The sequence below is a fragment of the Xyrauchen texanus genome, chromosome 44, assembly GCF_025860055.1.
Source record: "Xyrauchen texanus isolate HMW12.3.18 chromosome 44, RBS_HiC_50CHRs, whole genome shotgun sequence".
Lineage (NCBI taxonomy): Eukaryota > Metazoa > Chordata > Actinopteri > Cypriniformes > Catostomidae > Xyrauchen > Xyrauchen texanus.
The window spans coordinates 28,968,898-29,040,986 of NC_068319.1; positions in this window are offsets into that span (position 1 = coordinate 28,968,898).

The following is a 72,089-nucleotide window of genomic DNA, read 5'->3' on the forward strand; positions in this document are numbered from 1 at the left end:
CTTTTTTTCTTCTGTTTTGTTTTTTCTGTCCAATGTTCGTAAGAATATAGCTTAGGCTGTCGAAGTTAACACGTTAATAGTGGGTTAACACAATCTCACTTGCCATTATAATAAACTGTCGGCGTCAATCGCATAGGTGTTAAACAACAGTAAACTGGGCATGTTAAGGAACACACGCAGATTTTCCGCACTGATGGCACACAAAGCTAGATTAAACATTAGCTTTGTGGTAAAAATTTGTCAATACAATGTCCCATAATAATAATTTTACATCCATTTAATTCTGCTACACTCAAAAGTTAAGATTTAAAGGATTGCATCATTACTTGATTTTAACTGGTTTTCAAATATGTCAATTGCGCTAATTGAACTAACCTCATTCAAGCACACTTTTAACAAACCTGATTACAATAAATAAAACATAATCTCCTTATTTGTTGGATTATTATTATTATAATAACTCTGACTACATGTGCTGAAAAAATTAATATTGCCAAAGAAGTAGGGTAACACCAGTGAAAAAAAAAAAAATGGTGCATGCTGTCTTTAAATAAATGCAGAAAAAAATATAAAACATCATTAAGCTGTCATTTATGCGTATTGATAAAGGCAAAGGGTAATCTAATAATGTGATGTATATATAAATCAATTTTAAGACATCTTGCCATACCAAAAGTGGATGTTTCTGTAGAATGAGCCTATAGTTTTGTGTATTATTTCTCCTAATCATATTTAGCACACCATGCCTAATAAATGTCTGAAGTAGCTTATATTCATTATTTTAAAAGGAACACACCGGCAGGCCTAATATGAAATCAAAAAACTTTTCCAAATACTTTGTAGGTCACCATTCATGCAGCATCATATTCTGTAAATTGCAGCCTATCATAGAGAAGATAATATCCTTATCTTGTAATTGACATGAACATGGAGACTAACAGTCATCATTCATATTTCAGATTCTTAATTTAAGAAGTGTATTCAAGAAATTAAACAGCTATTCTGTAAATTAAGTTTACTGTGGTGTTCAGAGCATATAATTAAACATAATTATAAATTTCAAGTGTTAAAAAATAATTATACATATCCTTTGCCAAACATACATATATTCTTACATATATATATGGCCTTTCTTTATTTTATTTACTTTTTTTCAGAAATTATGGCAGGTCTCCTTAAGTTGAGGCTTCGCTCCATGGAGGGTCCTGGAGGAGAGAGAAACCTGCCAAGGAATAAGAATGGTCCAGATGTGGTTTCAAGAACAAGTAAAGCTGCTGCTGGAATGCAGAGGTACCAGGCTAAGTTAAAGCAGAACCCTGAATTGTATGTACTGCATAGATTGGAAGAGCAACAGAGATTGAAGGAGTACAGGAAGAATCTATCAGATGGAAAGAAGGAAATTCAGAAAGCACAAGCCCGTGAAAGGATGAGAAGGTATAGAGAACGCCAGAAAGAGAATCTTCAAGGGGGTGAGGAAACACAAGGTGTCATGTCAAGAAAGCCTAAACTAGGAGTGAACTGGAAAAAATAGCCACAAGAAGGGAATACTTTACGAACAAGAAGCGTGAACAGAGAGCTAAGATGTCTGCACAAAAGAAAAGACGAGAGAGAGAAAAGGATCGCAACAGGAAAAGGGTGTTAGCAGAAGCTAAGAAAGACTCTAATCCGGTTCAAATACAGTGTCAGCTAAATGCAACACCTGTTTTGTCTTCCAGTTCTGGGTACAAAACTGATTTTTCTAGAAGGAAGGCAACCTGGAGGATAAAAAGGCTGATGCCAAAAAGTCCAAAGAAGTATGGCACAATAGTAGCTGGCTTAGTTGTATCTAAAAGCCCGCGAAAAAAAACTGCTCTCCATGACATGATGCTTGGTGGTAAGGACAAGGATGTGGATTCTGTTTTAGGATATGTGAAGCAAACTTGCAAACAGATGTCCACAGCCAATAGAAGAATGTTTAATGCCAATCTTGCAGCCATCCTTGGATCTGCCAGTAAGCAAGTCAGGGATGCCTCTAGCAGAAAGTTAGGAATATCACAGAAGATCATTAGGAAATATGACCGTCTGAGAAAAGCAGGGCATGATCCAGAACAATGAAAAAAACTTTGTGATGCAGTAAGTGATGCAATTTGGCTTTCTGTGCAAGAATTTTTGAGAAGACCTGATGTATCAACCACACTGCCTCACAAGAAAACAGTAAGCAAACGAACTGGCTTACAGAAGCAAATCCTGCAAAAAAGCATGAAATCCACATACTCTGCCTGGCAAAATGAGAATCCCAACATGAAGTTGTGCTTCAGTAAATTTTGCACACTCCGACCAAGACACATTTTGCCCTATGTAAAAGCCCATTTGAACCAATGCCTCTGTGAATATTGTGAGAATATTGACTTGAAGTTAAAGGTGATAAACCAGGTTGTCCAAGCAAAAAATCTGGACTGCAAAATCAGAGATCGATACCATACAAGTGACATCACCGTCTGTCCACCTTCAGATGATGCCAGAAAGCTTCACAAGTTACCGTGTATTGACCGAAAATGTCAAGAATGCGGTGTTGATGCTGTAGAAGCATATCTGCAACCACTAGATGTAGCAGCAGAAAATGAAGTCTCCTGGCAGGTCTGGGGAAATATTACAGTGCGTGGAAATCTTAGGAAGGCCCTACTACCCAGGTCTGGCCAGCTTAAAGAATTGATCCAGGAGATGAAAAGTGAGCTCAAGATCTTACCCAACCATCTTTTTCAAGCTAGATGGCAGCAGCAGAAGTTCTGGGAAATAGTGAAAAATCCCCCCAAAGATTCAGTTGTCTATATTATGGACTTCGCTGAGAATTATACATTCCTTTTACAGAACGAGGTACAGAGTGCCCACTGGGCTAAAGTTCATGTTACAATTCACCCAGTAGTGTGTTTATACTCTTGTTCTTGTGGTGATCCAGAGCCAGTACGAGATTCAGAGATAATTGTGTCAAATGATGCCAAGCATGATTCCCATGCTGTCGCAGTATTTGTTAATACTATCACTGGTCATCTGAAAGAAGTTCGCCAACTTGCATTGTCCAGGATGATTCAGTTCACAGATGGATGTAGTGGACAATACAAGTCTAAAACTCCTTTTGTTGACATTTCATTCGGTCAGCAGGATCTAGATTTGGTTGTAGAAAGACACTATTTTGGGTCTCGTCATGGTAAGTCTCCATGTGATGGGGAAGGAGGTGTGGTGAAATCTGCAGCAGCTCGTACCGTCAAGGCTAGTGATGAAATCATCAACTCTCCAGAATCTTTCTTTAGATTTTGTGAGAAAGAACTGACAAAGCCTGCTCTTCTAGATTCTGGTACATGCAGCCATTCCAGGCGATGTTTCTACTTTGTACCTCTTGAGCAAGTTGTTCGTGAACGTCAAGACCGGGTTGATGTTGTGACTGTTCCAGGGACAAGACAAATTCATGTTGTTCGAGGTCCTGAGCCGTACAGTGTCCAGACTCGCAGGTTGTCCTGCTTCTGCAAAGCATGTGAAGAGGGCAGAGGAGAGTGTGCTGATAGGTCATACACAGGTCCCTGGGTTGATAGGGTAATCAAGCTGAAGAAACAGACAGATGTAGATCCATCCCTGGACATCTCTGGTATATCAGGTGAGGTAAAAGCCCTGTCAGCTTCTCTTCAAAAAGTGTACCACACATCAAAACTAAAAGATAATACTTTTATATGTTTTCAATGTATTTTAAGCTTTGATATTAACACTCATTTCTTTCAATTTCAGCATTGTTTCCAAGCCCAGACTCCGATGCAGGTGATCTTGCAAAAATGGGTGATCTAGTGGATGATCTCATAGAAGACTTAGAAAGTGGTAATTTCCAGCTTGAGGTGAGTACAGATACTAAGTGTTCAAAAATATATTTTTTACATGGTTTTTCAGTTGCTAAAAATGTATTAAATTGTATACAGTATTCAATCACCTTACACATCATTGATATTGTACAGATTTTTTAACACAACAAATGTTTCACATCACTTTCAGGACCGAAGTGCTGCAACAAATGTACATGAGACTGACCCTGTTGTTGTAGTTGGCTGCTCCCAAACACAGTTGAACAGTGAGTCTCAGGTAATTGTCCATATTTTAGCGTCATCTGGAATTCCATACAAAGCTTAAAAGTTCACATGAAAAATGTGAGCTGAACATTCTCTCTCTTTTTAAGTTTATTTCCTAATATCATTTTGCAGAAGTCCAGTCCTACAGTCATGAGAGTGCAAAACAGGCCCACAAGTGGAGAGAAGACAGAGAGACAGCAGCTAGATAAAAAGCAGCTGTACAGATGTAAGCAGTGAAATCACTACCTCTTTTATCATGTTTATGGTTCATAAATAGGTGGTCATATAATTGCAAAAATATTTTTTTTCTGATATCCTGCTTTTTGCCTGCAGGTTCAGACCTCAAGAAGGACGACTATTATGCTGTGTATTATGACTGTGCCTATTACATAGGAAGAGTAACAGATCACTGTCTCTGTGAAGGTGTTGACGTCCCTCATGTGAAGTTCAAGTTTCTACACAAAGACCCGGCATGCAACTCATTCTCGTGGCCAAGGAGAGACGACATTGAGTGTGTTCATCCCATGTGGATCTTTTATGGACCTGTTACCATAACGGGACATAACCCATTCAAAATTGCTGACTTGTTTGAAGTTGTTTTAGCATTCCAGGACTGCAGGACACGGTCACAGTAGGTTATACCGACTGCCATGATTGTCACCAGGCGGATATCAGGTTCACCCTGACCGCAGCTTAACTTATATTTATCTGCCTCAACTGCCTTCCATTTACTTCTGCAGTAAATTAATTGTGCTTTAGTTAACAAATATTCAGGGTTACTTTGCATAAAGAGTTATTGGTGCTCTATTCAGCAGAATTACTCATTTTATCTGTCCACGTTACAAATGTTATTTAATTCACGATGTATGATCTTTAAATTTGATAGTAGCCTATGATGACAGGTTATTTTAATGTGTTATGAACATGTTCTATTCTTTGCCAGTTTTCATGAAATGTTATTATTTTGTGTTACAGAGGCAATCTTGCAGGATTGTTTAATTTTTTCCGTCCACGTTACACACGTTATAACGTTGCACACTTAGGAGTTCCTTTGTCTTCTATATTTGGCAAATAAATTTGAAAAATATACCTGTGGTATTTGTAAGTAATTTAGCTGGCTTTAAGTTTATGAACATACCAGACTCAAAAATGCACCTTTAAGTTTATAGAACAGATAATATTAGATGGCCACCCTGCCTGCATGGAAGTCCTATTGCCAGTTTTGTGAACCATACACAAAGCATTACTCATAACTATACCAAATTAGGAACAAAGCAAAACATGAACTTGGATTCAACCAGAATTTTATTAAACTGAATTCGATTAAGTACACTTTCTGCTTGAACTTACACTGTTTTTCCGTCCATGTTACATACGTTAAATTTTACATCAACTCAACTTTGATCAAAGTTTAATAGTTTACCATTGCCAGATTTATCCTGCCTTTCACACAGCTGTAGGCCAGGTTTTCTCAGGATGTTAACCTGAGGACAATGGCTTTCTCCATGAAGATTGATTTTGCAGGCTGTTGTCCTTGCAGTTAGGCCTAAACTGTGAAATCGCCCAGGTACAGACACTATCCTTCCATGCACCATGAAATACTTCTAATTTTGTATTTTTCCACATGCGCTCCATTTTCCGAGCTGCTCTCTTGAGAGCATGAGTGTGATCATTGTACCATGGTGCAGGGCTTATTTCTTTAATTTTCTTTAATCGAAGTGGGGTGACAATATCAAGGGTGCTAGAGAAGACTGCATTTAAATTGTTTGTTATTTCATCAAGTTCTTCTGGGCTTTGGGGTTTATTGAGTGTATGAGATAGATCTGGAAGAGTATTAGTGAAGCTATATTTAGTGGTCGAAAGAATAGTTCTACCTGAACGATAGCGTGGTGTAAATTGAGTAACATTAGTTGATTGCAGCATACAAGAGACGAGGTAATGATCCGAGATGTCATCGCTCTGCTGCAGAATTTCTACATTATCAACATCAACTCCATATGAAAGAATTAAATCTAGCGTATGATTATGGTGATGAGTTGGTCCTGTTACATTTTGTCTGACTCCAAGAGAGTTGAGAATATCGATAAATGCTAATCCCAATGTATCATTTTTATTATGTATGTGAATGTTGAAGTCACCAACAATTAAGGCTCTATCTACAGTAACTACAAGATCTGATAAAAAATTAGCAAATTCACTAAGGAAATCAGAATAAGGCCCAGGTGATCTATATACTGTAGCAAGGGTAAAAGACGGTGTCACATTAAGCATTATTAGTTCAACAGACTTACATTTATATCCTGTCCTCTGAGTAAAACCAAAAACTTCACTGTAAATTGTAGCAACACCTCCTCCTCGACCCTTCAGATGAGGCTCATGTTTATAACAATAACCTGGGGGAGTAGATTCATTTAAACTAATATATTCATCCGGTTTAAGCCAGGTTTCAGTCAAACAGAGCGCATCCAATCTATGATCTTTAATCATTTCATTGACAATTAGTGCTTTGGTAGAAAGAGATCTAATGTTTAGTAGCCCTATTTTATATGATGTGTATTTTTTATTTGTTTGTTTTGTTTGATCAATAAAATCTTAAAATCAATCCTATAATGGACCAGCAACCAATGTAAAGAAAACAAAATGGGAGCAGGGCAAGACAGTCATACTTTGAGTCAGGGGATAAAGCATGGAAGCTTTTGGCTAGTTATATAAAGCAGAGAGAGTTTTTTTCTACCATTTCCTCAATGAAAACTGCTGATGGTGAAATATTTACCTTGGCCATTGATATAAATAATGCTTTTAAAGAATTATATTTTAATCTGTGTAGTTCCATGTCTTTGTTTACTGATGAAGATATTAGAAACTTTGTGGAACCAATAGATCTCCCTAAACTGATGACTGAACAAAGAAATTATCTTGATTCTGAGATAACCTTGGAGGAGCTTGACAAGGTAATTAAGGCCTTACCTGTAGGCAAGTCTCCGGGGCCAGATGGTTTTGCTGCTGAATTTTTTAGATCTTATGCTACAGAACTGGCTCCACTTTTGTTAGAAGTTTATATGGAATAATTAAAGAATGAAAGCGGAAGCCAACCATGACACAAGCCCAGATAAGTCTGATTCTTAAAAAAGACAAAGATCCATGCGAGTGTAAATTTACGGTGCAATTTCCCTGATCCAGCCAGACGTTAAAATTCTGGCTAATCGATTAAATAAAGTTATAACATTTCTTACATTTAGATATATAGATATAGATATCTATATACATATAGATCAGATGGGGTCAGAGGTCGGTAGAGTAGCCAAAAACTGTACTCAAGTAAAAGTACAATTACTTTAAAAAAGAATTACTCAAGTAATAACATAAATGATTCCATGAGTAAGAGTAATAAAGTATACAATTAAACGTGTACTCAAGTAGTGAGTAACTCGTTACTTTCAAAAATGACATAATATACATTATATACACTATACTCCATTATATAATACACATTTAACATGTATCACAGAATTATTATTACTATTATTAATGGGAATTCTGTCATTTTTCACCAACATGTTGTTCCAAACCTATATGAATTTCTTTCTTCCATGAAACATAAAGTAGATATTAGACAGAATGTTTGCCTGAGACACTGTTTTCATGTGTTTTTTTTTTTCTCTCCATATTTTGAAAGTGAATGGTGACTGAGACTGTCAGTCTCTAACTTTCTGTCTAACATCTTTTGTGTTCCACAGAATACAGAAAGTTACACAGGTTTGAAACAACACGAGGGTAGGGAAATTATGGCATAATATAAAATTATGGCTGAGCTATCACTTTAAAGGGATAGTTCACACAACAATGAAAATGATCTCATAATTTACTCACCCACATGCTATTCCAGATGTGTATGACTTTCTTTGTTCAGCAGAACAAAATTTATGATTTTTAGAAGAATATTTCAGCTCTGTAAGTCAGTACAATGCAAGTGAATGGGTGCCAAAATGTTTATGCTCCAAAAAGCCCATAAAGGCGTAAAAAAAACAAAAAAAAAAACATAATCCATAAGACTCCAGTATTTAAATCCATATCTTCAAAAGTTATATGATAGGTGTGGGTGAGAAACCAACAAGTATTAGTAATTTTTTTGTTAGGCATTCTTCACCCTGCCCAGCAGGGATCAATATGCAGAGAAGAATGTGAATCACCAAAACCCCAAGAATAGGAATGTGAAAGTGATCTATTTCTCTGTTTCTCATCCACACATTCTCAGATCACATCACATCTGAAGATTTTGATTTAACCACTAGAGTCTTATGGATTACTTTTATGCTGATTTATTTTTTTTTTAATTAAAATGTTGGCACCCTTTCATTTGTTTTCAGCAGATGAAAGAAAGGCATACACATGTGGGATAGCATGAGGCTGAGTAAATAAGAGAATTTTCATTTTTGGGTGAACTACCACTTTTAGGACTCTTGTGAGATCTGGATGAATTTTAAATTCATAAATTTAAAAAGATAAAATGTGTTTACTCTTTATATTAACATATATATTAAAAATGACAAACAGAATGAAGATTTAATGTATTGTTATATTATTAAATAAGAATAACAAGTAAGGCCCAAGTATTTTAAAAGTTCATATGTGACGTTGTTTCTGTGACAGCCCAGAGCTCCAGTGATCAGTTTATAAGGCAGCGTCGGAATTCACTCACTCATTTTGTTCACTCAATGCTATGATATAGTGCATTCGCTGACATTCACTATACTATAGGAAATAGTGAATGAGTGAACTATTTCAGACACAGCCACTCATATGATCGACTCGCGCACCTCGCTTTGCATGTGCAGAAAGCTGTCTGTTCGTGCTCCTGTTGTCAATCACGTGAACAGCAGAGCAAAAGGCAATTATTTACACTTAACGTGGATGTTTACATGGATTTATACAGTTAATCAGCCCGAAATAGCTGCAAAAACAACACAGAGTAAATGCGTAAGTACTGCTCATAACATGCGGGACAAAGCGTAATGATATATTGCTGCACTAATTTAAAACTGTACACTGACCCCCACATTCTGTACACTACAGAATTACCCTGAAAATGACAACCACATTACACAGAAAAGCCTGCATTAGCATTAGAGCACAACTTACCTCAGAGTGCTGCCATAAATTGGAACTTCAGTTTTAATCTTGAAATATCACATTGTCTTGGTGTTAAATGAAGGCATTGCGTGACAAATCTATTCTTTTTTTCACTGAGCAGAGTGAAGAACATGTTCCACTTTGAAGGATATGCTGCTGTAGGCTAGACTCTGAGTGACTGTGACAGCGTGCGCAGCTATGTGAATTTACGCTGTCGTAAAAGTCCCATTCAATAATCTCTCAATAAATTATGCAACTAAAATGAATCCCAGTAATGTAATGACAGGAATGCCGCCCATTGTAAAGAAGTAAAATTAAATATATTTCATTTGAAATGTACTTGAGTGAGTTTCAAAAGTACCCAATTTTAGACCTTCTCTAAAAATATTTTTTTTTCCCCAAAAAGTTACTCAAGTAAATTTAACTCATTACTATCCACCTTCTGATAACATTGGGCATTTCATCAATATCATGTGGTCAGTGGTGAATGATCAGACTCCATCTCACTTGATGCCGAAAAGGCATTTGATATGGTAGAGTGGGATTATCTTTTCAAGTTTTTGGAAATATATGGGTTCAGAAATACTTTTATTGAATGAATTAATTTACTTTATAGACACCCGGTAGCGACAGTTAAACAAATGGATTAATTTCAGATTATTTAACTCTGGGTAGGGGCAACTGGCAGGGTTGCTCTCTTTCTCCATTATTGTTCTGTCTTGCCCTGGAGTATAATTATATAATTTTACAGGGGTGATGGCAGGAGGTGTAGCGCATAAGCTTTTGCTTTAGGCAGATTATATTTTATTATTCGTCTCTGACCGCATTAGATATATGCCTTGCCTCCTCAGGATTACTAATTCCTTCTCTAAGATACAGAGTCAGTTGGTCTAAATCCACAGCTTTGTCTCTGACAGCGTACTGCCCAGTAACGGCTTTTCAACCAGGCCCAGTAATGCTTCATGATTGGGAAAGTTAATGTTATTAAAATGATTTGTATTCCAAAATTCAACTACCTGCTACAGTCTCTCCCTTTAGATGTCCCCCTCTCTTACTTAAAGCAATTTGATAGCATAGCGAAGACCTTTATTTGGAATGGTAAAGTTCCCAGATTACATTTCAAAAAGTTACATAGGCTGATTGACAAAGTGGGCTAGGCCTACACAAGATTTTGTTTTATTACCATGCATTCAGTCTCAGACATTTAGCTCACTGGTCACTTCCACCTGAGAGAGACCCTCCCTGGTTTTGTATTGAACAGGAAGTCATTGCCCCTATTTCGTCATTGCAAAGCCTTTCTATTAAACTAAACGGAGAAGTTAAGTCACACCCCATTATCTCGTATTTTCACGTGGTTTGGACAAAAGTGTCCAGTGTTTCATTCGGACATTTATTTAAATGTAGCCTCGAGCATATGGCTGAACCCAAAACTACGCATTAATTAGTCACCTTTTTGTTGGTCAGATTGGATTGTGAGGGGGGTTACTACACTCTGTGACATAAATGAGAGTGAAGTGTTGAGATCGTTTGAAAATTTGGTTCAACATTTTAAGATTCCTAGATCTCAGTTCTTTATGTATTTACAGCTGCGCCACCTATTCTGTACTATTTTTGGGAGTAGTATACACCCCCCTAAAGCGGCAGATACTCTGGAAGTTGTGATTATGGTTTTGGAAAAGGTCATGAGGCATCAGTGTATTACTCCCTGTTAATTCAGAGTGTGGGGGACGGAGTTTCATCTTCTCTCAAGAGATTATGTGAGAAAGACTTAAATTTGGTATTGGAGGAGGGTGTGTGGGCTAGGATTCTAAAAACCATCAAGTCTACATCTAGAGATGCAAAGGTCCGCATTTAAGATTTTGCATCGATTCTATTGGACCCCCTCTATATTGTATAGGCTAGCTTTTAAAGCATACCCACCTGCTGACAGTGCCAGTCAGAAGATGGGGACACAAAACATGTTTTTTGGGGATGTGTTAAAATCCAAGAATTTTGGTTGAGGGCTCAGTGCTTTATGTGTGAGGTATCAGACTCTGTATCCTGGGTGATGGGACGTTAGTAAATATTGGGGATGGATTTTTAAAAAGTTGATTCCTAGCTGGAGTCATGATTGGCAGGAAAGTCTTTCTCAGTGGATGGAAGTTGGCTGGGGCACCCTTGTTAAGGGAGTGGTGCAGGGAGATGTGTGAGGTGGCGCCATTTGAATGTTCGGGTGGAGGTGTTTACTGTGAACAATTGATTCCATATTCTATGTTGTGTTTGTATGTTTTATGATTGGAATCAATTAAAATGTTAATTACAAAAATGAACTGGCCCCAGTACAACCTACAAAGGAGATAATAGTAGACTACAGTGAGCTGGGAGAGTGTAGGACCCTGGAGCATCAGTGGAGTGGGTCAACATCACATTGGAAAGAAAGCTCAACACCCTCAAGTGGTGCCTCAGAGCAATAAATCAAAAGGTTTGCTTAAGGATGGAGTACAAGGTTCTTTCTCTGGGACTGTTGAATTGAAAGACATGGATCACAGAATGTGCCATTCAAAACAGGTCCTCTGTGAAGCCAGTTGCCTGGGAAATGTGTGTAGATGTTTGGTAAATCTCCAAACTATTTGATTCTTGCAGCATTATCACCCTGGCCTAGCCCAGCCTTACCCCTCCCACATCACCTGCTTTGGGACCCTGCGTGTATACTGGACCTTACATTTTCTTACAGTCTCATTGAACATTTGCCAACTGAAGAAAAGGATGTTAACATTTGTGTTATTTGTTTGTTCCCACTGCTATATCTGCTAGGCTGGACTGGCCTGGGTATAAACAATATGCAAATCATGAGTGCAAGAGAAACAACATGGATGAGACTCTCCAGGCCTAGTAAAACTATATCAACCTCATATGACACTCCTTGCTACAGAGATTAACTGAGTGGGTGAGAATAATGTTGTATCATAGTACTGATGGATTGATTCAACTGTTTATACAGGTGATTAATGAGGGATCCTTGGAATTAAATCAGAATGAGATGTGACAGACTGCATAACTTCTTGAGTCAAGTTTGAATTGAAAAGCTCATTAATCAAGACAAATCCTCTCTAAGAGATTCCTAATCATAAAACTTAAATTTTGTGAGATGTAGCAGCAGTGCCAGTCCTCTCTGTATGTTAACTACATACGTTTGGTAGGGCCCCCAATCTGCCATGAGGACCCCATGCTGTCAAAAATGTTTAAAGTATCCCAGGTAATGATAAATAATGTAGAAGTATACATGATTTTGAAGCGAAGATACCTGTCCGTCCGTAGCAGAAAAAAGGAGAAAAATGTACCAGAAAGGTGAAACCATATAGAGCTGAGCATGAGCAATGTGCTATGTTTAAGGCAATTTTAATAATTTTTAATAATGATTTTCAATGACATTTTTACAAATAAAACTGCTCAATGAGACATAATAGCATAATTTTCTGTAAACTGCTTTGAAATTATGCGTATTATGAAAAGCACTATACAAATAAAATGTCTTGAATACTATTTATCAGATTAAAATTTTTTATGTAATCTTCACATTATCATTGCAAGGCTCATACTCCAGGTGTCCAGCTTCGATAATACAATGCCAAATAGAAAGTAATTACCCCTGTTCCCTGATAAAAGCGGAACAAGATGCTGCACTGCATGCCCTTACGGTTGTGTAGTTGTGCTCACAAGAGTGCTAGAGGTGCTAGAGGAACCTCTAGCCAAGGCTTTAGAGGAGGCGACCCCTCTGGTAGAGTGAGCCCTGATCCATACTGGCGAAGCTTGTCCGTGCTAAAAATAGATGCATCACAGGCGCCTCGTAGGCCAGGAAAATAGCATCACTCACCCAATGTGACATTTTCTGCTTGGTGGCGCTGCCCCCTTGTTGCTGCCCCATGGCAAACTGATATTTGGAAAGGAGAAAAGGTTTTCTGCGCACTGCCTCACAAATTCTAATTCCTAACAGAGGAAAAGGAGTTCTGACAGATTGAGAAGCACAACACACACAGAGTGGTCTGAAGACAAAAGACCTGACAATGCACCTGTGATGCATCTGTTTATAGCCCTGCTACAGGTGCATCCTGATGATGTCACCAGCAGAGACTATTAATTCTAGTCAATTTCATTGACGTGTTGCACACATATTCACAGCTGGTCACTCCTAAAGACGTTCCAAAAGCGCTAAATCAGCGCAGCATCAAAGTGTAGCTTTTTGATAGGGAACACATTAAAGCATGCAAAATCAAAATGTGGCAAATGTTTTTTGGAACATAATAAAGAAGCACATACATGTTCAATCTTGCAAGCTGTGCTGAATGTCATGTGAATGCTTCAGTAAACAATATGTATTTGAACTTGTAGTCCAAAGTTTGCACATGTAGAGAAATATTGATGGATTCTCGTATGTTTACTTCATATTTCTTGAGAGAGAAAAATTATCAAAACGCAATACACAAACAGCAAAGTTTTTCTTCGTTCTTCGCTAGAAAAAAAAGTTCAAAATACTTAAAGAATATAAGATTACCTAAGTAAATGCTATACTAATGTCTGGCAAAACAGCTGATCAACCTCAAAACTACAGGCCAGCTGTTTTTCGTAGCTGCAATTATAAACTCTTGGAGATTCATTTATAATAGAATAAGTGATAACATTGGGCAGAATATCCATGTGGAACTGTTATGGATGAGCAGCGAGGCAGACGAGGAGGTGCGGATCCAAACGCAGTTGACTTTATTGAAAGATCAAATAAACAAATAAACACAAAAGAAAAACCCACAATGGGGAAACAGGAAACTAAAATACAGAGAACTCGGGCAGGGAAAACACACCAGGCTAACAACACTCAACGACAGACAAGGAGAGAACAAGAAGCAGGGCTGAAATACACAGGGAGTGATGACTAAATGGGACACAGGTGAGAACAATGAACAAAATGGCAGTGATGATGACAGGTGGATACTGGGAAGTGTAGTTCTTTCAACAACAGACTAGTGAGACAGTGGAGCTAAACAAGGGACAAAAGTGAACCTATGGAGTGCAAAAGTGACAAAAATGGTAAACAAAAAGGGCAACAGTGAAACAAGACAAGGTAAACATAACAGAGCCCCCCCTCAAAGGATCGGATTCCAGATGATCCTAAAGAACAAAAACCAAGGACAGAAAACCCACAAAAAACAAAATGAGGGCACAAGGGGCAGACAGGCGGACCGGGGGGTGGGGGCGGTACAAGAACAAGAAGGCAGTCCAAGGGGCACAGAGGGCAGGCAGGAAGTCCAAGGGGGCAACGAGGGGTAGACAGGCAGTCCAAGGGGGCAACGAGGGGCAATGAGACGGTCCACGAGGGCACAAAGGGAAATGAGACAGTCCACGGGGCCAATTAGACAGTCCCTGGGGGCACAAAGGGACAGGTTGAGAGGGCCAGGGAGGTATCGACCGGGCAGGGACAGGTTTAGATGGCCCGGGGGCTGGCCATAAGGCAAGGGCCGGCTCAGGGGGCCTAGGAGGAGGCCACAGAGCAAGGATAGGTTCAGGAGGCCTGGGGGTTGACCACAGGATGTGGGTAGGCTTGGGGGACCTGGGTGGTGGCCGCCGGATAGGGACCGGCGGAACCACGTGAGGCGGAGCCAAGGAGGACTTCGGAGGCGGAGCCGTAGAAGACTTGGGAGGCGGCGCCGAAGGAGGCATAGGCAGGACCGTGGGGGGCCCAGGAGGCGGAGCCGGGAAGGAACTAGGAGGCGTCGGAGGCGAGGCTGAGGGAGGCTTTGGAGACGGAGCCGGGAGGGGCGCCGGAGGTGAGGCTGAGGGAGGCTCCGGAGGTGGAGCCGAGGGTGGCTCTTGCGGCGGGGCTGAGGGAGGTGGCGCCGTAGGAGGTTCTTCAGGCGGTGAGCTGGAAGGCTTCGGAGGTGGAGCCGAGGAAGGTTGAGCCGTAGGTGGCTCGAGAGGCAGAGCCGTGGGAGGCAGAGCCGTAGGAGGCTCGGGAGGCGGAGCCGTAGGAGGCTCGGGAGGCGGAGCCGCAGGAGGCTGGGCCATAGGAGGCGGAGCCCTAGAAGGCTCGAGAGGCTTGAGGGGTGGAGCCCTGGTAGGCTCGAGAGGCTTGAGGGACAGAGCCCTAGAAGACTCGAGAGACTTGGGAGGCGGAGCCCTGGAAGGCCCGAGAGGCTTGAGAGGCGGAGCCCTGGAAGGCTCGAGAGGCTCGAGAGACTTGAGAGGCGGAGCCCTGGAAGGCTCGAGGGGCTTGAGAGGCAGAGCCCCAGGAGGCTCGGGAGGAGGAGCTCTGGAAAGCTCGGGAGACTTGAGAGACAGAGCCCTGGAAGACTCAAGAGACTTGGGAGGTGGAGCCCTGGAAGGCTCGAGAGGCTTGAGAGGCGGAGCCCTGGAAGGCTCGAGAGACTTGAGAGGCGGAGCCCTGGAAGGCTCGAGAGGCTCGAGAGACGGAGCCCCAGGAGGCTTGGGAGGAGGAGCTCTGGAAAGCTCGGGAGACTTGAGAGGCGGAGCCCTAGGAGGCTCGGGAGGAGGAGCCCTTGAAGGCTCGAGAGGTTTGCGAGGGGGAGCCCTTGAAGGCTCGAGAGGCTCAAGAGACTTGAGAGGCAGAGCCCTGGGAGGCTCGGGAGGAGGAGCCCTGGAAGACTCGAGAGACTTGAGAGGCGGAGCCCTAGGAGGCTCGGGAGGAGGAGCCCTGGAAGGCTCGAGAGGTTTGAGAGGCGGAGCCCTGGAAGACTCGAGAGACTTGAGAGGCGGAGCCCTGGGAGGCTCGGGAGGAGGAGCCCTGGAAGACTCGAGAGACTTGAGAGACGGAGCCCTGGGAGGCTCGGGGGGCGGAGCTCTGGAAAACTCGGGAAGCTCGGAGGACAGAGCTCTAGGAAGCTCGGGAGGCGGAGCTCTGGAAAGCTCGGGAGGCGGAGCACTAGGAAGCTCGGGAGGTGGAGCACTAGGAAGCTCGGGAGGCGGAGCACTAGGAAGCTCGGGAGGTGGAGCACTAGGAAGCTCGGGAGGCGGAGCACTAGGAAGCTCGGGAGGCGGAGCACTAGGAAGCTCGGGAGGCGGAGCTCTGGAAAGCTCGGAAGGCTCGGAAGGCAGAGTACTAGGAAGCTCGGAAGGCGGAGCTCTGGAAAGCTCGGAAGGCTCGGAAGGCAGAGTACTAGGAAGCTCGGAAGGCGGAGCTCTGGAAAGCTCGGAAGGCTCGGAAGGCAGAGTACTAGGAAGCTCGGAAGGCGGAGCACTGGGAAGCTCGGAAGGCGGAGCACTGGGAAGCTCGGAAGGCGGAGCTGACTCTTGGACGGCACGACCACTGGCGCTGGCCTTTGGACGGTCATGGCTACTGGCGCTGGCTCAGGGACGGTCGAGGCTACAGGCGCTGGCTCAGGGACGGTCGAGGCTACAGGCGCTGGCTCAGGGACGGTCGAGGCTACAGGCGCTGGCTCAGGGACGGTCGAGGCTACAGGCGCTGGCTCAGGGACGGTCGAGGCTACAGGTGCTGGCTCACTGACCTCTGAAGCGACAGGCACTGGCTCACTGACCTCTGAAGCGACAGGCACTGGCTCACTGACCTCTGAGGCGACAGGCTCGCTCACAGTGACATGCGTAGGCGCTGGCTCGCTCACCGTGACAGGCGTGGGTGCTGGCTCGCTCACCGTGGAAGGCGTGGACGCTGGCTCGCTCACCGTGGAAGGCGTGGACGCTGGCTCGCTCACTGTGGAAGGCGTGGACGCTGGCTCGGGCAGGGAAAACACACCAGGCTAACAACACTCAACGACAGACAAGGAGAGAACAAGAAGCAGGGCTTAAATACACAGGGAGTGATGACTAAATGGGACACAGGTGAGAACAATGAACAAAATGGCAGTGAGGATGACAGGTGGATACTGGGAAGTGTAGTTCTTTTAACAACAGACTAGTGAGACAGTGGAGCTAAACAAGGGACAAAAGTGAACCTATGGAGTGCAAAAGTGACAAAAATGGTAAACAAAAAGGGCAACAGTGAAACAAGACAAGGTAAACATAACAGGAACATGCAAGCTTTAGGCCAAAAAGAAGCTGTGGTGACCGGGTCCTGGCACTTACAGTTCAACATTATAGAAGCAGCTTTCCAAGAGCAACTTAAAATGTCAGTGGCTTTCATTGATTGTACTGCTGCCTACGATACAGTCTGAAGGGAGGGTGCAATATACAAACTGCTAAAAATAATTAATTGTCGAAAAACTGTGAGACTTGTAAACAATATGCTTAGCAATAGACACTTCCAGGTATTCTTGGGAGATAATAGCAATCTAAAAAATATTAACAACTGACTACCGCAAGGATTATTGTTAGCCCCTCTTCTTTTAAACTTGTATATTTCTGGCCTACCAGAAACTAATTCCAGAAAGTTCTATTACACAGATGACATAGCTATAGCCACTAAACATAAACTCCTGAGTACAGCTGATGAAATTCTCTCTGACAATCTTAATATTCTGAATTGCTACTTCAAAATGTTAAGACTCCAACCAAGTCAAAACAAAACTGAGGTATCAACTTTCCATCTCAATAATAAGCTAGCCAATACTGAGATATGTGTTGGCAATACCATCTTATACCATAACAAATTCCCCAAATACTTTAGAGTCATTTTAGATCAGACTCTCTCTTTTTAAAAGCATCTGGATTATACTGCAGCAAAAATTAAAACACACAATAACATTATCCAAAAGCTTTGTGGTACAACGTGGGGAGCCGATGCAAGTACTCTTCATACTTCTGTACTTGGACTGGTTTTCAGTGGTGGAATAGAGTGCTAGAGTGTGGTGTAGCAGTTGCCATTCAAATCTGATTGATGTCTAGCTCAATAGCTCAATGTGGCTAATTAGCTGAGCAATCAAGTCAACATCCATTGTATAGCTTCCTGTATTTAGAAATCTACTCCTCCTTGGTTTTCGAAGATCTGAGGCTTTTCTGAGAGAATATGATAAAATCCTTGCCAACCCCCATCTTCCGCTTCATGAAGATAGTCCAACTTTAAGACTCCAGAGACTTAAGTCGAGGAAACCAGCAATCTTGAAGCTGAACATCTCAGAGTGAGCAATTACATTTCCAGAGAACAACAGACACATCTATGGAACTCGCAAGTAGATTCTCATTAAGCAAACTGGTTTGTTAACTACAACCAGGTTATAGCTGGTGTTCAACTTATAGTTATGGGTATCTCTCTATTTTTGAGTTTTGTCTAAAGTTAAGTCTTTTTAGTTAAAGACCCAAGTTTCCCATTTCCTCCTTTTCCACCCAATGAATTCCTTCACACATAGTTAGCCATGATGAATAGAAAAAGAAAAAAACTATTTAGCTAGGTGTTATCCTGATAGCTCCACAATTTGGGAACATTGAGTGGTTTGTCCATTTTTTTTTACTGCATACTCCACAGCATTTATCACCCCAGAGGAGCATCTAGTTTCAAAGAAATGGTGGGGATGGTGAAAGTGGACATTATTGAAGATGGCACCCACTGTGGCAGACTCACTTATGTGTTCCTCCCATGATCCCATTTTTGTTGTATTTATTCACTTTTGTTTTGATTACACATGTCCACTATTGCTGTGCAATTATAACTTATGATGTACAAACTTTACTGGACATTGGTAAAATCCACCGGGTATCATCTTTAAATCTAAATCTAGGAGAGCTGGATTGCCTCCTACACTCATCTCTACTCTGACACAGCATATCACCACCCTGGCCTAGCACAGAAGGTGGCCAGCCTGGACCTCGACCGAAGTTCAGATGGGGTAAGCGAGCAGGGCTTCTTACAAGGGTAAAGTTGAGGGCTAATTTACCTTCTATGCCAAGCATACTACTGGCTAATATCTGTGCTCTTGATAATAATATTTATGATCTGAGAGCCAGGATTACATCACAATGGGAAATCAGAGACAGTTGCATCTTTATTCTCATGAAAACCTGACTTTCTGAAAACATCCCAGACTCAGTAGTTCAGCTACAGACACACACAGTCTATCACAGGGACCACAACATAGGAGGTTGTTTGCATTTTTGTGAACAATGGATGGTGTGTAGAAGTGCAGCCTACTTACAGACACTTCTCACCCAATGTAAAAATGCTGCTGGTGAAATGTAGACCCTTCTCTCTACCAAGAGAATTATCTGCGGGATTCATCGCAGCGTTTACATTCAACCACATGCTAACGTGAAAGCAGAGCTGGGTCTTGTCCAGGCCATCACCAATTACATTTTATATTTACATTTACATTTTATGCATTTGGCAGACGCTTTTATCCAAAGCGACTTACAGTGAATCAGAGACAGTTGCATCTTGATTCTCATGAAAACCTGACTGTAGAATATATATAAATTCATAAATACTCAACAACTGCAATACCTGCGGAGAGAAGAGAGGGATAAAAGACAAGAGGGGAAGGACGACAACACCAGTAAACATAGCCCAACCTAGGCCTCTTCATGAAACTGGTCACATTCAGCTGAGTCCCAAGAATGAAAACATTTCCTATCACGCAACAAGCTACTTTAGTTTTATTTTCAGTCCTACTTGTCCGATAGCATTGCCAGCATCTCTTAGAGGACTCTTCAAATTTAGGGACATGGGCTATATGGAGTGATGATGAAGGAGGTACTACAGACTTTAGTGTATGCAAAGGGAAACTTGAGTGAATATCAATACCTCCCAACTGACGAGCCAGGTTTTCTCTGAAATCTATCTGGGTTAAGTTCACCAGTCTACACTCATTCCCTGGTGCTGCATGAATATGTTGCCATTCCTTAAACAATATGAAACTATTGAAGATGGCGATGTCGATGAAGTGGAGTTTTTTGTAGGATATAATTTGCCTGACCTATCAACACCGCCCATGTTTTTATTATAATCGCTGATGACAGTGGGCTGGAGGGCTACTTCTTTCGTCCAGTCGCCATCATTTTGTACACACCTAGTAATTTTGGTTGAGCCATTCTAATTGTGGAAATTGGAGAGGCATGTAAGTGCATGTGTGTCCTTCCACTGAATTACATGTATATTCCCCTCAATCCTACACCACCTCATATCCCCATGAGCTGTCTTGCGTTCCCATCTTTTGATGCCTTTAAATTCTGCAGGAAACACCCTGCATGTCCCACAGGCATTAGTTCCCATTTCTAACAACTTAACCATAAAGGGACGTGTAAAATTTGTTAAACCATACATTGTGGCCCTGGTCTTTGAATGGCTGCCATATCGATTCAAATACTTTGCTGGCCAAGCCAGTGACATGCCCATCATGACTACCTGTGTAAACATTAAAATCCAGAGTATACCAGAGTCTGATGTTGCAATTACCCATAATTTAAAACCCCACTGAGTAGGCTTGCACTTCATGTATTGTTAAATACTGACCGAGCTTTAGACTTGACCATACATTCATCTATTGCAAGATTTTGGTTAGGCTGAAAGAGCTGCTGGCATTTTTATTTGAGGTGGTCCATGAGATAACGCAACTTCCTAAGGTGATCCTGATTAACCTCTGTGGTAGGGTCTACAACATGTAGAGCTGCTAAAAGAGCCTTGTAGCAGTGCCGCAACATAAATCCCCTTGCCCACAAGCCCTGAAGTGACTTGGTTCCCCAATGACGATGGGAATCAGGGATAATTGAAAACCCCATGTAAATCAGCAACCAAAGACATTTTTTAAATTCATCAGGGGTCACCTCCATCCAAGCTCCTTGGTAGCTGGAATATGATGGACAGTTTAGGATGAGCTCCCACCCCTGATGGTTTGTAAACCTGCATACTTCAGCAACTACAGCCTGAGTAAAAAACTGCATGAAAACATCAATTTCTCACAACATCATATTGGAGGTTGACCACACAGCCTGACGCACGCTACCTAAGTCAATACCGAATGGATGGCTAGGCTTAAATGGGAGAGGTTTTGGTGCCTGTGAATCAATGTCAGAGTACGAAGAATAAGAAACAGAGTCAGGGAAGCATTTGCGCTTTCTAGCTGACATGGGACCTGTGTGAGAATGGCTAGCCATACCCAAAATAATAAAAGCAATAGTGTTAGTGTTACTGTGAGTATCAGACATATGAGAAACAGAAAAAAATAATACATACATATTCATATGTACCCACAGTTGATGGTCTTGGCTGGGGATCAGGTTCCATCTCCTCGTGGTCTGGGTCTTCCTGCAGTGGTTCCTGGTCTAGCAGTTCGTCCTCCTGTGTGATCATGCCTTCAAAAGCAGGGAGCCATAGTCTCTATCCATCTCTACAACAGAAAAAAATATATACAATTGGTTACAAACAGTTCTTCACAAATCCATACACTGAATAGTCACCAAAGGCTTGCAGACTAACCAGAATGTCTAACTGCAGACAGCTCTCTCACACTTTCCTTGTGAACAGGAAGCTACACACAATCTAAATCATGTCTGTGTGATGGATGGATAAGGTTAAATTATAGAAAGATATCTACCATTTCAATAAAATAAAATCTGCACCCATCACGCTTTTTATTCACATTCATATAAGTCTGTATAGGTTTAAGCAGACTTGTATAGCTTCAGCATGTGTAATACACACTAGACCTAAACTTGCTCTGTCATAAACTTCCAGAGAGCCTGCGTGGAACACATGACGTTATTCCTGTTTAAACAATGGAGAGGAGGTTTTGTTTCCCCCCCTTTGGAGGTACTTAAATGCACCCTGTACAAGGTAACATCTTTAGAGATAGATGGGAGACCATCCGATGACACCACTCATCAACCGAAATTGTATTTCCTCTCCTATGTCTAAAACAAAAAGAACTAATACATTTACTAATTCTTGGCAATTACATTTGTGTCGGGCTCTGTGACTTTTCAAAGGGGAAAAGCAGAAGTTCAACATCTTCAGTCTATACTGTACATACATATATATATACATATGGCTCAAGAGAGGAGATCCATGGGGGCAGGGTAGCTAGATTTGCCAACTGGACACAAGCTGGGGTCTGATCAGCCACAGCTGGGTCGCCTGGATGAGGGTGTATGATGTTGAGAGACCCGAAACACCCTATGATTCCAGGAACATCACTGAAGGTGTGTCCTGTAGCATCAGTAGATGTATTTGCACAGATATCTATATATATATATATATATATATATATATATATATATATATATATATATATATATATGTATATATGTACAGTATAGACTGAAGATGTTGAACTTCTGCTTTTCCCCTTTGAAAAGTCACAGAGCCCGACACAAATGTAATTGCCAAGAATTAGTAAATGTATTAGTTCTTTTTTTACAAAAACCTAACAGGAAACAGGAACTAAACAAGAACTTCAACATAAAAGAACAAAAACAAAAGACAACAGGGAATATGTGACAGCTACAGCATCTGCATCAGTGGAGAACACCCTGTTTTACTGAGGAAAAATCACAACATCATTACTGAGACACAAACCACTATTATTATAACAGCAATAATGAAACAGCAGCACAATAATAAATATGTACATATTGTTGCATATTCCTACCTTTAGAATTATTTATTTCTTGATTGTCTGGCAGAGAAGTCCTTAATGAGGCTTGTAAAATCCAATTTGTGCAGAACGTCATTTTCAATGGACATAAGACAGGTGATTCAGTCGGTTTTGGCCCATCGTGGATCTCACTCTATTTTTAATTAGTCCTAGTTTTCTTTAAAGTTCCTATAACCTTTGTATTTTCCTTTTTTGTGCTCCACTATCGTACTTGCTTTCGGACAATTTGCCGCTATGCCGTCTAGCAATAACAGTGCACGTAGATGAAAATGATTGACATGAATTGACCAGCAGCTGATTGGACAGATGTGACCCAAGTCACATCTATTCAATCACCTGCTTATTTTTTTAATGTTTCTTATGGACCAATGAGGGTCTATTTTTGTTCGTGCTTTAGTATATTTAAAATAATAAAAAAAATAGTCTGGCCAATCCGGGGCCCCTGCACACGTGGGGCCCCTAGGCTACAGCCTACGCAAGCCTGTGCGTTAATCCGTCCCTGTATATATATATATATATATATATATATATATATATATATATATACTGCACATTATTGTCACTATTAGCACTGAATGAATTGCACTAGATAGGCAGTGAAATGTTTATGTCGCAGTGAAATTTGGCAAAGTAGGCCTACTATTGTTTATTAATCATTTGTAATAAGCTTTGTTGTTTATTGATCTTCCATTTGAAAATTGCCTTGATAAAACCTAAATGTTTAAATCTGATCTATATTGTATCAGCTTCATGGCAAAACATTTATTAAATAGTCCATTTACCTGCAGAAATAGCAGTCAGCAGTTATCTGTCAGCCAAATGTTACAGAAATGTAATGGCAGCAGACTGTGAGTTACACCTCTGGGATCTTACTCTTTCTTGCCAGGAAATTAGTCTATTGTAAAACTTGATTTACTTGATCAGTGTATTTCACAGTGATGGAATACTTTGTCAGAGTCAGCTCTAAAATCCTGTCTGGCACAGTGTGAAAACAGCAGGAAGTCAAACACAGCACAAATTATACAGATTCTGATTGGAAGAGTGCAATTTCTTTATTCATGTACAATATGCATTCATTTGTATTTTGCGGCAACATCTATTTAACCTTAAACAGATAATTTGTTTTGCATCCTATTGTAACAATGTCACAGGGTACCATTTCCTGTTGTAGACTACTGCCACTGACACTATAGGCATGTTTCTCTCTACGAGCAGATGTCAAACAATCTATTTCCCAGTCTGATCTCATTCAATTTACATGACCATGGCAACATTTGTGCATATGTTTATGTAGATAGTGTTTTTGTTGCAAATGTGGCATAAAAAGCAAATTTTCTGAATTAACCATGTCATTTCATATCACTTTTTGACACTTTCGTCTCGCATGTTTTATGCTTGGCTGGGCTTAAAACACTATCCTCCAAATCCAAAGTACAGCACTCTATCAGGTGAGCGACCCTAGAAGTTTATCACACTTTTCCATTCCTTCTAATGTTAATGAATATGGATTATTTTAAATGAGGGAGTGCGTGCCTGCAGGTAATTAATAAGGTAATTAGAATAATATAAGGCCAAACCATCTCCATATAATGGGTTTATGAACATCTCACCAGTATGGGTAAAAACATATCCTTGCACTCTCTAAAGATGCACTCTCGTCTAGGTTTTTGCAGAACATATTGCATGTAGGTAATGCAAGGCTCTCAAGAAAGATCCCTTGTGTCACTACATTTGTCACAAAGTCGAGTGAGTGACAAAAGGGGAAAGCACATTTCTTGTAAAAATTAGGTTCTTTAAAAAATTAAAACTGTAATATACTATTATTATAATGATCATATATTGGCCAATATGTTTTTTTGTTTGTTTATTTTAAAAGATTCACAATTTTAAAAGTAGGCCATATTCTGCTGTGGAATGCACCACTCTAAAAAAAATTACAATGTACAATTAAAGGTGCAGTGTGTAAGATTCAGAAACCCTTATTAATGACACCTGTGGCTGTTAAGTGAACTGCAGCCAGCTGCCTGTTGGTCGTGATCGTGAGCCACACTCCATAGGGACACGAGCATCGACTAAAACTGACTGAACGTGATTCACCGGCATCATGCTGACAAATGAGAGCGCATAATTAAAATTACACAGTTATGATTGTTTTACTAGAAACTTTGAGACTGCATATTATATTTGACTCTCCAGTGCTGGAACTGGGCTAAAACAAAGTGTGGATATAGGTCTGATTATACGAGACTGTAGTTTTAAGTAATCACACTTCTTTGCATGATACATTGACTGCATTTATACAATAGCCTAAATCTGCGTTAGCTAGCTAGCTAACCAGCTTTATCAATAGCTGTTAGCTAAATTTGGTGGATGAAGACAGTAGTTTATAAAATAGACTGCACATTATAAATATGTTGACACAATTCAGTATTGATGTGATTCCATCACAACTGTCATTTTGATACATATCGATGAGAATGTTTTATATTAATAGATTGTATATATTTTTTGTATAACCAAATTATGTTATACTAATGAATGGGACTTTTTGCATTATCTTGAACATTGTCTAGCATTCATTTCATGAATTATTGCAGTTTACCTTGCTGAATAATTACAGATTAACATTGACATTATCCTAACTTTTAGTATAAAGAGAAGATCGTTTAAATTATTTGAAATTTACGAAGCACGGTAGCTTGTAATTCGTTAGCATTAGCAGGCAAGATCAGGTTAGCTAAAATTACACAGATCAGCACTATATGGCACTATATTTCACATGCTTTGCAGTTATGTAACTAGGGATGCACCGATCCGATACTGGATCATTATCGGCTCCGACGAGCCCGATCCAAATCCGATACTATGTGTTAGTCATGTTCGTTACTATCAAGCTCCAAAAATGACATAAAAGAACCATTAAAACACCATTAAAGTAGTTCATATGACTCATGCATTTTATTGAAATGCCACTTGAAGACGTGCGATATCTCTGTGAATCACAAAACGCTGTATTTAATAAGTGCACACGCAGCTCCAGCACGTTAGTGAATGTCGCTGCTCTGTTTACACACACACACGCCCGACTATTTTTAGCCTTCAATCGGTGCGTAACATTTGAGCGCTACTCACGAACATCTCAGATGTAGATCCTCAAAAGTTCAGTTCACTTATAATATGCATTTAGAATGGCACTAGAGGTCCTTTTTTCTACCAGAATTTGAAAAAGAAGCAAATTAAACTACTGTGAACTTGCCTACAAACAGGCATACTTACAGGACTTCCTGGAGAGTTTAGAATGTCAAAATAAAAGTGCAAGGGTTTAAAAGTTAAAGGTGCACAACTGATATATATTACTATTATAATATGTTGTTATTATTATTAGCATTTGTTTACAAATTAATGAATGCTGAATGGGTTCCAAAAAAGGAAGGAAAAGTGAGCTGATATCTTACAACTAAATTGACCAAAAAAAGAGATTCTTTTTTTTTGTTGCTACATTATCCAGTATACTAGTTAACAATAAAGTTTTTCTTAATAAGCTATACATTTATATTGAAATAATGTGTAGTTAGAGGTTTTGTTTCTTTACATATTAAAGAGCACACCCAATTAGTTCCACACAATATTGTAAAGATATTCAAAACTGACACTGAAAAACACTCCAAAAAACCCCCACTGGTATCAGGATCGGTATCGGCCGGTACTGATTTTTCCGATATCGGAATCGGAAGAGAAAAAGTTGTAATGGTGGATCCCTATATGTAAGTGTGGCAGCGGGGGCGTGGTCAAGCGCCCGTCCGGGAGAGAAAAGCAGTAAGGGCGCTCACACCTGAGCTAAATTATGTCTAACACCTGTGTCTAATTGCAGTAGCATGAGGAGAGCGGCATAAAGAGCAGCAGCAAGAGAGCCTCGAGAGAGATAAACCCGACACAAAGGCGAAAGAAGAAAAACACAGTTTACTGACTTTGTCGGTAAAAATTAAAGAGACTTACCTTTGAAGCCAACGCTGTTTCCCGTGTCTTCCTTAGTGGAAAGCTTCCCAGGACTTTAAATTTTTTTTTGCTGCAAGTTATGGAAAAGAGTCGCCCCTTAGAGTCCTCCCAGCTGGCGGAGGTCCTCCAGTCCCTCGCTACACTCCATCAGAGACACCAACAATCCCTGCTTGAGCTCCGGCAAGACCAGGATCGTCGGTTCTTCGAGATCATGCGGGCTCAAGCAGAGGACCGGCTCGCCATCCGGAGCCTCCTCAGCCAGGAGGCCGCTCCAGCCGCGACCCCGGACACCCGCGTCACACTGCCCCCGCCCGCGTTACAGAAGATGGGGCCGGCAGATGATCCAGAGGCGTTCCTGGACCTGTTTGAACGCACGGCGGAGATTTGGGGTTGGCCACAAGACCAGTGGGCAGCCCGCCTAGTCCCTCTCTTGTCCGGGGAAGCACAACTCGCGGCGCAACAACTGCCGGCAACAAGCCTCCTGGCCTATGCAGACCTGAGGAAAGTCATCCTGCAACGGGTTGGTCGGAGCCCGGAAGAAAATTGCCAGCTCTTCCGGGCTATGAAACTGGATAAGTCCGACCGCCCGTTTGCGTTCGCCCAGTGGCTCCATGATTCCTGTCGGAGGTGGCTACTTGCGGGGGGCCGCGACGTCGAGGGACTTGTCGATCAGGTGGTACTGGAGCAGTTTGTCCAACGCTTGCCCAGGAGAACGGCGGAGTGGGTCCAGTGCTACCGCCCGGCGTTGCTGGAGGAAGCAGTACGACTCGCAGAGGACCACATGGCAGCGATTCCAAGGGCGGATGAGCCCTCTCTCTCTCTCTCTCCCCTCCCCCTGTGTCTTCCCCTGTTTTTTCCCCCTCCCCTCTTCCCTCTCGCTCTGCTCTCTCCCCAGGGCCCGTTCCTGCCCCGCGCAGGCATGGAGGATTCGTGAGACCAACTTTCTGGCCGTGGGAGAACCCGCCTACCCCTTCCCCGTCCTTCAGCCGCTCTCCTCCTCAGGTGGGGGCGCCGCCAGCACGGGTGCGGCCGTGGTGCCTGGGCCGGCCTGCTGGAGGTGCGGAGACCCGCACATCCGGGATCAGTGTCCGCTGATGGAAGTGGGGACGGTGGTGCGGGTCTCCAATGTCCCACAGGCTGCCCCCGATCGGGCTGGAGCGTACCGTATTCCGGTAAGGATCCAGGGGGGTACATACCAAGCATTGTTGGATACCGGCTGTAACCAGACCACCATCCACCAACGCTTGGTTCAACCCGGGGCTTTGGGCTCAGCTAAACGGGTGAGGGTGAGGTGTGTGCATGGGGATGTTCACAGGTATCCCATGGTGACTTTGGCGATCAAATGCCGGGGAGAAAAACATAGTGTGGAGGCAGCGGTTAGTTCCCGCCTCAACCATCCGCTAATCTTGGGTACTGATTGGCCGAATTTTAGAAATGTATTGGAGGGAGTTTGTGCAGATGGGTCCCGCATGAAAGTGAAGAGATGTGTGATGTGCGATGCTTTGGCGGGGGAGGCGGAGCCGGGGCCGTCCTCGGCTGCTCCGAATGACGAGGGAAGGGGCGAGGTTGTCGCCCCTCCTCTCAGGGAATTCCCAGAGGGGGACTTCCCCTTGGAGCAGTCGCGGGATAAAACCCTTAAGCACGCTTTTGACCAAGTGAGAGTAATCGATGGTCAACAACTCCGGCCGGGCGTCGCCGTTGCATACCCATATTTTTCAGTTATTAAAGATCGGTTGTACAGAGTGACGCAGGACGCTCAAACAAAGGAGGAGGTGACACAATTGTTGATTCCACGGAGCCGCCGGGAAATGTTTTTCCAGGCGGCTCACTATAATCCTATGGCCGGTCACCTAGGGGAAAGCAAGACACTTCTCCGTCTAATAGCCCGTTTCTATTGGCCGGGCATTAGCGGCGACGTCCGCAGGTGGTGTGCGGCGTGCCGCGAATGTCAGCTGGTAGACCCACCGGCCACCCCAAAAGCGCCTTTGCGCCCCCTTCCATTGATCGAGGTTCCCTTCGAGAGAATTGGAATGGACCTCGTCGGGCCATTAGAACGGACGGCACACGGACATCACTTTGTGTTAGTCCTGGTGGATTACGCAACGCGATATCCGGAAGCGGTGCCTTTGAGCAACATCTCAGCACGTAGTGTTGCTGGGGCACTTTTCAAGATAATCTCCCGGGTGGGGTTCCGAAAGAAATCCTCACCGACCAAGGCACTACTTTTATGTCACGAACACTTCGCGAACTTTACGAACTCTTGGGCATTAAGTCGATTCGCACTAGCGTGTACCATCCTCAGACAGATGGACTGGTGGAACGATTTAATAAAACGCTCAAAAATATGATTCGTAAATTCATACACGAAGACGCTAGGAATTGGGATAAGTGGCTCGACCCCCTGTTATTTGCAGTACGAGAGGTCCCGCAAGCCTCCACGGGGTTTTCCCCATTTGAGCTGCTGTACGGGCGACGCCCACGCGGGGTCCTCGACGTCATCCGTGAAGCTTGGGAGGAGGGACCTTCTAATAGTAAAAATGAAATTCAATACGTTCTTGATCTCCGAGCAAAGCTCCACAAACTGGGGCAATTAACACAGGAGAATTTGCTCCAGGCTCAAGAACGCCAATGCTGGCTGTATGACAGGGGTGCTCAGCTACGGGAATTTGCACCGGGAGATAAAGTGCTTGTATTACTCCCAACATCGAGCTCGAAATTACAAGTGGCAAGGACCCTTTGAGGTCACACGACGGGTAGGGGATCTCGATTATGAGGTTAAACGTACCGATAGAGGGGGCGCGCGTCAAATATATCACCTCAACCTCCTGAAATTGTGGAGAGAAGAGGCGGCCTCTGTGACGTTGGCAACGGTAGTTCCGGAGAGGGCGGTGCTCGGACCGGAGGTAAACAAAGCCTGCAATCCTAACACCCCGGTTCCTTGTGGAGACCACCTCTCACCACGCCAACTCGCAGAGGTTTCCGAACTACAAAAGGAGTTTGCAGACGTGTTTTCTCCTCTACCGGGCTGCACAAACGTCATACAACACCACATCGAGACCGAGCCGGGCATGGTGGTAAGTTGCCGCACCTATCGCTTGCCCGAACATAAAAAGAAAATAGTTCGGGAAGAATTGGACATGATGCTTGAGATGGGATTAATAGAAGAATCCCACAGCGATTGGTCCAGCCCGGTTGTCCTTGTTTCCAAGAGCGACGGGTCTGTATGTTTCTGTGTGGATTATAGAAAAGTCAACGCGGTGTCTAAATTTGACGCTGTACCCAATGCCCCGTGTTGATGAACTGCTCGATCGGTTAGGTACTGCTCGATTTTATTCGACCTTGGATCTAACGATGGGTTATTGGCAGATCCCCTTGACACCAATATCCCATGAAAAAACGGCCTTCACCACGCCGTTTGGATTACACCAATTCGTGACGCTTCCTTTTGGTTTTTTCGGGGCACCAGCCACGTTTCAAAGTCTCATGGATAGGATCCTCAGACCGCATACTGCTTATGCCGCTGCCTATCGAGACGATATCATCATTTATAGCAATGATTGGCAGCGGCACATGCAACATCTGAGGGCCGTCCTGAGATCGCTGCGGTGGGCGGGGCTCACGGCAAACCCGAAAAAGTGCACGGTTGGGCGTGTGGAGGTACGGTATCTGGGGTTCCACTTGGGTCATGGCCAGGTGCGTCCCCAAATTGACAAGACCGCGGCGACTGCGACTTGCCCTAGACCCAAGACCAAAAAGGGGGTGAGGCAGTTCCTGGGGCTGGCTGGCTATTATAGAAGATTTGTGCCTAATTATTCGGATGTCACCAGCCCGCTGACTGACCTCACTAAAAAGGGGGCTCCAGATCTGGTCCAATGGTCGGAGCAGTGCCAACAAGCGTTTACACAGATTAAAGCTGCACTTTGTGGGGGGCCACTTTTGCATGCACCTGACTTCTCTCTCCCTTTTGTTTTGCAGACGGACGCTTCAGACGGAGGGCTGGGGGCCGTACTCTCGCAGGTGGTGGAGGGGGAGGAGCGCCCGGTGCTGTACATTAGCCGGAAGCTCTCCTTCAGGGAGACTAAGTACAGCACCGTAGAGAAGGAGTATCTGGCCATCAAGTGGGCGGTCCTCACCCTCCGATACTACCTGCTGGGGCGGGCCTTCACCCTCTGCTCGGATCATGCCCCACTGCAGTGGCTCCACCGCATGAAAGATACTAACGCCCGGATCACCCGTTGGTATCTGGCCCTCCAGCCTTTTAAGTTCAAGGTGGTCCACAGACCGGGGGTGCAGATGGCTGCCGCTGACTTCCTCTCCAGAAATGGGGGGGGGGAGTGGTAGGCAGGCCGGGTGACGCCCCGGCCTGAGTCGGGTGGTGGGGGTATGTGGCAGCGGGGGCATGGTCAAGCGCCCATCCGGGAGAGAAAAGCAGTAAGGGCACTCACACCTGAGCTAAATTATGTCTAACACCTGTGTCTAATTGCAGTAGCATGAGGAGAGCGGCATAAAGAGCAGCAGCAAGAGAGCCTCGAGAGAGAGAAACCCGACACGAAGGCGAAAGAAGAAAAACACAGTTTACTGACTTTGTCTGTAAAAATTAAAGAGACTTACCTATGAAGTCGACGCTGTTTCCCGTGTCTTCCTTAGTGGAAAGCTTCACAGTAAGCTTACCTGTCCAATAAGAAGAATGCCAATTCAGGGTCGGTTTTGATCCCCAAACCCAAATGAAGTTTCCTCCATTAATCAAATGCCCTGCCGATGGTCACTCTAGTTTTCGCTCGACCACAATCATGTTTCCGCTTAGCCAGGTGGGTTTCAGTAGATACAATTAAAAAAACAATTATTTTGTTTGTTGTCTGTTTGTGTAGGAGTTGGTGTTGTGCTGGGAGCCGGTCGTTTGCATCTCTAAGATAACGCTACCTAGTGTTGCAGACTGTCTGTTGACGCTGATGAATTGTGGAAGCAAGGCTCTTGGGAGCACGCATAAACATCACAACCTTTGGATTTTCCTGGCAAAAACGACCTGCTCCCTTCGCATGAAAATCAGTCTACAGGCTTTAATAGGCAACCTAGGAAGTCCGGGAAGGGCTATTTTTTTAAGTTGCGTTACAAGCCATTCACAAAATGGCAAAAAAGGGCGAATATTACATATTTCACCTTTAAAATGTACATTTTGACATCCTCCGCATTTCTCAGCCGCATACGTCATCGAGGCTGTATCGTTTCAGAAAAACGAGTAGGACACTTCAAATGCAGCCTTCGAATGCGACCATCTTTCAAGGGAATTTGGAGGTTGAATGAGGTGTATCCTTTATGGGCACTCACAACCCAAATGTCAAAAATTAAATTTTTTGCCATACAGTATATTGTATAGAAAGATGATGAATTTTTTGCCATACAGTATATTGTATAGAAAGATGATGATCTGTTCTGTGGTTGTCACTGTCAAAGATTGCAATGACACATAGTGAACACACACACGCACACACACGCATGTTTAAAATGACTGAGAGTGGGCAAAAACTGTTATCGTGCATTTGCAGACTGACCCCGCACTCGTGTAATGTAAAGTGGCTTATAATCAGATTTATATTTGTGTATTTGTTAATTAATTAATTATTATTATGCATTTGCTTTTTCTTTTACTCTATAATTGTTAAGCAGTTTATAAATACTGAGAATTACCATAAATGCTCTAGAAAATTGACACAAAAAACATCTATACACATTCTCTAATTTTATGTGATGACAACATCATGCGGGCCACAATAAAGATGGTTTGTGGGCCGGATTGCTAATTGTTCAGTAATACACAGGCAAAATGATTGATGTATGTCCTCATGAAACCAGAGACTCCTCAAAATCCAAACAAAAGTGGATAAAATAGATGACCAGGTGTATTGTTGATTTGTCTCGCTTGTGATCGGATTGCCCAAAAAACATCTTTATACCAGGTGTAAACAGGCCCTTAATCGGGGATGAATGGTCATATATTTAATACACTAAGTCTGGGATCAGTCCTGTAGTGTGCACACCAACACGATGAAAAACAAAACTGAGTCGTAGGCCACTGACTGCAAGTCGTGTAGTGTACACTAGGCTTTAGGAATGCAAAAGGTCCCTTCTGGGATGGAGATGGATGTTGTAACACAGAAATAATTCATTTGTTTAATATTCAGCCCTATACTAGGATAGGGAAAATTATTATTATTTCAAAATTATTAAGTATTTCAACATTGGGAAAAAACGCACATGAGGTGCACCCCTCTATTATAGCCAAAGATATGCCATTCAATGCCTCTTAATGGGAAACTAGTGCAGGAATACCAAATGTTATATTACAGTAATAACATTCAGCCACTGAGTTTCTGGTGTGCCAGTCATGCTGGCACACAGTTGGAAAATTCTTCAATACACGCGCCACTTGACTGGTTTTGACATTATCTCTCCAGAGTATTCCTGAACATGACTCTTTCATAACAAGGTAGCCAATGCACTCTCAATGTCTCCTGCATACATGGATTCAAAATTGGAGTCCTGTATCATTACGACTCTGAGAATCATTTAAAATCAAATTACGATTCAGCAATGTTTCAGTGGCTCTTATTAGAATTGTGAAGATGTTTGGTGTCTCTGGAGAAGTACGAGGGCAGACAGAATCTAACAGTGATCTTTGGAAAATTATTTGCTTGAGGTCAAACAAATACATGAAGTAGACTTTTTAAAACACAGGATTTTTACTTTAGATTTAATATTTGGTGATAGTACTTCTAAGGTGTGTCATTACATGCTTATAAAGCATGTACAGCATGTATATATGGTACAATCAATATAAAAACGTAAAAATAAATAATTCTAGAAATTTGATTTGTAGGTCTCAAATCATGTCTTATATGGCAACTGGACAGGCCGGCTCATCTCTAAGCTCTAAGATGGGCTATAGGTCTCTGAGGGTGGTCCATGCAATTTAACACCAATAAATAAATAAATAATTAAAATAAAAAAACATTGTATTAGGCAGGTGTGATACCATGGTATCGTTTATAGCAACTTGGCTTGGTATGTACCAGAGGTAATCAATTAAATGTCTTTCTTGATAATTTTCAAGTTGGCAGCAAAGAAGCAATAAAAACTGAATACACAACATATTATTCAAAACTGCTGCTTTGTCCAGTATTTACACCAGGCCCTAAGAATGGTCCACAGTGAAATAAGTGGGATCTGAGAGATCTTCTACAAAAAAAATACAACATTTTATTTGATTTCATCAATCAAATGCACTTTGGTATGAATATGAAAAGAATATCAACTGTTGATTTTGAAGCTGAAAGAGCAGTCCAGTATTTGAGTTAGAGTGCATTTAATGACATTATTCAGATACTATATTATTCTATTTAGATAATGGACACTCAATGAGAACTTTATTAGGAACACTATGGTCCTAATAAAATGCCCCACGTGGGCTTCTGCTGCGGTAGCCCATCCACCTCAAGGTTCAACGTGTTGTGCATTCTGACATGCTATTCTGTTCACTAAATGGTAAATGGTCTGCTCTTATATAGCGCCTTTTTAAACTTAACGGTATTCAAAGCGCTTTACACTGTGACTCATTCACCCATTCACACACACATTCATACACCAATGGCGGCAGAGCTGCCATGCAAGGTGCTAGCCTGCCATTGGGAGCAACTTGGGGTTCTGTGTCTTGCCCAAGGACACTTCGGCATGTGGAGTCGTGTGGGCTGGGATTCTAAACCACCAACCCAGCGATTAGTGGCCGAACCGCTCTACCAACTGAGCCACAGCCGCCACTACAATTGTACAGAGTGCTTATATAAGTTACTGTAGCATCTCTAAAAAAAAATACAAAATAATAATAAATCAAGAGCAGGTAGCATAGCCTGTCTTTGCATTCAAAGACAGTTGGACAGTCCGTAAAAGAATGCAGGGATCTCGAGATGTGTTTTTAAAATGTTTTATATCAAACTACATTTAATCTTGACACAGCATTTTAAAAACACACCGATTCTGACTAGAGACACTGAAAACTATAGTGACACAACCAAAGTTAGACACTCCAAAAGCGTCCATCTGATGTTCGATGTTAAACGAACAACTTCAGCATTACGGCTCATCACAGCAGACAGACACAACAGACTGATTAATTACACAAACTGAAGGCGCTTGCCTCTTACCGGACTTTCCACATTGGAGAGGGCGTGCTGTTTAAACTGGAGGACTTTGTGGTTTCTATAGTGAATGACTCTTGCGCACCTGCTACCTACCACGGAATAGGGAGAAATACCCCCGCTTTGATCGCTGTTTTTCCACTGAGAAATCTGATCTTCAGAAAGCTGACAGTATCTCTGCTTGGGAGTGGCAACAGGTGATCATACACGCTCCTTCTCTCTCTCTCTCTCTCTCTCTCTCTCTCTCTACTCGCACACACACATACACACAAACACACACACCCATCCATCAATCTTTGTTTATCCAATAACTTGTTAAAAACAGCACAAGCCATGATACTATTTCTGAAGTAAAATTTTTGAATTACTAACAAAGGCTTGGATGCATCATTTGGTTTGAACTAGCAACTGCAAATTCTGATCTGCCGTGTAATAATGTAGTTCCATGCACAAATGCGTTTTTATGACCGTACTCAGTTTTTCCTAATTTACTTGTTCATTGTACTGTTGAATATAAGCAATATAACACTCGCAATCGAGCTATATGGCCCCTATATCTGTGCTGATGTAGGGCCATATCGCACTCTTGCTTGTTTGATATTGCTTGTGATATATATGTGGCAGGGCGTGGCCAGGTCGTGATCCTACGCACCCGGTCCCGTATTAGGCTAATCAAGCCTCCGAGGTATAAATGTCGACTGCAGGGTGTCGTACGGGAGAGAGAGATCGTTAGCGGACATGTCCGTCATGTGTGTGTTTATGTTGTCTTTTAAGTTTCTCATTAAAATATTATTTATATTGAAAAGCCGGTTCTCGCCTACTCCTTTCCATTGATCCCTTTACACTGGTGCCGAAACCCGGGAAGGAGGAGGGATACGCCGTAGTAGAGTTCTCGCCACTACCGTCCACCCCAATGGAGCAGCCGCGGCCATCTGCCGGGGGACGAGGAGCCCAGCCGCCTGAACGAGGACGATGGCCGCCGACCGCGAGGGGAGAAGGGGCTCCTAGCCGACCGCCTGGAGCAGTCAGGGGCGCTGCCAGGGGCGCAGGAGTCGCCTACCGGCCGCTGAAACCATGAGCGGGGAGGGGCTCACTGGTGACCGCCTGGAGCGAGAGGACCGCTGTCAGGGGCAGGGGAGACCCCTTCTGTTCCCCGAGAATGTGGCGGGGTGTTCCGTCCGCCAGGGGCTGGAGGACTGCCTCGGATCCACCCGGAGAGGCGCGGCTGTCGTCCGATAAAGGGTGGAGGAGTGGCCGAGGAACAAGCTGTGGCGTATCGGAGAACTGGCGAGTAAGAGTTTTTTTTTTCATCTCTCTCTCCTCTCTCTCTCTCTCTCACTGTCGCTCTGCGTTGGCCTTTATCCTCTTTTAAATTTTACAGTTTTTTGGGGGGTACTACACTGTTACAGGAAGTACCCCCCAATTTAATTATTTCTGTTTCCCTCCCCTTGTCCCCTCCCTCGTCCAGGTAGATGGGGATGACCTGCCGGCAGACAGCGCGGAAGGCACGCCCTTCCCCAGGGAAAGGGGGGGGTGTGCGTCAGGCCGGGGGTTCCCCAGCCTGAGAGAATGAGGGAGGAATGTGGCAGGGCGGGGCTGGGTCATGATCCTACGCACCCGGTCCCGTATTAGGCTAATCAAGCCTCCACGGTATAAATGTCGACTGCAGGGTGTCGTGCGGGAGAGAGAGATCGTTAGCGGACATGTCCGTCATGTGTGTGTTTATGTTGTCTTTTAAGTTTCTCATTAAAATATTATTTATATTGAAAAGCCGGTTCTCGCCTCCTCCTTTCCATTGATCCCTTTACAATATATATATATATAATGTTGTATAATAAATAATGTTGATCATCTCCTAACAATGCCACATGTCACGGTCTGAGCCTGGATCTGAGTAACTTTGTTATCTGGCCATAATAATTTGGCCCTTGTCAGAGCATCTCTGAAATGGCAATGCTTGAGGGGTTCTGCTGGTCAGAAGTGGTGAGTAACTACCGACAGTCGTACGAGGAGGGACAAACCTGCGCCACGGTGTTGGGCACCAAAGCTCATCGATGCGTGAGGGCAACGAAGGCTATCCCAGCTGATCTGAACTGACAGAAGGTTTTCTGTGGCACGAGTCAAAATTTTTTTTAATATTTCTTATGGGAAGAATGTGTCACAACACGAAGAGCATTGCACCATGCTGTGTATGGGTCTGTGTAGCCACAGACTGGTCAGAGTGCCAACGATCCCCCCTGTCCACTGTCGAAATCACCTACAATAGATACGGTAGTGACAGACAGAACTGGCACATTATTGTTAAAAAAATATTTTAACGAACAGAAAAACCCTGCACACTATCCTGGCTTGCAAAAAAGTGTACAATTTTATTAAGCAACGTTTCGGTCACTCGACCTTCATCAGGCATTCATTTTAAACTTTTTTGCAAGCCGGGATAGTGTGCAGGATTTTTTCCGTTTCGTTGACTTTGCTGAAGCTTGTGTCTTACGCACCTATCGGTTGCTTCTCAGGTGTGCGAGGTTAGTCGTTTATTGATTAAAAAATATTTTACCAGGAAACTGCTGGTACAATGAGTCACATCATTTAATTATGCAAACATTTATATTAATGAGATTCTTTGAGACCAGGTTGTCAATATATGATAATTTTCAATTGGATATCACAATCTGCATTAATCCCTATCACAAAATAAACTCAGAAAAGGAATGGTTCAATTTTAATTATGTCATCATATGGGGGCTGTCAAAATACATATTTTATTTGAAGAAATAATTTTCATGTTTTGGGTTAACTTTTTCTTTAAGTGTTCAAATTAGAGTCCAAGAAAATATATCTTAGGAACTTAAATTAAACCACTTGTTTCCTTTCTACAGAATGGACTGCAATCTTCTGGATGTTTAATTGAAATAACTATGTATATTTAAACTGCACTTGAACTACTGCAAAAGGAAAAGATAAATAGTTGAAAACTGTTAAAAATCTAGCCTTTTAATCTGTCAAATGCAACTGGGAAGCTTTTATACAAACATGAATCAGCAGCATAATTGGGTTTTAAGCAACTCACCGCATTCAGAGTGATTAAAAGCACAAGTCAATTTGCATTAAGAGCATATTGATTCCTGGAAACAAGTTTAATATCAAACTAAAAGTCTGCAGTATTGTGATGAACCTCTTTGCCCATTTTGTTTCCATGAGACATGTGATCATTATTCTGGCAATTATTGGCATCAGATCTCAGAATCTAAATTCATTCAGCAGACTCTGCCTTTAGCACTATATATTGATTTAAAATGTAAATTAGCAATTGAATATTTAAGGGATGCATGAAACTTTCATTTGATAAATTAGAGTAAACCAGGCTGCATGCAAATGTATGCGTTTGTTGATAAAAGCAATGTAGTGTTGTTTACACTTTGCAAAGAATTGGGAGCTGAATTGACCTCTCAGAATCACAATTGCAAGATGCTAGATGCTGTTATAAAAAGAGTGTCAAAACTGTTCAGTTTCTTAACAATATTGACCAAGTTTGAATAGCTTGCTCATCTGCAAAAAATAAATAAATAAATAAATAAAATAAAAACGATTCCAGTTGGCTCCTCTGAAAAACTCACATAGGTTTGGAACAACAAAAGTGAGTCTAAATGATGACAGAATTATCACTTTAACAATGCTTGACAGTTTTTGTCTGATCTACAAATTAGATTAAATATGTGGAAACGTTCCAAGTAATTATTAAAGTGAAAAATGTAAACAATGTCTCAGAGGCTTCATTATATTATTATGTATTACATTATATATTCTGAATTATGAACCGAAACAAGATCATGCATTATAAATGCCTGCTGTTGCTATTTATTTTTAAGTCCCACACATTCTTATTTCAGTATATTCTGTGGCTTAATATGTGGATAAGTGACAAAAGAATGAAAAAGTTTCCGTAAAGTTTTCTTGTCATTAAAAGTCCCATTCTAAAATATCTCAGTTAAATACACATTTATTAACACTTATTGGATTAAAATGAGTAATGTAGTGACAGTTACACTGTAACCCATTTCATTAGAATTTCACTTCCATCAGAGTAAAAATTACCCACCCTTCAAACTATTCTGAAAAGTAAATTTTGTCCAAAAAGTTATATTAAGTATATTTAACAGAATAAATGTAGTGCATTACTACCCACCTCTTGTTATGTTGATGTCAAAAGAATGGTACTCCCCGAGTGGTGTCTGAACTGCCTAGTCCTCAGCCTAATCCCTTCATTTAACGTTTGGCTGAAGTTTCCCAGTGAATTATCCAGTGGGGGGCACCAAAATTTAGTGAAATGATGTTGTAATCAGACAAGGTTTTTAAGGTGCATATAAGATGGATGTTTTAATGAGTAAAATGAACCCCCCTAAAGTGAAACTTCTAAAGTGAAACTTTCACTTTCACTTAACTTTCAATTTAGTTTTGAGTATGCTTGGCTGGTCTCTGAATCCAAAGTCCAACACTCTATTAGGTGAGTCACCGCGAAGGTTAATCAAATTGGAATAAGTGTATAAATGTAGGTGGGTCAGTAAGTCAAGCCTTAAAATGTATCATTTTTCAAATGATGCATTAGAGTAAAAGTGTTTTGATTAGAGCTGTAAAAATGAATGTGTTAATGCATGCAACTAATAAAAAAAAAGAATGCACACATTTTTTTTAATAAAGATGCAATTTGTCTGCCCGGAGTCATTACACTGATGTGCACACCACAACACACACAGCAGTAATGGGAAAGGACCTATAAACGTTGCTCTAAACACTAATTGTATGTACAAAACAGTTTTGGCGATCTCAAGACGCTCGCTACAAACATTCTCTGTCAACTCTGAGTTGGATCCGGAGTTCATGATTAACCCTGAAGTGCATGCACATGAATGAGTGATGTTTGCAGGCTTTTCCCCACCTCTCTTGGGCTGGGGAGGGGGATGAGGGGAGGGAAAAACAAAACAAAAACAAAAAGAGGAGATGGAAAGGGCAAGGCAGTACATCCATCCTCCTTCCCGTGCTTTGGCACCAATGTAACAAAGGAGGTGGGAAAGGAGGAGGCGGGAACCGGCTGAACAGTAAAATCTATATTTAATAAGAACTTAAAGAAAAAGACACACAGAACAAAAACGCACACATGGCAGCTGCATGTGTATATCTCTCTCTCTCTCCCGAACTGATGCGTTCCACTGCCTTTATCCCTCTGCTCGGCTGATTAGCCAAATTTGGGACCGGGAGTTATAGATGTCACTTAAATCACTGCATCAGTTTGCGATCTGTAACCTAGAATAAAACCTGTTACGGAGCAGGTTAGCCATGTAGCGTAAGTTGCTATGGCGATGAGCACCAGTGAAAACTGACCCGCCTTTTTGAGAATGAAAAAACAGAGTTTGTTCAAACTAAACTCAAACTTACCTGGTCAGCTACTGAAACCAGCTTAATGCAACAGGCCACAGATGGGCCACAGCAAGTACATTGCAGCCTTCATAAATCTGTGATTAATCATGATTAACTCTAAAAGAAATTATGCGATTAACCACGATAAAAAATTGTAATTGACTAACAGCACTAGTTCCCCGTCTGTCGCTCTCTCCATGTTGTGTCGGAGAAGTGACACTAGGGGTCTCTCTTGAGCGCCGAATATTTTTTTATTTATTTATAAGTTTATTTGTATAGGGACAGTACAAAAAAACATGATCCCATTCAAAACTGGAAAATATGTATTGCACATAGAGAGTATAGCCAAAGCTAATTTGCATCTCAGGTCCCTAGAAAGGCTTTTCTAAACAAAAATAAAAAACAAAAAATAAAACTACTACTCATAGAATAAAACTACCACAATGTGTCACTTACACCTACCTAAATTATACATATTAGAATGGAGCTTTCAACTCGAGCATAAAACTTTTACATCACATTACACTTTTACGTTACACTACACTCTTATATTACACTGTAATAATAAAAGGAAAAAAAAACTTTTACTTTTAAGTTACATTACAATTTTACATGCTAAAATTATTACGTTTAAATATGCGTGCAGTTCTGGTTTATTTTAAACCACCGCTTTACCTTCAATGTAAAGGACTTTATTTCAAGTATTGCCTTATACTCATTTGGCAGCAGGTTCCATAGTTTGGAGCCCTCAACAGAAAAGGCTCTTTGCCCTTGTGTAGTCTTATGAAAATTAATCCTACAATTAACAACTGCCGAACTCCTAGTAATTCTATTTGTATCATCCTGTCTCTTTATCAATTTACATAAAACAGATGGTGCTTTATTGTACAAACATTTAAAAATAAATTTTATATATGACAGATTCTTAAAATTTGCAAAACTTAGAATATTTTTTTTTTTTTTAAACGTTACAGTGATGCCATCGATTTGGCTTTTTATCCATTATTTTTAAGGCTCGATTATACAGCATTTAAATTTTTCTAATTAAGGTATCACTTGTTTGACTGTACTATAATACTGTAATATGCCTCTGATCCATTGAAAAAACGCCAATGAGAAGTTGGCAGTCAGTATTTGCATACCCCGCCCCCGGACATATGGGTATAAAGGCGAGGCAAATACTAGAGTTCATTCAGAAATTTTCTTCGGAACCGATGGTTGTGCGTGCTGTTCGCGTGAAACACACCCGTTCCTGTATTCCTCTGACGCTACTGCATGCTGTTGAGTGCGCATTACAGCGCCGATTCTTCTCCTTGCACGGCAGTGCATATTGCCCCTGGGCGCTTCTACAGCGCAGTATAAAAAACTCAGACGAGTTTTAAAAGAGTGATTTTCTTTAAAAGAGTGATTTTCTTTAAAAGAGTAATTTTCTCTAAAAGAGCAAATACACAGCGGCGTTGAACGTCCTTTTCAGGACGCGTCTTTGTAAAGATGCCTGTCCGCCCCTGTGTAGTTCCTGGATGCGGTAGAGTGCTCTCCACTTCAGACGGCCACAGGCGTTGTCTCGTGTGTCTGGGCAGCGATCACACCGAGGCTGCGTTTGTGGATGGTTCATGTTCTCACTGCGAGAACATGACCATGACAATGTTGCGGTCGCAGCTCGCTTACAACCGTAAGCAAGCCACTCCAGCCGCCCCTCGCATTGCTCCTTCTTCCCACGGGATTGAGGACAGTGCGAGTGGCGCTGGAAGCGATTCGGGGATGGCAGCGGGTGCGGCTCCGTCGGGTACCCCCCCTTGGACCACAGCCAGCTTGCCTATCCTCTAGAGCGCGGTGTCTGACGCGGATGACTCCCTTGGGCTGCCACCTTTGGGCCAGCACACCCAAGCCGAGGCTGACGCTCAGATGTCCGACATGCTTTCTCGGGCCGCCACCAGCGTGGGCTTGGACTGGAATCCCCCGTCCTCCCCACAGCCATCGCGGTTGGATGACTGGTTCCTGGGGTCCCGACGCCGCTTACAGCCGCGCCCCCCCGGTCCCGTTTTTCCCGGAAGTGCATGATGAGCTGACGTCGCTGTGGAGGGCACCGTTCACCACACGACATCACAAAGCCACACGCTCATCCGCTCTCGCTACCCTCGACGGCGGAGCGGCCCACGGGTACACGACGATCCCCCCGGTGGATAGGGCTGTTGCGCTCCATCTATGCCCCGGAAACCCTACCACCTGGCGCGGTCACCCTGTACTCCCTTCCAAGGCCTGTAGGACAACATCCTCGCTGACAGCGAAGGCCAGGAACTGCCGCTTCCGCCCTGCACGCCATGGCCCTCCTGCAAGTCCACCACGCCAAGGCGCTCAAAGAACTGCACTGATCCCGACGTGCTGCAGGAACTGAGCTCAGCGACCGACCTCGCCCTCAGAGCCACGAAGGTCTCGACGCCCCAGTCTCCCAGTTCGGTCTCTTTGGCGACACCGTCGAGGACTTCACCCAGCAGTTCTCCGCGGTGAAGAAACAGACGGACTGCGATATCACATATCCTGCCCCGCCACAAACCTGCCGCCCCGGGCCCTGCCCCGTCTGCTCACCGAGGGCGTTCCCCTGCGAGGAAACGACAAGCTGCTCTGCCTCAACCTGGGACCAGCTCTCAGCCCACGCGTCGAGCGCTCCGCAGGAAGCAGATGCCCCCCGTCTCACAGACCCCCTCGAGGACCCGCAAGGCTCCCAGGCACTCCTGAGATGGACGACCCAGAGCCCAAGACGTTAGCTCCGGAGATGGTAAGACCACTCCGTCCCCCGGTGGAGAATTTTCCTTTAAAAACTTTTCTTTTGCTGCTCCCCTTAACCGGGGCAGCGGTACCCAAATTCTCAATAAAAGAGCTATTTCCTTTGTCTCTGGGTCATCTGGCCCACAAATGCCGTTCTCACGGCACTCTGCCCCCAGATCTCAACAGTTCCGGCACGCTGGATGCGGCCCCAGGCCAGCCTTCAGCCCCACGACTGTTCCCCGGCCGGCCGGTTCTGAAGAGTCCAGAGGATGCCACTACAGGACGTCCTCCTCAGTCACCAACCCGCCCCCTGCCGGATGTCCGGAGCAAGGTAAGTGCTTTGAGACTTTTCTCAGCACCAGAGCCTCGGGACGCGTCCGCGCCTCCCGACGGCGTACTACCTGCTCCACCCTGCTGCGAAGCCCCGCCGGGTACGTCAAAAATGACTGTCCCTTTGGTGCCCCTAGCACGGAGATTGGATGCGTGGCTTTCACTTCCCAACCCGTCTCACTGGCTGGTCCGGACCATCTGACTCGGTTATGCAATTCAGTTTGCCAGGCCCCCGCCCCCCTTCACGGGCGTCCGCTTTACCGCAGTGCACGGCCAACATGCCAAATTCCTGCGCCCGGAGATCGATACTCTTTTACTCAAAGACGCGATAGAGCCTGTCCCTCCAACCGAAATGAAGAAGGGTTTCTACAGCCCTTACTTCATTGTACCCAAGAAAGGCTTACGACCAATTTTGGACCTCCGAGTTTTCAATCGAGCGCTGCTCAAACTCCCGTTCAAAATGCTCATGCACAAGTGTATCTTGACAAGCGTCCAGCACCTAGATTGGTTCACAGCGGTAGACCTGAAGGACATGTACTTCCACGTCTCAATTTTGCCGCGACACCAACCCTTTCTACGGTTCGCGTTGGATGACCAGGCGTTTCAGTACAAAGTCCTCCCCTTCGGCATGTCTCTGTCCCCTCGCGTCTTCACGAAAGTCGCAGAGGCAGCTCTTGCCCCGCTCCGAGAAGCCGGCATCCGCATACTCAATTACCTTGATGACTGGCTCATACTAGCCCACTCCCGAGAGTTACTATGCACTCACAGAGACCAGGTGCTCAGGCACCTTAGCCGCTTGGGGCTTCAGGTCAACCGAGAAAAGAGCAAGCTCACCCCAGTCCAGAGCATCTCCTTTCTCGGCATGGAGTTAGACTCAGTCTCAACGTCCGCATGTCTCACCAACGAGCGTGCGCAGTCAGTGCTGAAATGCCTCGCCAAATTCAGACCAGGCACGACGGTCCCTCTAACACTCTTCCAGAGGCTCTTGGGGCATATAGCATCCTCCGCCGCGACCACGCCGCTGGGGTTGATGCATATGAGACCACTTCAGCACTGGCTTCAGACTCGAGTCCCGAGACAATCATGGCGCCACGGCACGCACCATGTGACAATCACCCCTGCCTGCCGAAAAATACTAAAACCCTGGACAGACCTCTGCTTTCTACGGGCAGGAGTGCCCCTGCAGCAGGTGTCCCGACGTGTCCTGGTCACTACCGACACCTCCAGATTGGGTTGGGGCACCGTGTGCAAAGGGCACGCAGCCGCGGGCCGTTGGAGAGGGGCCCTGCTGTGCTGGCATATCAATTGCCTAGAGTTGTTGACTGTCTTCTTTGACCTGCAGCGGTTTCTCCCAATAATTCGAGACAAACACGTCCTAATCAGGTCAGACAGCACCACTGTGGTAGCGTACATAAATCGCCAAGGCGGCCTACGCTCCCGCCACATGTCACGACTCGCCCGTCGTCTCCTCCTTTGGAGCCAGCAGCAACTCAGGTCGCTGCATGCTACTCACATTCCCAGCAAGCTCAATGTGGTAGCGGACGCACTGTCACGACAAAGTTTACCCAGCGGAGAGTAGAGGCTCCACCCCCAGTCGGTCCAGCTGATTTGGGAACAGTTCGGCAGAGCCCAGGTAGACCTGCTTGCCTCCCGAGAGACCTCCGACTGCCCGCTCTGGTACGGCCAAACAGAGGCTCCCCTTGGGACAGATGCGCTGGCGCACAGCTGGCCTGCGGGGCTACGTAAGTATGCATTTCCCCAGTGAGCCTTCTTGCACAGGTGCTGTGCAAGGTCAGGGAGGACGAGGAACAAGTCACTTTAGTGGCTCCCTACTGGCCCAACCGGGCCTGGTTCTTGGACCTTGTGCTCCTCACGACAGCCCCTCCTTGGCGAATCCCCCTGAGGAAGGACCTTCTTTCTCAGGGGCAGGGCACGCTATGGCATCCGCATCCAGACCTTTGGAAACTCCACGTCTGGTCCCTGGACGGGATGCGGAAGATCTTGCTGGTCTACCACCTACCGTCGTAGACACGATCAACCAAGCCAGAGCCCCTTCTACCAGGCAGCTTTACGCCCTTTCCCTCGCTTGAGGTAAAACAGTGCGTCTTTTTTCCCAGGAGACTCCACTCAACGCGAATCCCTGGTCGATTCCTCCCTAGCCCTCATGGGTCCGCAGTTCGGCGAAGGAACTTGCCGACCAATCCACTGCGGGTACTAAGATCTACCTTGTACTGGAATAGGTGCTCCACAGAGTAGGGACTCCTACGCGGACTCCCCCTGTGTGTATTTTCCACGATACGGTCCCCTTACGAGCAGACCCGCGTTTTCCTTGGGTAAGTTTCGGCTGCCACCCGGTCGCCGTGTGTAGCAACAAATCTGCAATCTACAAATAGGTGGATTCCACCCATGATCTACTCAAGCCAATCAGATAACGGCCACATTACTCTGACCAATCGTAGCACATTCTATCTTCAACCAATCACGCTTCATTTTACTATCAGGGTGGTACCACGGTCATAGCGCTCTCATGAGCATGGAATCAAGCACTTATGAAGAAATGCTCCAAGGCTGCAAACTTTGAAAGAAACGGACACCATCAGATGAATACTGTGACTTAAGGTTTGTATAATTTTCTCTCAGTTATAAACATGTGTAGTGTCGTGTTAAATGATGACAGCTGAAAATTGCCCATTTGTAGAGTGTCCTGATCATTAGCTTTATAGCTAAACTGGCTGACTGTATGAGTCTGCTATTTTATTTGTATTTATTTTTTTAACCAAGTTTCTTAACCGAAACTCCTAGCTACTTAATGGAAACGTATGTGTCGTCAAAACCTTTTCTCTTAAAGTTACTAGTAGACACACTACTAGACACTACAAAAGATCAGTAGTACAGAGAGTGCCTTAATAAAACATGAATCAAATCAGATGATCTTAGGAGCACAAACCATAAATGAATACCCTATATTACACAGTGTACAAGATCTGCTATGCCAATAATTTGGTTTCGCTTTATGTTACTGTATTTAGTAAAAATAATTGTAAGGTAATATTTATTAGAATTTTGCATGTGAGCACTTTGCTGTGCATGTTTTAGGAGTTTCTTTTACAGGGTCCATTTTATACAATACAGCTTCATGTTCTGACAGTGATTATTGACTCATTGGTTTTTGCCATCTTTATCAGATGTTCCCCTGTGTACTGCACATCAACTTTGAGCACTTGACTCACCTGCTCCAAAACTCAGTGATTCCATCTCCAAAACAGGACACCTTGTAAAATGTGTAATATGAGATTGTTTATTTTTCTGTTATGTCCATGTCATGTCTTGAAATGAAAGTGCAATACAAAATGTAAATAAACCATAACATTGTCTTTGGGTTGACTTTACTTTAAAAATGAAAATTCTGTCATTAATCATGTTTGTTTAAAACCTGCACTATTTAGTTTCTTCTGTGGATTATGAGAATACATTGTAAAATGTAGATGCTGCTAATGAGGCTGAAATGAAAGTGAGGCTGTCAGTCCCTATCATAATTCCTGACATCTCCTTTTGAGGTCCTCCCACAAAAGAAAGTCAGTCGTTTGGGTTTGGAACAACATGAGTCATCATTTATACTCATATTCATCTCATTTGACAAAATATTGTTTGTCATTTAGTTGACAAATCTTTTATTGAGTTCTATCTAGGCATTTGAGCTAAATAGGTTTTAAAGAGTGTCTGTTTTTTAACACTTTAAAGCACTTCAGTTAGCAAAAAGGTATGATTTTTGGTTATAAATGACATATAACTACAAAAAACAATACATTTGAGTACATGTATTTACACACACAAACACTGGAATTGAACATTACAACAGGAGTGCTTACATTTTGCTCGGGTTTGTCGTACATGAACATCCTCATTGCCACATCATTGTTTTGTATCAGTTGTCTTGGATGGATACTCCTAGTCAGGGTAAGAGCATTCTGCACAAGCAATTGGTAAAAATAAAAGTTACACGTTAAAAACAAGTTCATCACTGAATAGAAAAGTGCATGTTATACAAACAAGATTGGGCCATGTAACTTTGTGGTGTCTTACCACCAGTAGCACAAAAGTCCCACAACAGTTTTCATCTTTTTGGGATGTGGAGTAAAGAGCACCAGTTCTCCAGTATCCTCACAAATCTTTTATTATTATTATTATTATTATTATTATTATTATTATTATTATTATTATTATTATTGTCCTCCTGTATCTCACAGCCCATATACTTCCTGATTATATAAGTGGCATGGTTTTACAGGGTTAACATAATTATTTCTTGTGAGTAACATTGAACTGGTCTGCCATAACACTATATGGCACATGCTATAAATATTAATCCTTTAAAATATTTCTTCAATATATATAACGGTATATATATATATATATATACACACACTACCGGTCCAAAGTTTTGAAACACTTCTCATTCTTTGTTATAATTTTTCTTCACATTTTAGAATACTAGTAAAGTCATCAGAACTATGGAATAAAATAAATGGAACAATGGGAATTATGTTGTGACAAACAAAATCCAAAATAAATCAAAACTGTTTTATTGTAACAAGGTAAAAGGGAAAGGAGGAGGGGAGAACTTGCTTAATAATGTAAATAATAGTTTCATGATTAACTTAAAAAGACAAAACACAAACAAATGCCCTTAACGCTCTCTCTTTCGAACTGCCACTTTTGGTCGCTTTTATCCCTCTCGGGCTTGATCAGCCTGATTAGGGGCTGGGTGTGTTGAATCGCGGCCCGGCCCCACCCTCCACCCTGCCATATTCCTCCCTTGTACTTTCTGGCCGGGGTGCCCCTGGCATGAGAAACATTTCAGTCAGGTGTTTCAAAACTTTTGACCGGTAGTGCAGTTGAAGTCAGAAGTTTACACACACATTAGCCAAATACATTTAAACTCAGTTTTAGGGAACACTGTCTTGAGATTTGCATGGTTGAAATCTCTGCCAACAATAAACAGTCTGTCAGGGTGAGTATTTTGCAGTTCACTAATAGCCCCATACAGTTCACCGAGCACTTCCTTAGCGTTAGCGCTGGGAGGAATGTTAACTCCGGTTATAATAACATTGGTGAATTCCCGTGGTAAATTAAAAGGTCTGCATCTAACAGTCACAAGCTCCAACAGCGATGAGCAGTAACTAGAGACTAGCATAGAGTTATTGCACCATTCCGTGTTGATGTAAACACACAAGCTACTACCGTGAGTCTTACCGCACAGAGCTGCATTTCTGTCGGCACGAAACGAGGCGAGCCTTTCTAGCTGAATGGCGGCGTCCGGAACTCTGTCGCTGAGCCACATCTCTGTAAAAACAAAGACGCAGCAGTCTCTAAGCTCACGCTGCGTAGTCTGCTGGAGTCGGATGTAGCTCAGTTTATTGTCCAGGAAGCAAACATTTGAGAGCAGGATAGACAGGAGAGCCGGCCTGCTAGGGTTTGTTTTTAGCCTAGCATGGACCCCCGCCCTCTTGCCGCGCTTTCGCTTCCTCACACACCGCTTATGATGTCCCCTCCCCCGGCCACCGGCATCAGGCGACACCGAGAACTGGAGGCCTGGTCTCCGCAGCAAGTCGAGTTTGCATAGCTTCTCCTGCAGATCATCATGCAGCTTGGTTGTTGTATGAATCTTTTATTTTGGCAGTGTCTGGCGATGGTAGACACGAACACCGGTTTCTCTGATGTCCATGTGCCATTTTGGATCCGGAGTGGCTGCTGCATGCTACCGCGCTGCCATCTTGGATCTTATGTAAACTTCTGACTTCAACTATATATATATATATATATATATATTTGAACATAATGTGAAACAAAATTATTGGCAAAGCAGATTTTGTACACTGTGTAATATAGGGTATTCATTTATGGTTTGTGCTCCTAACATCATCTACGATGATTCATGTTTTATAAAGGCACTATCTGTACTACTGATCTTTTGTAGTGTCTAGTCGTGTGTCTGTTTGGATCTGCCATGTAACATTAACAGTAAAGGTTTTGACGACATATACATTTCCATTATGTAGCTAGGAGTTTCAGTCTAGGAGTTTCAGTTTTATAAAATTAAATTAGCAGACTCATACAGTCAGCCAGGTTAGCTATAAATCAGGACACTCTACACATGGGTAATTTTCAGCTGTCGACATATAACAAGACACTACATGTGTTTATAACTGAGAGAAAATTATACAAACCTTAAGTCATAGTATTCTTTTGATGGCGTCCATTTCTTTAAAAGTTTGTGGCCTTGGAGCATATTTGTAAGTGCTTGATTCCATGCTCATGAGAGCGCTGTGACTCTTGTAAATGTGTGCGATTCACAAATGAATGCTGGACAGAGTTCTGTTTGTAATAATATTTTATTTGCAAATCATTCTCATTTTATTTATTTATAAATTGACTTTATTTTTGTGAAACTCCTAACATATATTTGTGGATCTCATTCAATTTATTTGTGAATCTCTTTCCATTTGTCTCTCATTTATCTCCATATTGGTGCAACCCCATTTTGGACTTACCCCACCACTTTTGCATAGGACGTAAACCAGCATTGATCACCGCATGAAAAAAAGATGGTGTAGCAAAGTTTTCTGTTACTTAAAAACACTTATCAACCTCTACAAAACTCTGTGGCAGTGTTGGGGAAGATACATTTGAAACTTCAGTTTGTCAAGGTAAGCTACTCTTTTAGTTGCAATAGAAAATTAGCAGCAAATAAAGTAGCAACTACATTCAAGCTATCAAAGATATTTTCTATTAAATACCCTTTTTTGCATTCATAGCGGTATTTATTTCAGTAGCTTTATTCAAATGTAGTGCATATGTGCATCCTGGGTTGATTTTCATATGTAGTATAGTGTATAGTTCCTAAAATAACATTGATTTTGCTCTCTGTTGACGCAGGCATATTTTTACATTTCTCATACATATGGAGACCCTTGGAAAGGAGTGGCCTTTCTTGAATATTTATGTGTACAAAATACAATCATAGGTCAAGATGCAATTAGTATTACACCCTTGACTGTCCTTGTTTTTTTGGCCAGATAAAGAAATTGACACAAACACTCTTTAATGATTCATTTTGTGCTGACTGTTCCCACTAATGTATGCTGCATGGTTTTTGATGAAAGTGAATGTGTTATTATTTCAGGACTAAAGAAGAGAAAAAAAAGAGAAAAAATAAGTCTAACACAAAAGTGTGAACATTTTGAGAAATGCGCAGGAAATCTGGTCACAGTCAAAAGTTTGAGACTCTTGACTGAATTGATCATAAAGACCTTTTGAAATGCTTGAAAATAGGATTGTATATAAATTGGGGTGGATTGTATAGAGTTGGCATGGATTATGAAGGAAAAGCATCCAACAAGTGTCCAGCATACATCGGAACTCCTTCAATACTGTTTAAAAAGCAAATATATAATATTACAAATGTGTATATATATATATATATGAATATAATTCTATAAATATAAACATAGTTTATTTTTTATTTTTTTTGTAAATTTTTTGATCACTACAAAAATACTACATTTGTGTTATTTATAGTTGTGATGGCTTAACTTGTATTCTAAAATGTTAAAATAATAAAAATAAAGAATTAATCTTTTCCTTGCCTTAAATCCACCCATAAGCAGGTTCTGACACGGATTGTCAGACAAGGTACTGTGGATCCTGCAGAGGACGTTTAAGGTTGGGGTTTAATGAAATCTACATTAAATAAAATGTTTCAAAGGCAAATTTCAATTACTTTTCCTCTCAGTTTAACAATTTGACTTAGCCACACATGATTGATTATAATCCCTAAATTAAACTTTGATTTTGAAACCATCTCATTTAAAGAAGAAATAATAGTTCTACACTTTTCTAAACTGTTTTACTAATGAAATTAAAGTTATTCTGTGAATATCAGTTTCATCTCGACTTTGATGATAAATCAAAATACATCTCAGTCAGATTGCTCCTTCAAAAAGAACACAACAAATTCAAGATTGTTTTACACACTAATATTGAAAACTTTATTCTTTTTAGTCTATTTAATCAATAACAACCTTATAAGTGTGCTCTGTGTAAAACCTTGTAATGTTTTCAAATTGTTATATTAGTATAGCATATAGAACTCATAGACTCTAGTTTGCATTTTCTATATTTCATGTTTTAAGTTTATGTGGACTGAGTCTGATCAGACGTCCATCATGCAGTAATATGATATTATTATTGACATGCATCACATTTTGTGCATTTACCTTGCAATAATTACATAGCTAGATGATGAGGGGCTCAAACTGACTTCAAATATTTTAAAATATTTCTTGATTAATTTAAATGAATAGATTTTATGATTGTATGTGCTGATGTAATTTTTTTAGACCATATTGCCACCTTGTGGCAAAAGTTGCTTTTAAAAAAATTAAGGTAAAATACCTCTGATGTTTATTTTTGTGGCTCAGTAATTCTCAAATCCTGTGCACTGTATCTGACAGAATATTTTATATAAAATTCTGAACAAAACCATGCAATCTCACTGTTATTGTCATTGTTATTCAAATGAATCAGATGTGCAGTCAAAACAACCATCACCATGAGACATTATTAAGAAAACATAATGTATGCAAATCAGTCTGTTTGTTTTGGCTGATGTATGCGAGAAAGGTCACACTCAAAACAAAAGCACCATTGAGACTCGCATTACCAGGGGTCCCGTAACGGTAGGGCGAGGGGGTTAGGACAATTCTAGGGGCCCTGGACAGGCAGGGGACTAAGCTGAACTCCTAACTCTTTTCCTGCATGATTGTGTGATAAATGGCCACTTCGCACAGTTAAGCTAGAGTTTAGACAGTTCCTTCTTCATAATACCATATGATTTAGCGTTAAGTGCAGCACTATGTCATAAGTCATACTTGCAAAGTCAATGGGCATGGCCATGAAGTTTTGGTATTTTCATGAAAGCATGTTGGGTTTGCCGAAAATGCGCAAAGTATTAATGGCAATTTAAATCAGAGGTTCTTCTCCGGCACCTTCTGTGTCTTATTTTATAGTCCATTCCCTGTCAAGCAGTAGTGATGTAAACAAGAAAGCACATTCACAATGAGTTGGATGGTAAATGGACGGTATGCAATGAATTAGAAGAATAGAAATATGGACTTAAATTATTTTGTGCATTAACTATGTTCATATTTCTATGACAGTGACACGCTCCTTTTATACGTATGGACACTTCACTTCTACTGGACGATTTTGATTTTGAAAAATTTATTAATTGAAAAACAAAAAAAATCTATCTAAATTATTTCTAAATTCAAATACACTGCAAATGAAATGAAAAAAATATAAAAAATATAAATAAAGTGATAAAATAAATAATTCCAAATCCAAACTCTTTACTCTCTCTCCAACTTCTTCCACCGGCCCCTTTTTCAGTGACTTAAACATTACTCTATGACAACAGCTGGAAAAATACCAATATAATATATAGCTGCAAGCAGCAATACCAGCTCGGGTCAAGCCAATTAGCGGCAGCATGAGCATCGAAAGAAGCATTGTGATGCATTTTAAGTTAGCATTCTTATGAATGTTATAGGAGTTAAAGATAAAAAAAAACATCTATGGCCAAGTTTCTCAAGATACACTTCTGTTCTATTTGCATGTACTAGTTGCACATTAAAATCTCTATTATCATCGGCAGAACAAAAGTGCTTAGTCTTTTGGCTATTAGTACATTGATAAAGAGCATTTACTCAAGGTTGTGCAGAGGGTGTTAAGTGCAACATTGCACACTATACATTATTTTGTGTATTCTCAAGCACGTTGTAGAATTGTTTGGAACAAATTGGAAAAGTAAATTTTTAAATCCATATAGTTATATTCAATACATTTTTAACACAGTTATGCAAATACTAGCGGCCAACTTCTCAATGGCTTTTTTTCATAGATCAGAGGTATATTCGGTGCTCAAGAGAGACCCCTAGTGTCGCTTCTCCGACACAACATGGAGAGAGCGACAGAAGGGGAACTCTTAACATCTCATTGTTCACCTTCAACAACAACACAATAACACAGGTAAAAAGAAAGACTACACTTAACTGCTGAAAAAACTTGACGAGGCTTGATGTAGGTATATTTACTTTTATAAATGCTTTCCATTTTTATGTCATTCCTTATTCTTTTTAATATCTCAAGTTAAGTCTAATTACCATGTGGCTTTGTCAAAATGACAACTTCATTTTTGCTGGGGTTTTAGAGAATACATGGTTGATAAATTAAAATGTCAAATGAATAATCACATCTCTACTGATTGATAATGTACTTTCCTATATTTTGAATTTATACACAAATAAATACAGAACTGTAATTTTTTCTTATAAGTGTTCTTGTTTTACTACACTTTGAACACAAATGTTTTTGTCAGTGATGCTGATTTCAATACATAATTTAAACAAAAATATATGTTTTGATTATTTCCATGACACTAACTTAATTGAAAACAATTTGTCTAATTGACCGACATATTTCAAGCAAGCACATTTAGCCATTGTTTACTACAGGGCATCCAGAATTCACACTGACCCCCCAGGGAAAGGTCCTAAAATATTTTCATTTTACTAAGCAAATGCAACATACTTAATACCTCTTTGGTATTTTGTATAAATGTAGTACTTTCAAATTTGTTTGTGAAACAATTCTAAACCACAAAAATCTTACAAAGTCTTACAAAAATGCAAACATACAGCCTCAAGTCCATTTTGGTGTGCTCAGTGTCAAATTTGTTGATGATTGGCCAATGGCTGCCATGTTTCTCAATCTATGCAGCTGTCATCATAATCAGTGATGGCAACTGCCACAAAGACACTGCACGCAAATTATCAAATTAATCGGACCAGTGTTTCTATATTTAGAGCCACTATCATATTGTTCAGTTATAGTGCCAACAAATGGCCAAACCCCGCAACTTTTTATGTGTATTCTCAAGTTGAGCCCTTATGTAAGTGTGTCAAGTTTGGTTAAAATATCTCAGTTCACAAAAGAGTTATATACATTTTTGTAAAAGCAGAGACCACTTTTAAAATTCATCAGCCTGTTTTTAGCATTTACAAGCAAAATTTTGCCATGTTCTCTTTTAACTTAAGAAATTTACTGATGACGCTTCTTATTTTGGTGGTTTCATTCCGATCGGACGAATGGCTTTAAAGCAATTCGCTAAAGTAGTTTCAGAACTTTTTTCGAAGTGGCAAAAGGCCATAAGGGAAATATGGTATCATTGCGCTCTGCAAGTCCTCCCGAAGTTAACGAGACCAATCCTTTGAAAATAGACACACAAATTAAAAAAAAATTAAAAAAAAAAATCCACCACTAGGTGGTGCCAGACCCAAACTTCTGAGGCACTTTCAGGCATGGTCCTGATGTATATAAAACCAGTTTTATAATTTTTGGCCAAAGCGTTCAAAAGTTATAAGCCAAAATAGCAGTTTTTGCTATATCCTGAGCAGTAGGGGGCAGTGTACCGAAACACTGCAGGTGACTTTATGGCATGATGGCGATGACACTTACCAAGATTTCTCACAATCCGTCAAAGTGTTGCGGAGATACAGCATGAAGTCCATTTTGCTGTGTTCACCGTCAAATTCGTGAAGCCATTTCTCAACAACGATTTCAAATATTTAAAAAAGCGATAACGTTTGTGTAGTTCTATCACACGATCGCTTTAAAACAATTCTGGTGGAAATCATACACAAACTGTAGGAAAAGTAGCAACAAAAGCTTGGCAGAAATCAAAACCAAGGGGGAGAAATAATTTTGTCTTTAGGACTTAAAGTTCAAAATGTATTTGCGTAAACATGAGTGAATGTGGCGCTAAAGGGTTTTCTTTTTGTTAATTAATTTTCATAATTTTTACTCAAATTTGGTTGTTAAATTGGTTGTCTTTAGAAATTTTAGAAATTTTTTAAATAGCATATGTTGATTTATTATTGTACAGAGGACAATCAAGGTATAATATAATGCAGTTGCCCCCCTACAGACTGTCAATACACTTCTAAAGTGCAGGTGCGGCATTAGGATTTTACATTTTTATGCCCCCATATTCACAAACCATAACAGAATTTTTTTCATATTCTAAACATTATCATCATTAATAAACTTAACCATAAGCATGATTTCACATTCAATTAGACACACACAAAAAAACTATTTAAGTTTGAATAAATATTAATTAAATATATTACGCATTTAATTAAAATTACACAGTATAAATTTTGAAGATTCATGGGCAGGCATTTAAATCATTAATTGATGAGCTGTTTCCTCACAAAAACAGTTTATTTAATACACTGAAGCATCTCCTCTATAGACATCCATTAAAAAAAGGCCTCTGATCTCCTCGCCAGTTAACCGGCCATTGAATGTCTATGGGACTGCCGCGTACTTGTTTGAATTGTGTTGCTAACCTTGTAGGCACCCCTTAGTGGAAGGGCTCTGGTTTGGCCTAATAAGATTTTGACATTCTCCATCATGTTTCAAAGTAGAACATTCTGAGTTTAATTGTAATTAGTGGTGTTATATATGTGAATAAATCTGCCTTTATGAAGGAATCTTTTAAGTTTTTTCTTTTAAGATCAAATCGTTCTCATTCACCTCCATACACTGACTCATAATTCTCGTTCACTGAGGTCTCTCCGTTTCAAAGATAATGAACTCAGTGCAAGACTGCGTTGATGGCTTTTTATGCCAACTATTATGCCAACGCTGACTATAGCATGAGCCAATAGCATTTGACTGTGGGCTGTGAAACAGCATATCATTGGTTTGACCCACTGAATGAATACGTTCCTCACTGAACCAGGTGTGTTTGTGATTTCAGTCTGAAAGATACCAGATGTCTCATTCATGAACAAACTAAATGTTCTGGTACACTCATTCACAAAGGAACTGATTGAATCAGTCATCTCATTCATGAATGAGGAAATGCTGACTGGCTGAACGAGCGGAGGAAGCAAGTAAATCATTCAGTTTGGTATGCGAGTCAATTGCGCCAAGTAGAACAAGGAGAAAAGGTGTGAAATGCACTAAAACAAGTTTATAGGTATGCACAAAATCCCTAAATTATGAATGTGTAAAAATAAAAAAAAAGGTCAAATGACATGAATTACAAATCGAAATGCTATAGGCTACTGGTACACTGATTCGGTGAAGAAATGAATGAATCTGTTATTTCATTCATGAACAAGGATCTGCTGACAGGCTGAAAGAGAGGAGGCACGTTGTTCATTTCAGTTCTCGTTTGTTGTTTCACTGTCATCATTTTTATTAAAGGCTGCACATAGATCCTACATCTCCTGTCTCATCTCAACAACCATTCATTACACTAACCTGCTGCATCAGAAGCTGATGCTATGGGAGAACCCATCAGGCTGCTGGACTTGAAACCCTATACCATTACAGCAATTTGTTAGGCTGGTGAAGCTTAGCGCTCTGCCAATACTGATGCTATTGCCAGCATATAAGCGGAAGCTGGCTTCACATCATCAGAATTTTCTGACTGAATGAAAAGAGAGCATATATCTTGTCCTATGACAGCTGCGTCACAGCTTCACAACATCATGTTCCCTCCTTTCAGGGAGCCAAGATTATTCAAGTAAAAGAGACATTCTCTTTCAAGAAGGTCTATGCTTGTGGACAGCCAAAGCCTTTTTGTGGCCTCAAAAGTAAAAATACAGTTATCCTGATACCATGAATTCATTTGTTCAGTCAATGTACATGCTTAATGCCTAGTTTTTTAGCCTCATCTGACTCAAAGGGAGGAGGGGGTAATGCTTGCAGGGTAACAGTCTGAGCCCTAAAGGGGGTTTCTGGCACCATATGCTACGTTCACACCGGACGCGAATAGCGCGTCAAATTCGCGCCTACCGCGTCTAGATATACGCTTGACCACTTTGAATCCATTCGCGCGTCAAGAGCGAAATTGACGTGCGTAGGAGGCGAAATCCGATGAAACTCCGGAGGCGAAACCCGTTGACGGCCATCTTTTTACACGATGGCTGATGTTGATCGAGCATTCGTGGAGAGAGTCACCGCTCTGTATTTGCTCTGGAGAGCAGAACAGCGGCGTATGGGTCGTCGTCGCCATACTTGGGTCCACCAGCGAGGGGCGCGGGACATGCTGGAGAGGAGCCACTGCCAGGTCTGGGTCGGGTTGTGGCCAACAACTCCTCCAGAGAGGCACTCCGGGTGAGGGATGTCTTCATGGCACACTTCTCGGCAGAGGGAGCAGTACCATGGCAGCCGACGGAGTAGCGTTTGAAGTCCTCCTCATGACTTCCCCACAACGGCTCTTTTAAGAGCCACCCACAAACCTATAAAGAGCTAAACTATCTAAAAATAGTCCATTATTATTATATTTTTTATTTTTTTTTCCCAGGTTGTCAGCCCCAGTTCCAGGATGTCAGGTCCACAACATGCACATTTATTAGGTTGAGACTTTTTAAAAATGTCAGGTTTTCCATGGTAGTATATCAGGTTAAATTATTTATTTATTTTTGTTTTGATGATAAATGGAGCCAGCCTCCAAAACTAATTAACCTGTCCTGTGTTTTTTTCCTTATTCAACACTGTCCAGACATTAATGTTGGTTGTCTTTACATTACAATAATAATGAAAGATTCCGAGCGGGAGTTTACGTCACTTTACCTCCTGAGTGACAGCAGGCAGATAGGCTCCTGATTGGTTAACGCGGCGCGAATTGACGCCAAAGTTCAGATTTTTCAACTCGCGAATTCGCGTCAAACGCGTGAATGCACAAAATGCACCATTCGCGCTTAACGCGCGTAACTCGCCAGACGCTCAATTCGCGCCATTCGCGCGAACTTGACGCGCGAATGAGGCGTATTCGCGTCTACCGCGCCGCGCTCTACGCCTCATTCGCGCCGCAAGAATTTTTTACGCGCGTAACGCGTCTTTGCATTGACTTAACATTGAAATCACTCGCGCCTAGTCTTTGACAGGTCCAGTCCTAACTCTTCACATGAATAATTGACCAAAAGAGCCTGAAGGTCCTTAATGCATTAGACTAATGTGAGAAGCAGCAGTCTTAAGTGAGAATATGCAAAAGCTTTTTGCTTCTAATGACTCAAACGGGGGGATACTTATGCACATCTAATATGGCAGTTATGACAGCGATGTATACTTTCAGCATGGATGAACTTTGTATAAATGAGAATATCATCTGCACAGGGCAATGCTTTGGGTCATTATTTTAGGAAGAGCACCAATTAGCATAGAGTTGCCATTTTAAGGCATACTGCTGCCTCATTGATGGGGCACTGGTCTGTAGTATGATGTTTATATTTACCGGTTTGTATGACCGGTTTCATGAACCCTATTTTGTCAGAAGAGCCCTGTTCAAAGGACAGACATGCAGTCTCCATAGCTCTGGCTGAGGATATCAGACCTTGCTCTGTCCTCAAAGTAATTTCCCATGGGGAGCATCTAGAAGCTCTGCAAACTCTGGGAACCAGTGGCTGTTGGGCCAATTTGGTGCAACAAGTAACCATTTCCTTCTCTTCCGATATCTTGCATATCACCTGCTGCATATCACCAGTAGTATGAACTACTGCAGTGGACTCCTGTAACAGGTAAAGTATGGGCAAGGAGGAGGCGGGAACCAGCTGAGGCGTCAACATGAACTAATTATATAAATGAACTTAAAACAAACATAAACAAACACAGACATGGCAACTCGGCCATGTGCGACTCTCTCTCTCAAACCAGCGTCTCCGGTTGCCCCTTATCTCACTCTACCGCTGATCAGATGATTCAGCGCTAGCCATGCTCCATCATGGCCCGTCTACACCCTCCTCCTCGTCACAACTCCTCACCAGAATTCCCAAAAATACCATTAGATACGTGCAGCTCATTCAGAATGCTGCTGCCAAGATTCTCACCCAAACTAAAAAATCTGAGCAAAATCCAGTCATGTCTATACACTGGTTTCCAGTTATATTTAGAATTGATTTTAAAGTACTATTACTTCTCAATACTCCATGGCCTAGGAGCTAAATACAGTGAAGATATGCTTGTTGAATATGCAGTTAACAGACATCTCAGATCATTAGGATCAAGTCAGTTAGAAACTCCAAGGGTTCACTCAAAACAAGGTGAGACAGCGTTTAGCTATTATGCCACCCACAGATGGAAACAGCTTCCAGAAGAGGTCAGGTGTGTTCTAACAGTAGCCTCATACAAGTCCAGACTGAAAACACACCTGTTTAGCTGTGCATTTATTCACTAAGCACTGTGCTGCACTAACTGATTGCACTGTCTTCTTATACTTTAATATTTTTGTAAATTGTACATTTCTACATTTATTTTTGTTACTTTTTATTCTTATTTATTGTTCTTTATTGGTTTTAAAATGTATTTAATCTTGTATTTTCTGTATAGTTTTTTATGTTAAGCACTTTTCATTGGGGGAGTTGATGCAGTCACCTTGAAAGATTATTTTAAAAATTGGCTTGCAGAAATATATGTATGCATTTGCAAATAGCTTATCTCCAAACAGTTCTGTAGATTGACATGAGACAAAATCTGTCTTTGAGTAACTACCTTGAATGGTGACTAAAAAGTGTCCAATCAATTCAGGCCCCCAAGGCCAGTTTGGGGCCCCAGCCATCAGTCTTACTTGGTGACTGGAAAATGAATGGCTGGAGAAGCTGGTCTGTGCCTCTGTGCCAATAATTCCTCTATTGCATCTTTTGTGAGGAGGTATTGTACCTCTTGAGTGTAAAACCAGCAAGTCCACCATATGGTGGAGAACAGAATGCCATTGAGACTTTTAGGTGGTGTCCTTAAAAAGCATATTGCCGTATTTGACTGTGAATATATGAACATTACACTTTTATATAGTGCTTTTTTAACACTACACTCAAAGTGCTTTCCAAAAGTGAAAAGGGGACTCAAAAACCACCAGTATGCAGCATCAACCTGGATGATGCGGCTGCAGCCATAGTGTGCCAGTTTGTACACCATACACCAGCTGTTTGTGGAAAGGAGAGTAGAGTGACAGAACCAATTCATGCATAGGGATTATTAAGAGGACATGATTGATAAGGACCAATGGGGGAATTTGACAGGACACCGTGGTAACATCGCTACAATTTACAAGAAGTGCCAAGGGATGATTTATGACCACAGAGAGTCAGGAACTCTTTACAGTTTAGTGTCCCCATCACAATAAAAGGGAGTTAGGACCACACATACTGTAGGGTTAGCACCCTCTGCTGTCCTCACTAACACATCTTCCTGCAACAACCTTAGTTTTTCCCCAGGAGGTGCTGACCAGGCTAAACCCTGCTAAGCTTCAGTGGGCAACCAGTCTAGAGCAACAGGGTGATATGGCTGCTGAATGTGATCAGTGTGTGGCCATCAGTAGCTGAACGCCACTACCTATTGAGGAGTGGTTCGCTCAGCACCACAGAGCCAGCCCAGCTTGATTTTTGCTCACTTTTGTGAGCATGTTTGTTCCTTGTGCAGCCACTACAATGTCTGGCAGTGGTACTAATGGCAGTCTTCTGGAATAGTGAACAGCAAAGACTGAAATACGCTGAAAACACGCATACGCCAACAGGAAATAAAAGAGCGTTACATTGGGAATGCAAAAGAAACTGCTCCATAGGGTCTATCCATCATGCTTACCTCACAATATAGATTTAAGTTTGTAATGTGGCAATTCTCTGGCATGGCGTCATCACAGTAAAAACAAGAAGCAAAATGACCTGTGTCACACCGCAAACTTGTTCTCAGTTTGCAACAGTGGGGAAACTGAAAGGGCTGTTTAGGTGAATCCTAAAATATTGGCGTGATAGTAGAGTTTCAAGTCCTGCCCCCTAATGGGATCCCCCATAGCGTCAGCTTCTGACGAAGCGTCGAAGTGACCTTCTTGAAAGGGAACTGAAGCAGAAGCTGTCTCATGTTGAAACTACCAACAATGCATTCAGTAGACAATAAAGTTAGTTGGTGGTTTGATATTCATTTGACATACTTTTTCTGCTACCGGCACTATTTGGAGGTGACAATGTTACAAAAACATCATTAGCATAATAGGCAAAAGTGTATATAACATATCAAATGGGCATAAAACACACTCAAAACAGTCTACGTTTGTTGTTGTATGAACATTCTCGATCCTCCCATTCATTAATACTGTCAAATTTGTGATGTTTTCTCAAACCAATTTTAGCTCAAGCAGCCACCACAGCCTCCCATATGTCATTCAAAGATGCAGATTGTTTTCCCTCACTGTAAATCTCACATTTTAGAAGGGCCCACAAGTTCTCAGTTGGGTACAGTTCAGGTGAGGAATGGGACCAGTCATTATTCAGTCACCTTTCAAACCTTTTGTAGCTAGTCAAGCAGTGGAGATGAAAATAAAGGAGCCTTAACTTGCACAAAGATCATGGTCATCTTATATACGGTTGAATTCTTCTTGAACCAGTGTACAAAGGGAATGTCTTCCAGAAACTGGCAGTAGTTTTTAAGTTGATTTTCTGTCCATAAGCAACCCAAAAATGTCCTCCAAGCTCATAACTAATGATAGCAACTCACATCATTAGCTCTCCGCCACACTGTTGGTACCGGACCAGATTCAATATCATGTGTGCATTAGTGATCCAGCTATTTTTACACACATCTGGTCCATCAAGAGCTACTCTCATCACATCTGTCCATAAAACCATTGAAAAAGTCTTCTGGTATTTCCTGGCAAAATCTTGATGCTTCAGCTAGTGATTCTTATTAGCTTCAGGACATGTTCAGCCTTCCTTCCCTTAGCAAAGACTATGAAAACCAGGTGCCTTGTATGTTTGAAGACTCCAACTTAAATTCAGTGGTGTGTTCAAACTTGGGGCAGTGGACTTGTCACATTACAACCACAAGAGGGAGACAGTGTCACATAAATACCATGTTTTCTCCGGGCATTGACATAAAGTACTGTAACAGTATATTGACATGTTCAGTGCAAGGTCATGGAAGAAATCTACAACACATGACAGTTTTATACAATAGATTGTTAAAAGAAATGAGAAGGCATATAGTCACATGTAGTCACATTTGTTGTGCAATTCTCAGTCTGTGTTTGTATGATCCATACAGTTTTTGGGGTGGATGAGGGGTCATGTATCTGGATAACCCTCCACCTGTGGTGACAGCTGGATGAGGAAGGACTAAATTTAGCCAGATCTGTAGCCTGCAGTCAAGTCCCGCATTTTCCCTCGTCTGTCAAACTGTCTTTCTTTATTAGACAGAGCAGGGCACAGGGACCATGGGAAAGTCAAATAATCATTTGAACAAGAGCATGACTCTTTTTCAGTGCAGCCTCACATTTTTTGCTTCTGCACAGATCTTGTTCACAAAAGCAGAAGCCCGTCTCCATTCACAGCCTGACAACCCCTGATTTGTATTCTTTTCATGTCACTCAGCCAATAATGTCACGAATTTGTTTCTTCCACAAGATGGATCCCCCATTGCGAAATACTCTGGACATGTTGAAGACAATGACACGTTCACTTTAGCCACAAATATTTGGAATTTTAAATTCAGTATGGTAAAGATTTGTTTAATTTGCACAGCTTAGGATGCAAAGCACAATATGCCCCAATGAATACGCATCTCATTTACATAAAATATTTAACTAAGTGAAGGAGCAAACCACATAAATATCTTTGGGAGACAGTGTGACAGAAGTGTTTAGCTCAGCAGGTTGTGTACATACGTCTGCTGAATAAAATGTCTAGTGACAGGGTTCTTGAGGCAAACTGAGGGCGTCTGTTCTGGAGGGTTTGCAGATGTCTGTTGTGCTGTGGAAATTATAATTAAGTGTATTTGCTTCATTATTGTTGAAAAGTTTGGGCTGACATGAACATTGTTTCATTTACATATTGTGCTTTAAAATAAGGTCTTAATTCAGCATGAAATAAATGCAGCTGACATTTAATTAATAGCATTATTTTGAACGTTATGAGTTAAATCATCTAAGTATTGAACTTTGTCACTTACTGTTTGTTTTTGGAATATTTAGCAAATTATACCTTAAATGGTACTTTGGGGAAAGGTGTGCCATTACTTTTCTAAACGAGCTGACTTACGTGTGTGTGTATGTTTTCTTTTTTACTTGAGCCAGTAGGCAACCACTTAGCAACGGCTTAGCAACAACCTAGCAATTACCTAGAACACAGCAGAATTGCATCCGTGATAGCTCAGGTACATACCCGAGATGTCTGTTTCATCTGTAAAGCATCACATTCTAAATAACATCTGATAAAAAATTTAATCTTAAAAAGAGCAGATTTGCATACATTCATAAATCATAAACATGATAAACACCAGGTCCTGGTTAGCTCAGTAAGTATTGACACCGACTACCACCCCTGAAGTCACAAGTTCGAATCCAGGGTGTGCTGAGTGACTCCAGCCAGGTCTCCTAAGCAACCAAATTGGCCCGTTTACTAGAGAGGTTAGAGTCATATGGGGTAGCCTCCTTGTGGTCACGATTAGTGGTTAAGTAGTGGGAATTGGGCATTCCAAATCAGGAGAATATTTGATATCATCTCCAAGACATCTGCTGAATGAGTTTCTGTCATCCAGGGAGGACGACAACATGGTATTATAATTTTTTTCAGTGGCGATGGCCATTTTTACTTGTATTGCACATGGAGCATTTTTTATGAAGGGAAAAAAGTCTGTTGACATATTATTACAATGCCATCTAACATTTCCTCCCACTGATGTTCATATATCACAGTAAGATTTGAAATATTCCAGCACTTAAACTTTAATAAGAGTGCAATATTCCACCAGAGACATTTACAATTGAGTGAGTGAAAATCCTCAAGGATGAACTTAATTAATGGAAGTAATTAAGTGCCTCTTATCTTAAAGAAGAACAAAGACTGTTTCTTCACCTGACAACTAAAATAGTCCACTCAAATAATGGAGGGAGGCCTTTGGGTGAATTTAAAGTGACGATATATCCTAATTTGGCAAACAGTCAGTGGCACTGGATGACTTTACTGTCTGCCCCCTATTGTATCCCAGCCTGGCCTGCTTCTCATGCAAAACCATTGCACAAAGTTTGTGTTGCCTACGGCATTCCAAACCGTGTAGTTTAAATAACTCGTCAATGTCAATGTTCAGTCAAACTGTTCTGTTCACATTTTGTTTCTCAGCACTTGAATCTGAACACAGTACAGCCCTAGAATATTGTCTTTTTAAGTCAAGGTAAACTGCATTGGTATGTCTTGTTTAATTGAAATGTTTCAATGCACATCAACAGATAATACAAAATAAACAACTAAAACAAATTATACATATCAATCAGAGTTATTGTTAAAAAGCTTGAAGCAAGACAATGCAAATATATCTAGTATTATAAGCACCCTCTTATTTGGTTCTTGAATGCTGTTCGGCAGGCTGCTTTATTACCATATGACACTATGAACGTATGGTTATAGCATTGTACAGATGATGCATCCAGAAGTGTACACCATGCGCCATGCAGAGTAATCAACCATGTGTAAAATCAGGCTAGCTTGTGTTTTTCTAGTGAGTTCAAGGCAGAAATATCAGGAAATTTGATACATTTTCACTAGACTTTGCTAATTATAACACAATTAATTTAGCCTTAGTTTAGAGTATGAGTCAGTGTAAAATGACAGAGGAAAATTGGCATGCTATCAAGGATTGAAAAGAGATAATTTTCAAACTGTCTCACTTATTCAGCTATTAGCAACATCAATATATCTTGACACATGTCAGAATGAAATTTGGTGAACATAATAAAAGGCACCGAATCTCAAAATCTCTGACACTAGAGCATGTAATGGAGATGTTTTATTCACTTAAAGAAGCTTTGCATTACAAGATCGAGCAGTGGAAAGCAATATGCTTGTATAGTAATGGTAAAATGGGCAAGGAGGAGGTGGGAACCGGACGAAGCATCAAAGTAATATTTTAATGAAAACTTTAACAAAAACACAAACATAAACACACCCGGCAGCAATGTAGATCTCTCTCTCTCTCTCTCTCTCTCTCTCTCTCTCCGAACTGCAGCATCCGGCTCAGCTTTATCCCTATCCTCGGCTGATTAGCCCGATTGGGGGCCAGTCATCACACTCCTCCCTCCTTTGCCTCAGGCCGGGGAACCCCTGTGTTCTGTTCCTGTGAAAACCAGGAAGTAATCACATTCACCTAATCAATGATGAGCGTGAACATTTGCTGCATTTTCCCTCTAAGATGATATCTTTTCACCACTGATGGTAAAATTTAGGGTTGAGGATTCATTTATATGCATTCAAATTGCCAGCAATATATAACTTACAACTAAATACAATGCTCTTTTGGCTCCACACTTTTCACCTGGTAACTGGAGCTCACACATGCCCATATGTTTAACAAAATTTCCAGCTTCTGTCACTGGGAGCAATGGTTCGAATTTCAGAAAGCATTTCAGTCCCCAAATTAAAAGTAGCTACATCCTAAATGGAATACTGTTGGAATATGTATTGATTCGAGAAAGGTAAGGTCGAGGTAAGATCGAGACGTGGAAGTACGCATCCTTCAGGTCTACCGCTGTGATCCAATCTAGATGCCAGACGCAAGATAAGATGTGTCTTTGCGTGAGCATTTTGAATGGGAGTTTGTGCAAGGCCCAGTTGAAAACTCGCAAGTCCAAGATTGGTAGTAAGCCGCAGCCTTTATTGGTTATGATGAATTAAGGGCTGTAGAAACCCTTCTTCATCTCAGCTGGAGGGACAGGCTCTATCGCGTCTTTGAGTAAGAGAGTCGCGATTTCCGCGCGCAGGAGAGCTGGGCCCAGGCTGAGGACACCCTCAGCAGGCAGACGGAGCACGGCCCGTGCTGGTGGCGCGACGGGGCATGATGTGAGAGAAGGCCTCAGTGTGCTTCTTCACTGCTGAGAACTGCTGGGCGAAGTCCTCGACAGTGTCGCCGAAGAGACCGAACTGGGAGACAGGGGCGTTGAGGAAGCGTGCTTTGTCCACGTCCTGCATCTCGACCAGGTTCAGCCACAGATGTCGTTCCTGAACCATGAGGGTGGCCATCGCCTGCCCGAGTGTCCACGCTGTGACTATCGTGGCCCTGAGGGTGAGGTCGGTCGCTGAGCGCAGTTCCTGCAACACGTCGGGGTCATGACTATCCAAGTGCAGATCTTTAAGTGCCTTGGCCTGGTGGACTTGCAGAAGGGCCATGGCATGCAAGGCAGAAGCGGCCTGTCCGGCGGCACTGTAGGCTTTGGAGGTCAGTGATGATGTCATCCTACAGGCCCTGGAGGGGAGCACTGGGCGATCCCGCCAGGTGGCGGCGTTCTCAGGATACAGGTGGTAACCGCCGAGTACCCGTGGACCGATCCGCCATCGAGGGTAGAAAGAGCGGATGAGCGAGGGGGTCGATTACGGGCAGTAAAAGGTGCCCTCCACGACCTCGCCAGCTCATCATGCACTTCCGGGAAGAGAGGAACGAGCCCGGGTCGACTGCATCCAGGAACTACACAGGGGCGAAAGGGCATCTTTATATAGACGCGTCCTGAAAAGGACGTTCAACGCCGCTGTGTATTGCTCTTTTAGAGAATCAAACTCTTTTACAATATTTTCTTTTAGAAAGCGCTGTCAAAGCGCCCAGGGGCAAAGCTGCACTGCCGTGCAGAGAAGGAGAAAGCCGCTGATATGCACCAACAGCATACGCTCTTAGAGGTGAGGTGAACAGTTTTGTGAATCGCAGCTCACTGATCACACAACCGGTCGGCTCCGAAGAAAATTTCTGAATGAACAGATGCATTTCCCTCCCTTTATACCCGTATGTCTGGGGGCGGGACATGCAAATTCTGTCTGCCAATTTCTCATTGGCCTTTTTTCAAGAGAGACCCCTAGTGTCGCTTCTTTGACACAACGTTGAGTGAGCGACAGATGGGGAACTTATTTTGATTTCTGAAGAGATTACTTAGCATTTTATTGTAATTTGTTTACTTTAATTTTTAGTCCTTTCAGATGGAAAACGTTCATACATTTAAATATGCGATCCAAAGTGCATTTGAACAGCAGTGAAACACTTTCTTATGATGTGTTTTCATACGAGCAGACAGAGAATTAAGTTTGGAGCAGAAGAAATAGAAATAAACCTTGTGAAAATTGTCAGCTTTACGCTAAGATAAAATGCTATTTCTAGCCATTTTACATGCACATGTTACCAGGCACGATCATATCTGTTTATCAATAAAATTCACGTTTGATCATAATTTTTTTTTTTTTAGTAAGACCTTTGATATTAGGGCAAACATTTTATTCTTGATCATATGTTTTGTATCGTTTTCCTGTAAAAATATAAAAAAATCTTTAAAACAAGGTCAATTAGATTTATCTTGTTTTAGAAACAACACTGCATAAGATATTTAGGTTTTTAGAGAATGTAGTGTACATTCAGTCAACCACTCAAAAGTTTTGAAACACTTATTCTTTATTATATTCATTTTCTTCACATTTTATAATAATAATAAAGTAATCAAAACTATGGAATAACTTAAATGGAACTATGGGAATTAAGTTGTGACTAAACAAAATCCAATTTTTTTTTATTGTGTTATATTTTAGCATCTTCAAAGTAGTGACCCTTTGCCTAGAATTTGCAGACATGTACTCTTGACATTTTCTCAACCAACTTCTTGAGGTATCACCCTGGGATACCTCAAGACAATATTGAAGGAGTTCCTATTTATGTTGGGCACTTACTGGCTTCTTTTCTTTATTATTTGGTCAAAGTCATAAATTTCAAAAACGTAATTTTTTATTAAATCTTAGGTTTGCAATTAAATAAATTAATATGGTGGCACAATTATATTTGTGTCTACAAAGCGCATTTCAAACATTTAAGCATACGCCTTCAGATCAAAAGATTTTTAAGATCATGAGAAACATTTCAGTCAAGTCTTTCAAAACTTTTGACCAATAGTATATTTTTAACATGTGCATTTTTTCACTGTACTGGCAGATTAGTGAAAAAATCTTCCAGTTTTTAAAAAGTAATCCAAAGTATTGACCTTGAGTAATCTAATCTAATCTAATATTTTACAGCATGTATTATGTAATCTGCAGTAGAATACATTTAAAAAGTGGTTGTAACCGTTGCATAAAAGTACACAGCTGGAAATCTCAATATAATAACATTTTTGAGCAAAGCTCTTACAAGAGGTGTTAAAGAAACAAAAAGAAAAACTGCTTTTACTGATTTCACTGGTTTTAGAGGTTTTCTATCAAAATGTTATTGTCTTTGAAAAAACTTTTGTTTTGTACAAACTGTGCTTTACTAAACAGTACAAGGCTTCACATAAAAAACAAGAATTCCATGTTAATTGAACATATCTTTTGACAAAAATCAGAGGTGCAAGACAGATCAGTTAAGAGTGATATCCTGTTCACTGACCGGTGCCCCCTGGTGGCAGCGGCTTACTGCTTTTAATATGAAACAGCTCTGCTATGATATTCTGGTTCCAGGATGTGGCCCAGGTCCCTCCTTTAATTTAAGTTTATATGATGTTTTGCATTTTCCCCATTTAATTGTATATGGAACACCACACCTCTCCACAACAAGTAGCAAAAATTGTGTGTGATGAGTTACGCGCCAACGTTCAATCCCTAACCTTAAATGTTAACATAGTAATAGTGATGCTAACTTTAAAACGGCATTACAATTTGTATTATACCTTTATTTTATATAAATGGGCTTCATGTGTTACTGAATGGTTTTAATATTTAATTCTAAACTTCTATTTTTTTTTTGTCTTTACCATATAGTATATATTAAATGCATTATGTCATTGCACTGCATATTTCGGTATTCTTAAACACTATACCAGAGGTCTAAAAGGAAAGCAAAGATATGACTGTGGAAGCATTGGTGTCAGGTGACACTTAAAAGGGAAAGCCATCTGCAGCAAAAGATATATGACCCAGTGGCTAAGTAATGGACTTCTGTGTGAACAGTCCCTATAGACACCCTAATGCCTTGTTAAGAATCTGTTGAGCCTATTTCGTCTCACTTTATTGCCACTAACACAGAGATATTGTATTACTGACAGGAACAAATAAGCGCATGGTGACTGAATAAGATGGCTTCAAATGCAAGAAAGAGGTTTGCATTTTGCTCAGGAGGGAGCTTTTGTATCTGTGTGTCTGATGTTTATGGCTACTGAGACATATATATAATAAATAGGGGAAAAATATGATTTTAAGTAAATGGAAAAACTCAATCCGTTAAATTGTTTTGCAGTATCTGTTTTCAGCACACGGCTGATGTTTTGTGTTTGAGAAACTGATTGCAGTTGTGTGTGAAATTGAATTGGTGAAATGAAAGATCTCTAAGGATCATTAATCATGGTTATTATTTGCCGTTTGGTGTAGGATGCATGCTCGTTATACAGTAATAATGTCTTTTCACCCCAAATCATCAGATTTTTTCTTTCTTTTTTCAACTAATCTTAAATTAAAACCACATGAGATATTGTGTGCATTATGTAAGGTGACTTTGCAGTTGGTGAAATGACACAGCCTTGAAGATTATTTGGTTTTTATTTGAAAAATGGGACTTTCTACAACCTTGTACAACCTTCACATTGCATTCCTACAAAGTCGAAGGGAAGTTTACTCGGAATTGAAAGAAAACGCTGTTTTCAAATGTATCCAGATTAATGTAGATGTAGAATTAGAAATCTAAATTCTCAGTTCAAATAAAGGATTCATGTCATGTCATTAAATTTTTATATTGTTGGTAATATGTGGATAGGGTGGCCAATTGCCCTGTATTAGCTGGAACATCCCATAGTTTGGCAGAGATGAAGATATCCCGTACGGGACAAGATTTGCGGCAAAAAAAGAAGTAAAAAGAGCCTTTCCCAAATGTTCTATGATATTCTTGTCTCTAGATTTTGCTCAGGCCTTTCCTTTAATGAAATTTTATTGCAATATTTCACCTGTTTTATCATTCACTAGGCAAAATTTATTTTTTTGCCATTTTTTACCTAATTTATCATTCACCAGCCAAAAAAGTCAAATTGCTTAGAAAGGTTATAGAACACCTGTATAATTTGAAGTATCATATGTGTCCGTAACACAAAACCGTGGATACTACTTGTACATGCCGAAGTTTAATATTTAGAGTTACTGTAAAGAAGAGTATGAGCAATAATAATGGTGAGGTTGCTTTAACAAACACACTTATTTAGAAATCCAACATCTGACACCTGCTAAATTGAATATGGACATATTAAAGAAAAAGTGGTAAAATTTGTTTTTGTGTGTTCATTTATGGCAACTTGTTTTGCAAGGCTGTAAATTTGAGGTGACAAGCTGTTTGTGACAGAAAAGTGGAAAGTGGCATTTTGAAGATACTTGACTGACAGGAACAATAATAACTATCAATAATAATTGTCCATTGTTGCCAAAGGTTCACCACTACCAGCGAAAAGCTGCAAACGTACGGCAAACATTTGCGGTGAATCAAAAGCTAATTTGCATGTGAAAATAACTGCAAATTTGCTCAGTGCGGCAACGTTGCGGTCGCGGCTTTCTTTCCTTATGAGAGAGAGCCAATTCAGCCGCCCCCCGTCCGTTCAGGCTCGAGGTGAGAGCTGTTTGTTTACTCCCAGCCAGATGATGGAGTGGTGGTGGTGTAGTGGTCTAAAGCACATAACTGGTAAACTGGTAATCAGAAGGTCGCTGGTTCGATTCCCATAACCACCACCATTGTGTCCTTGAGTAAGGCACTTAACTCCAGGTTGCTCCGGACGCATTCTGGTCACCACAAGCAAGGTTGGGGCGCAGTGTGCAACGGGCACGCAGCCGCTGCCTCCTAGAAAGGGCCCCTACTGCATGATGATTGGTTTCTGGGCTCGGAGCGCAGCTCACTGCCATGCCCCGCCCCAGTCGGTGCCTTTCTTCCTGGAAGTGCACAAGGAGCTAACGAAGGCACCTTATTCTGCCCACACATGCTTTGTGGGCTCGTCCGTTCTAACTACCCTTGACGATGGAGCGGCTAAGGGATTTGTCGAGCTCCCCCAGGTAGAGTGCGCCATCGCGGTGCATTTATGCCCACTGTGCCCAGCCACCTGGCATGACCGACAAAGGCTCCCTTCCAAGTCCTATAAGTTCTCTTCCTCATTAATGATGAAGGCTTACAAGGCCGCGGGTCAAGCCGCTTCTGCCCTGCAAGCCATTTCCATCCTGCAGGTCCACCAGGCCAATGCGTTGAAAGATCTGAAGAAGGGTAGAACCAAACCAGAGCTGATGCAGGAACTGCGTACTATGACCGATCTCGCCTTACGGGTGACGAAAATCACACCGCGCCCTGGGCAGGATGATATCCACTCTTTTGGTCCAAGAGCGGCACCTGTGGCTCAATCTTGCGGAGATGTGCAATGCCGAGAAAGTCTTCTTTCTCGATGCGGCCATCTCCCAAGGGGCCTTTTTTGTCACACGTCGAGGATTTTGGATTCAGTTCTTGATGCAGAAGACAATTAAGCACATCTTTGCAACAACAGCTAGAAATTGAAATAGTGGTGTACATGATTGACATGA